Source organism: Acartia tonsa, chromosome 10 (assembly GCF_053477335.1).
Source record: "Acartia tonsa isolate MP-2025a chromosome 10, ASM5347733v1, whole genome shotgun sequence".
Taxonomy (NCBI): domain Eukaryota; kingdom Metazoa; phylum Arthropoda; class Copepoda; order Calanoida; family Acartiidae; genus Acartia; species Acartia tonsa.
In genome coordinates, this window is record NC_137269.1 from 34,851,393 (window position 1) to 34,923,481 (window position 72,089).

The 72,089-nt window shown below is 32.8% G+C and overlaps 3 protein-coding genes across 3 annotated transcripts; 1 reads left to right on the top strand and 2 right to left on the bottom strand.

The window, feature by feature from the left end:
• Positions 1 to 1,050: 1,050 nt before the first annotated feature.
• Positions 1,051 to 6,636, bottom strand: LOC145330352 (uncharacterized). The gene is made up of 6 exons (XM_080174986.1): positions 6,612 to 6,636; positions 5,786 to 5,883; positions 5,359 to 5,421; positions 3,150 to 3,272; positions 1,445 to 1,495; positions 1,051 to 1,056 (listed from the first exon to the last, which is right to left on the bottom strand). Exons 1-6 carry the CDS (start codon positions 6,634 to 6,636, stop codon positions 1,051 to 1,053), a joined length of 366 nt encoding a protein of 121 aa, XP_080031112.1.
• Positions 6,637 to 10,933: 4,297 nt separating this feature from the next.
• On the top strand, positions 10,934 to 25,024 carry LOC145329969 (urocanate hydratase-like). Its single transcript, XM_080174470.1, has 19 exons — positions 10,934 to 11,069; positions 11,494 to 11,629; positions 11,971 to 12,078; positions 13,154 to 13,260; positions 13,737 to 13,936; positions 14,616 to 14,688; positions 15,147 to 15,264; positions 17,124 to 17,199; positions 18,001 to 18,082; positions 18,362 to 18,443; positions 19,488 to 19,584; positions 19,946 to 20,064; positions 20,965 to 21,076; positions 21,825 to 21,893; positions 22,087 to 22,143; positions 22,551 to 22,610; positions 23,007 to 23,068; positions 24,361 to 24,535; positions 24,707 to 25,024. The coding sequence occupies exons 1-19, from the start codon at positions 10,949 to 10,951 to the stop codon at positions 24,911 to 24,913; spliced, it is 2,061 nt and encodes a 686-aa protein (XP_080030596.1). The 5' UTR covers positions 10,934 to 10,948; the 3' UTR covers positions 24,914 to 25,024.
• On the bottom strand, positions 25,001 to 51,061 carry LOC145329968 (esterase FE4-like). Its single transcript, XM_080174469.1, has 23 exons — positions 50,709 to 51,061; positions 49,699 to 49,763; positions 44,767 to 44,847; positions 44,196 to 44,306; positions 42,825 to 42,874; positions 42,126 to 42,214; positions 39,831 to 39,921; positions 39,156 to 39,215; positions 38,681 to 38,786; positions 38,316 to 38,436; positions 37,410 to 37,546; positions 36,465 to 36,540; positions 36,067 to 36,104; positions 35,850 to 35,906; positions 34,821 to 34,935; positions 34,608 to 34,689; positions 34,142 to 34,196; positions 28,938 to 29,007; positions 28,177 to 28,208; positions 27,721 to 27,803; positions 27,095 to 27,139; positions 26,415 to 26,509; positions 25,001 to 25,452 (listed from the first exon to the last, which is right to left on the bottom strand). Exons 1-23 carry the CDS (start codon positions 50,763 to 50,765, stop codon positions 25,330 to 25,332), a joined length of 1,839 nt encoding a protein of 612 aa, XP_080030595.1. The 5' UTR covers positions 50,766 to 51,061; the 3' UTR covers positions 25,001 to 25,329.
• Positions 51,062 to 72,089: the final 21,028 nt, after the last annotated feature.

Consider the following 72,089-nt stretch of genomic DNA (forward strand, 5'->3'; position numbering starts at 1 on the left):
TATCCGCCATTGTCTTGTCCCTTTAGATCCCTGTCCCAAACAAGTACTAATATTAGATAAATTTAGACCTAAACCCCAGGCAGGGAGGGTAAAATATGGTGTAAATATCATAATGGTATCCAAAGTTTCAGAAACAAGTTTACTTATTCGTCAACTCAAAAACTTTGAGTACCTAATTTTTATTAGGTAAATCTTGATTTAATTTCAATACTTCGTCTTTTGTCCTATCCCATAAGAACCATGTTTCCCGTTGTGTCTACAGAAACGTAAATTATTTTAGTACAATCTTTTTTTAAACTTAAACAATATTTTACTTCGTCTTAAATCATTTAATAACCCATTCCTGAATAGCCTTCTTTAAGAAGTTGAGCATAGATTTTAGCAAGGCAGCCCGCTGGGGTAGGCAGTGAAAACCAGGCTTGGGTACATCCTAAATAGAGATAGGTTGTTAGAAGATTTTAGCAAGGCAGCCCGCGTGGGTAGGCAGGTCAAACCAGGCTTGGGTACGTCCTAAATAATCAGATAGATTGATATTAATAATATGTTTTGTTATATTTAACTATTTTCAATAGTATAGGGCTATGTTATAGGATTTTATTTTTATTTAAGCAAAGTTTGTGTTATACAATATAAGATTAAAATCAATATGTGATGCAATCTTTAACATGCGATCCTTTTCAAGACAGACGGCGAGAAACCAGTATATAATTTACTACGTCCGTCGGTCATGCTTTAAAAGACAAAGAAACTTATTTTTATAAATTGTGCGTATTTTTCTTTATTTCTATGATATACATTATGGATGATGTCAACCTTGTTTTTTTACCTAGCTTTCAGTGTAATACTTGTATATCAAACCATGAAAAACATACCTAGTAACAAAAGTAATGTGTTCCAATTCACTGCTGGCCAACTGTATGACCTTAAGGAGTGACTCCAACATGCCGCAGGACACCAGCGCCTCGCCGCCGCTCTCATACGACGCCAGGTGGTACAGGAACAGCCCGGAATACAGCAGACCCTGAATATTTTGGTTAGGTTAAAAAGTTATCATTCCTAAGTAAAGAACAGAATAAAAATATGGAAATAAATATTATATATTTAAAGTAATAAAGAAAGATGGATAAATAAAGATCGGTCTTATATGTATTTGATTTGTTTGGTTTTATTTTCTTCCATTCTAGTTTGTAAAGAGAGTTTAAAAATGCATGTTTTAAAAATTAACAATGCTGAGCTTACAAACCGCTGGATCGATCTGTATGGTTCTCCTATTCAATTAGCTTCTCATAAGATCAGGGAATGTTTATAACTATATTTATGTATGTACTTAGGTAATGTTAAATGTGGGTTGGAAATTCGTCTTTTATCAATGATCCATATTTTTTTATTATAGAAGGGATAATTTTGTTTATCATAGTTGGGAATGTAAATAAATCCTACTTACCTCACATAAAAGTATAAAAGCTTTGAGACCTCCAACTTTATTCATTACTCCCTGAAAAATACAAATCAAACTCTAAAACAAAGTAAAACGATCTTGGTAACCGCTGAACCGATTGGGTTCTACTCTAGTGAATATATCTACTGGTCATGTGGTGGTTTTAAGCTATTTTCTTAGGGCGTTGGACACCCCGAACCCCGATTTTTCTTTATCTTTTTCTTTTTGTAAACAAAAACATATAAGCGTTTATTTTCATAATTTAGGAACGAACGATTCTTTAAAGGAAGGGGACTTCCCAATACCCCATGGCGCGAAGAGGCTAGGGGCGGAGCGGTTTGTATTCTTATATAAAAGTAATAGGATGTCACTCTGTCCGTGCCGAAAGATCTTATTAACTGCTTTCCAGTTCTCCTTTACAATGAAGCAAAAGTTTTCTAAAGAAGGTGTATCAACTTTTTTTTTATGGCTAGCCGGTTCTTTTAGTAAGTAGTAGATGTAAAATTTTTCATAGAATTCAGATATGCAATCGGTTTTTTTGTAGACCTCTTATTTTTTAAGTAATTTAAGTTTTTTAAAAAAATAATTAAGTCGGTTTTAAGGTACTAAAACGCAACAAAATAAAAGAAGAAAATGGCCAGTAAGAACAAAAATAATAAGATCTTTAATTTGACACCTTACTTTTAAAATTCTGTTGAGTAATTATTGAAAAAATCTATTTTTTTAACCTCGGTTTAATAAAAACTTTAGACCTAAATATTTTCTCAAACAGACATAAAAAACATGGGTTCATATATACCTTTAGAATCAGAAAAATATTACGAATCCATTGTAAGCAAAATTGAAAAAAAGTAAAAAAATAAAAAAATATAAAAATGGCCAATTGTATTTTTTGTTCTGGCAACACTATCGTCTTCCCTTTTTTACCCCCTCTTTACCCCCTCTATACCCCCTTCCCATTTTTATACCCAATTCAAAAGTTAAGACGTTGCCTGTACAATATAATATGATATTTTCATATAATTCCTTTTATTGTAGTTTATATACTATATTGTAAACTTTTTTTTTCAATTTTGCTTACAATGGATTTGTAATATTTTTCTGATTCTAAAGGTATATATGAACCCATATTTTTTTACTTGTGAAATGATAAAATTGAGTTCAAAGTTTTTATTCTCGTGGGTTTAAAAAAATCGATTTTTTTCAATAATTACCTGACAGAATTGAAAAAGTAAGGTGTCAAATTAAAGATCTTACTATTTTTGTTCATAATGGCCATTTTCTTTCTTTTTTTTGTTGCATTTTAGTACCTTAAAATCGACTTAATTTTTTTTTTTTAAACTTAAATTACTTAAAAAATAAGAGGTCTACAAAAAAAACCGATTGCATATCTGAATTCTATGAAAAATTTTACATCTACTACTTACAAAAAGGACCGGCTAGCTATAAAAAAAAAGTTGATACAACTTCTTTAAAGTAGGTCCGTAATCGTATGTATGTCCGTACGTCCTATAGAATGGGTAATTTTGTGTATTAGCATTGGGTTTGTACATCAATTTATTTATCGATCATTGTCTTATCCCTTTAGATCCCTGGATTTATACTGAATTGTTATCGCATTGTATTATAAACATCTCTCCGCGGATATTATGCGGATAGTATGACTGAGAACCAGTTCTAATCCAGCGGATATTTATCAGTTTTACTATACCTTTGCCTCTGGTGGAAACTGGTTTATTTCTGCCTGTAGTCTGGCGTCGAACGCGCTCATGGGGCCGCTGATCTTCAGGTAATCATGGATGTAGCTGTGACAACTGTCCAGGATGGCCACCTCCTTAATAATTAAAAAAAATATATAAAAATAGCCCAAAACCTGTTAAAAAGCAGACCAACGTAAAATTTAAGAAAGGGATGGCTATTAAATTGAAGTACATCCAAATTGATGATACACAAAATTACTGCAGATTTCATCAAGTGGTTTAATCGTTTGTACACTTAACTTAATGAACCAAACAATCAAAATTCATTAAAAGTCCCCAAAGTAGATTAAAAACGTTATTATACAACTTTGAGGACTAGTATAATGCCCAATGTCCGCACCCTCCCTGGAAAATAATTAGGATTGCCACCCCTGGTTTCATCCAAAAAGAATAAAAAAAAGTTTTAATTTATTGTGATAGATATGGGGGGGGGGGGTATCCAGCCAAAATGTTGGAATCTTTTTCTATTATTCACATGTACAGGAATAATATACGACGAAATTACAGAGTTCATATTATTATTGTGTCACTAGGTATAGAGATCTCATGTATGGGGATTAGATACAACCATAGTGTATATTATGGTTTTAGTGATTTTAGATCACTTTTTTTTCAAATTACATTAAAAAAAAGTTTTTTTTTTAATGAACCAAGAATTTTAAAATTACTATTTTATGGAAGAAAAAAACTGGGTTAACCAAAGTACACAATACCAGAGAGAGAGGGGACATCAGCTGTTTATTGCACTAGTCCCCAAACTCTTGTAATAACGTTTTCACGTTCGTTGGCTGACAACTTTGGGGACTTGGTCAATTTTGATTGGTTCAAACGTTTCAACCGTTGATTTTAATTTACATAAGGGGTAGTTTTCTGAATCATCATTGTCTTATAATACAGATAAAAAATGTTGATATTTATGATACAAGTGTATACACAATAATGGCGTCTCTAGTAACAATCTATAACAGGTCAGGGGTGTATATTCTGCATGTGATCCCCTGCTAGGGTGCTAGGGGGGGGGGGGGGTATGAATAATATGTGGGGGTGGGGGGAAAAAATAAAGAATAGATTTAGCTATTATTTGTAATGTATTTAAGAAGAAAACTTAATTAACTAAATGCATTTAGGGGGAAGGAGGCTAATTCATTTTATTTTCATTTTTCTCCCTTTTCGGGGGAAAAAGTAGGGGGGGGGGGGGGGAGAATGAAATATTTTTTAGCAGGAGAAAAAATGAACCTTGTGCAGAATATACACTGATACAGGGATCATTTACGAACCTCAAGAACCAAAACTGGACTGGAAATATTTGTTGCAGCGATAAGAAGATTAGGTACATAGACACGACGTAGATACAACCCGATAGCCCCGATAGCATAGTATTAATAGCATACAAGGAGGGTGGGAACTGTAAATTGTATCTTATTCGAGGAATAAAAAATCTGGGTAATTTTATTAAATTGTGAATGGTTACTAGCAGTGTCTAAACTTTTTATCCAGTAAGAGAGATGTAGATTTCGGGTAAAATCCGTAAAGGTGTGTGTTTTAAGCAGTATTTCGGAGCCGGAGCCGTATTTTTCGTTAAAAACGGCTCCGGCTCCAGATTAGCTAAAAATGATTTTTTAAAGTAATATTATAATTTGGCAACGGTCTATTTCCATATAATAAACTGAAAAACTATTGTTACTTAACAAATAGACACACATCCTTCTACTTTTATATAGCTTTAATCAGATAAAAGCAAAATATTTTATATTAGGTATTTATTTTATTTTATCAATTTCAATAATGAACAAAAATTTATATATTAATTTTAGGGTAGGAGCCGGAGCCGTATTTCCAGATACGGCTCCGCAGAGCCGGAGCCGGAGCCAGAGCCGCATCAAAATTAAACGGCTCTGACACCCTGGTTTTAAGGCTAAAAATAGTAGTAGAACGATAATATTCACTAAATATATGATGTGTATTTCTTATTGAAAAGTTTAAATAAATTTTTACTAGGTACTGTTTTTAACTTATAACACATAACCTTTACGGATTTTACCCGAAACCTACCTCTCCCTTTAAATCTAAAGAAGAAGTAATTTTGTTCGTCATCATTGGGAAAGTTCATTAATTTATCATTCATTGTCTTATCCCTTAAAATGCCTGTGCACATTATACCTTATCTGATAATTGAGGTTTAGGAGGTTTTGTAACCGGGGGAACAGAAAGAGCGGCAGCATTCTAAAACAAGAAGAAAAAAAATATAAAAATAGCCAAAAACCTGCTAAAAGTCATTCTGTCCGACATGGATGTTTTATACTTATTTATGCTCTTTAATGATGGGAATGTTGTCAAGAATTTTCAGCATTCCATCTTAAATAGCAGCCGAGAAAATCATATTTACGGACTAATGCTTCTAGTAATAAACAAGGATGACAACATCTATTTAGTCGAGAAACACAAAAAAATAAAACGACAACACACATTTCTATCCCAGAATTACGAAATGGACGCACTTACATTTAAGAGCTAATTATAGAGATGCTTCACTTATAACAGTATGTCTAATCATCCTGGGAATCTTCATAGGACGAATAAATATTACCTTGCCGTTGGCCTCTGTGAAAATGGGCAAATTCAAAGTTTTCTTTGAATTATTTTTCTTCTTCCCCTTCTTTCCCCCCCTGTCAGGCTCTGGTAAACCTAAAATAATGGATTGTTTATTACACTGGTACCCAAAGTTTTTTTTGTAGATCAGGAGGACAAGAGCCATTGGACGACTGTAAACTGTAATTGGTACCAATGATGAAGTAGGCCTGCAAATTGCAAAAACGAGGCGAGCAGTTTCCACAAAATTAAACTTCATTACATTAAATTACAAATACCTACCTATTAATATTAGATTTCTGAGAAAGAGAAAGGGACAATTGGCTGTTTATTATTAGGGATCTAAAGGGATAAGACAATGGCCGTATAGATTGATATACATTCACACAATGACCCCTTCTGTAGATTTAAATTAGAGGTTGAAACGTTTGATCACTCAACTTAATAAACCAACTAATAAAAATTCACCAAAGTCTCCAAAGTTGTTGAGCCAACAAATAAGAATACGTTATCATAAAACTTTGGGGACTAGTGTAATAAACAACTCATTGTCTCTCTGGTTTCTTAAAGAAGTCTCCAAAGTTTTATAATAAAAATATTTCTTGTTAGTTAGCTTAACAACTTTGGGGACTTTAACTGCATTTTGAGTTATTAAGTTAAGTGTTCAAACGTTTCAATTCAATTTTACTCTACAGAAGGGGTAATTTTTCTGTGTCATCAATTTATCGGCCAATGTCTTATCCCTTTAGATCCCTGTTTAGGACATCTTTCTCCCCGCGGAGGCTTCAATAATGGAAGCTGTATCCCATCCTATTATTAACTGCGACAATGGCTCAACACGTAGTGCATCCGCTTAAAATCAATTTAATGGACATTTTATATAATACGGAAAATTTCTTCCTTTCCCTGTACCTTATAAAAATCGTCGGAAAAAGCCGTTTTTTAAGCAAACAAAAGCACGTTTTGCTCTATCTGTGAGATATTATGAATGAGATAATGTTAAGATTTGATATTAAGATGAGAAAAATTTACGTTCACAGTCCCTTTAAAGACACAATACCTGTAATAATAATGTACAAACTTTTCAACCAATAATAATACCCTGGCCTTTCTAATTATAAGCCTAGGCAGAGGCATGCTGGTGATGCTAGCTCAAGCATGGACCGTGGTTTATGTAGAACTAAACTTCTGAAGCCAATAACCAATTACAGGGTTACGAAAGTTTAAATTGATGTTATTTTTTTTTAATGTTAATATTGAATGTAATATAGTTTTGTAATGACATATAAAATATATTCGATAGAATATAAAAAAATATAGTGCATTCAATATTAAAAAAAAATTTAAATATATATAGTTGTTAACCATATATGAATCTATTTCCGGCCGGGTTCTTAAAAGATAATGCCGCGTTTTTTCGACATTTTTTACGCTATGAATAACAAGCGCGACATTCGCGAAATCTAAAAGAGTATACAATGATTTATTTAATTATTTCGCTTTTGATGGTACGGCCTTCATAGAAAAAAAAAGATTATCTTCAATCCATTTTTGCTGCATATTAATTAATGCATCTTTTTAGAGCTGTGTTAGACATTAGAAAAATTGCTAAAAAAATAATTTAAAATTCAGTACTTTTATGTTATATACTCTGTTTGAAATTCTATCGTCAACGTTCAATCAATCAATGTCTAAAAAACGCCGAAAAAATGTGGCATTCATCTTTTAAAAACCCATCTCGGTGGTATTTCCGGTTGGCAAAGACAACATAAATATAGAAATCATGAAACATTGTTGTTCCACAATTTTGCCACATTTTTAAACATCTTGCTTAAAAAAAATCTTCCAAACAAATTGTAAATTCTACAAATTTAAATATTTAGAGAAAATTGAGTAGTAATTTACTTCTTGATTCAAAATATTTGATTAAATTGAATCAAAACTAATAATTATTTTTGGCACTCTATATTCAAATAATCATAAGCTTATCAATAGTGCGCATGCGCGCACAGAGGTGCCATAAATTTCAAAACTTAAAAATATAAGTTTTGTAGCGAAATTACTCTATAATTCGAAATCTCTGTCTTTCTTTTAGAAACATTCAGGGGAATATACGAAAGCTTATATTTATATTAAAGATGAAAAATCGATAAATTCAAATGCACATGGCACATCTGCGTACACACACACCTGGATTTTTTTTCTTTTAATTTTAATTCGTATGAAGCTAGCTCTAATAAGTAAATATTAAATTTGATATATTTTTGACGATGCGGGAGGATGTTTTAAAAGAAATGATGAAATAATTTTCAAGGTTTTAAAAAAAAGTTAGCTTCTTTTATGCGAAAAAATTCAATAAAAAGTAAAAATTTTTACCAAAAAGTTGGTCAAATTTTACCAAGTTTTTTTTTTGTCAAAGTCCAAAAATCTGGACTTAGCCTAAAAATTTACCTTGTCAATTTTTACCAAAAAGTTGGTCAAATTTTACCAAGTTTTTTTTTTGTCAAAGTCCAAAAATCTGGACTTAGCCTAAAAATTTACCTTGTCAATTTTTACCAAAAAGTTGGTCAAATTTTACCAAGTTCATTTTTTTTGTCAAAGTCCAAAAATCTGGACTTAGCCTAAAAATTTACCTTGTCAATTTTTACCAAAAAGTTGGTCAAATTTTACCAAGTTCATTTTTTTTGTCAGAGTCCAAAAATCTGGACTTAGCCTAAAAAAATACCTTGTCAAATTTTACCAACTTTTTGGTAAAAATTGACCAAATTGCGTTTTTTTGTCTAAGTCCGAAAATTCGGACTTAACCTGAAAAATAGAGTTGTAAAATTGACCACATTTTTGGTAAAACTTCCAAATGTGGTAAAATTTAAAAAAAAAAAAAAATTTTAAATTTAGGCTTCATTGTATAGAAGTCATTATTTTAAAGTACTACAACTGATTATGAAGAGCTGTTTTTAATTTAAAACACAAAAAACGGGGTTTTTTGTTTCGTCAAATTTTACAAAAAAAATGGTAAAATTTTACTAATTTTTTGGCTAAAATTTTTGCTGGTAAAATTTACCACGAAACTGGTAAATTTTACCAGCTTGACCAGCTTTACCACTTTTCCGGTAAAAAGGGTGAAATTTTGTGGTATTTCGTAGAACCTGGGCTGGACCTTACTTAACTTAATCTAGAAAATAGAATTATTTACCAAAACTTTTTTTTCATTAAAAAATTCAAAAAAATCTAAATCTGGAAGTAGGAAAATGTGCTCCAGTGGTGATAATTGGGATAAAAAGTTTTTAAAAAGTGTGTTTGTACCTCCGTCGTAAGAAGATCTCGCCAACGACTATATTGTTTATATGACGTTGCTTTTAATGAAATAAATTTAATGGCTAAACAAAGGTTTTAAGATAGTTCCTGTCGTCTTTATATTTTATTTATTTTATATTTGAGTGGTAGCACTCATCCTTAAACCTGCTAGTATGTTAATATCATAAGATATGAATAGTACACCTTGAGGTCCAACCATTTTAGAGATATTGCTTCATACATACACACACACACAAACACACACAAAGAACTAATTACTGTAGTATTCAAATAATTTTTCTTTCAGAGCTTAAATATGACGACAATTACAGAAACTTCTAGAATTCTTAGGAAAAAAAATCATTATCTTATTTTTGATAGAAAATTTTGAGTATTAAAGCTACTCCACAACCGTGTAGGTCGGTCTGTTGATTCTTATTCTTAGGTCGGTATTTATTACTACACAATATCACATTAGAATCAAAGAAAATAATTGACTTTTAAAAATTACTTACAAATTAGAATAAAATGAATCAGATATTTTTCCTTTAAATTTCTGAACCCTTTTTGCAATTTTAACTCGATAAGTAAAAACCATAACTTCTTTAGAAATCATTAATCATATGAATTTTTTTATTATTAAATGCTATGCTACTTTTGGATATAATTGTATATTTGTTGTAATTATCCTTGTAAAACAAATTTTAAAATGATTTTACCAACTGAAATAACAGATTATCAAGGTAATTTTCTTGTTTTAATCATCTTATAAAATGTCCTTTTCCCTCACTCATAGACTGTCTGACTCTTTGACCTTCTCTTTCATTCAGATTTGGTGTAGACTCTCTGAGAAAAGCATCTTCTTAAACGTTGTTTTTCCTCAAGCATAGACTGTTTGACTATTACTTACTCTTTCGCTCAGATTTTGTGTAGACTCTCTGAGTAAACAAAACTTTTCATGTTTTAAGCATCTCTGTAATTGTTGTTTTCTCTCACATATAGACTGTCTGACTCTGAGACTATCTCCCTCAGATTTTGTGTAGACTCTCTAACTAAAACAAAATTCATCATTGACTTACTTTTTTCACTCAGATTTTGTGTAGACCATCTGAGTAATCAAAACTTTACATTTGTTGGTCATCTTCTAAATTGTTGTTTTCATTCAATCTGAGACTTTCTAACTTTGACTTTAACATTCACTCAGATTTTGTGTAGACTTCTGAGTAAACAAAAAATTGCATGTGTTAAGCATCTCTGTAATTTTTTTACGTCACTCATACACTGTTTAACTCATTGACTTACTCTCTCATCCAGATTTTGTGTAGACTCTCTGAGTAAACAAAAAATTCATGTGTTAAGCATCTCTGTAATTTATTTTACGTCACTCATACACTGTTTAACTCATTGACTTACTCTCTCACTCAGATTTTGTGTAGAGCAAACAATAATGGGATTGGTTTACCCTCCCTTTTGCTTCTACCTTAGGAACACAGTAATAGTGTCTGACTGATTATGACGTAAAAAAAAAATTTGCCAATGAGAGGCCACTATAAATTTTACCATTGGTCAATAACGGCCTCTCATTGGCTAATTTTTTTTTGTTACGTCATAATCAGTCAGACACTATTACTGTGTTCCTACCTTAGGCTTAAACTGTCCTATTTATTCAGAAAATTTGCAATTACACCTGTTTAGAACAGTGGTGTGCACAGAAATGATCATGACTTTGATATTTTATGCAATTAATTTAATATACATTTTGAACATGTTTCAATACATGATTACATAAAAAGTTTGTCAATTTATGACACCCACTACACCCATAAAAGTATGATGTTATGACTGATACTAAATATTGATTGAATTCATGAAACCCTCTAATTTTAGGAGTGAGGAAACTATAAGAGACCTTGTCTCCGGGCTTCAGACAAGTCCCCTGCCACCTCCAAGACAAAGAACAGCTAACATTGCCCATGCTCCAGGAATGAGTGCAATCTGAATTTTAATTAATTTGCCACTTTCATCCATATTGACATTTTAGAACCTAAAGTGATATGCACAGAGTTTTTGTCTGTGAGATTGTGAATTATGACTTACTACTCATAATATTTGACACCCCCAATAACTAAAATTTAGGAGGGTAAACGTGGTGTAAGCTTTAGTAAGATACAATGAAGACAACAAGAGGGTTTTTTATGATTTTAGCCAGCAAGGGGTTGTTAGCCCTAGGGTAAAACACATACTTTAAGTGGGGTGTAGACCATTACAGATATATCCTGAATATCAAATGTGACTGCTAAAGCATAATCATCATATTACAGAAATTCCTTAATTGAAGAATAGCTTTGCTAGTGATTAAAGAAATATCTAATATAAATAGCAATGCACTCATAACAATATAACTAGTGAGAGTACACAACCTGACCCCAGATGAATGTCGTCTTGCTGTAGAGAATGCTCTGCGATATTTCCCGCAAGAATGTCACGCGGAATTGGCGCCAGAATTTGCGCAAGAGCTCAGAGATTTCGGCCATATTTATATGTACAGGTACGAAGCAGCTAATAGTGTCTCCAACAATTGGACAAAATGTTCAATGTTTGCCTGAAGTAACCTGATTGACGTCAAATTCCCTTTTAATATGACGTCAATCAGGTCGAAATAATTCGGCCAAACCATGAAACATTTGTCCACATTTTTTTGAGACATATTAGCAGTGTCTACATATACAGATGAAATAAGTTTTCTGATGTCCTTTTATCTGAAAGTTCTTGAATGTTTGTCTGCCGTTTTTAGTAATTGAAAGGTGCATGTAAGGAAGGGTAAAGTTATTATTACCTAATTAAATTTCAAGCCTAAAAATAATTTTTTACTTACAAAACTTATTTTAGGTTTATGCCCCGCGAAAGTCTGTATGCTGTTCCACTGCAGGACATCCCAGCCAGATCTCACCAGGCTGGAGCCATTATTCACATGCTTCTCAACAATCTGGATCCCAGGTACACAAATACAGGAAGCAGCTTAATTATAGTGCCCAATAAAAAATGACGCGATTCAATACAAATAACCATTCTCACATAAACGACCCCTTAAATAGTGGATGTAAATATTCTTTTTTTCTCCCTGAGGTAGTCATTTATTTCCCTGAGGTATCATTTATTTCCATGAGGTATCATTTATTTCCCTGAGGTAGTCATTTTTATTACCGAGGTAGTCATGTTTTTCCCCTGAGCATGGCAACCAGTGAACAGAATCTCAGTTCTGCACCACAAGCCTCGCATGACTGAAGTATCCATGTCTATACAGTCATATTTATATGAAAATATTTTTAGAAGATTTTTGAATTTTTTTTGAAGATTTTCAAATTTTTTTTGAAGATTTTAGAATTTTTATTAATTACTAAAAGAAAGCATAATTACCTCAGGGAAATAAATGACAAGGTACCTCAGAGAGAAAACTGAAAATTAAAAACCAAAATTAAACCACATTTTAGCATAAAAATGAGTTTTGTTTAAATGAGAATGATATTCCTATCCAGTTTTTTGTTTAGGAATGAATATTTTTCCTAAACAAAAAACTGGATAGGAATACCCCATTGATAGGCATGACCAGAATACATTGAAATTGACCAATGGTAAAGTGTATACTGGCCTATTATTGGTCATTTGTATTGTATGACGTAATTTTTATTAGGCACTGTAAGCTGCTTTAAATCCAGGAGTTTAATGGTTCTATATTATTTCACTAAAAGGATTAATTTTGAAAGTGTCCATATACTAGGGGGTACTTTAACTGCAATTTAAAATATTTTTTGGTATTTCTTTTTTACGGCCAATTTCTCTTGGGAGTGTAGTGATACCTTCCCCAAAAATAGTTAAAAACCTTCCCAGGACCTATGACAATAATTGCAAAAGAGAACCATATCAGTCTATCGGTTAGGGATATCCTTTGGTACAGACAGACAGTAAGACACACACACACACACACATCCTATTAATTTTATACAAAGATTGAAAAATATTTAAACACAAATTGGGATGAAAATTTGAAATGACCAATCACAATTTTGTACAGTGTTGCACAGTTTCCCGAAGAGCTGGTGACATATGGAGGCAATGGCCAGGTGTTGGCCAACTGGGCACAATTCAGGATTGTTCTCAACTACCTGGCAAATATGACAGGTATAGTTATTTATTGCATTGTATTTTAAACAGCTTTCCGTGGATAGAGAAATGTACAACAAGATTAAGACCAGTTTTATTAGCCCTGAGATGCCGAAAGCTCGGGCTAAAAAGAACTGGTTTTAATATTATGATTGTAATTTTTTTTATATTTGTACAACACTGGATATAATACAATGCTATTGATAATTTTTCAGTATGGCTAGTACCGGTTCTAATACAACAGATAATAATTAATTCTTCCTATATATTTCAAGCCAAAAATTAAATCCCTTGACAAAAAAATATAATAAACAGTAAAAATTGTAAAGACCCCATAGTGAAGCAGAAATTTTCAATTTGTAATTTTTGACATTTTAAAAATATTGTGATGACTTAATTTAGATGACAAGTTAATCAATATTTAAATAATGAGTAGCTATGCTAATAAAGGACATTATTTTTCTTGCTTTAAAAAAATAAAGAAACAATTTCAGACGACCAAACTCTTGTGATGTATTCTGGACATCCCATGGGGTTATTCCCCTCCACCCCCTCTGCACCGCGTGCAGTCATCACCAACGGAATGATGATCCCTAACTATTCTTCCCGAGAGAATTATGACCGTCTGTTTGCGCTGGGCGTGACCATGTACGGCCAAATGACCGCTGGTAGTTATTGCTACATTGGTCCTCAGGTAAGATATGGTTTTAGCCTAAAGTGACCCTAAAATGACAACATAAGTTACAAAGAACAAAAAATATATATAAGAATCAGGACAATGAATTCAAAGAGCAATTTTCCAAATTAAGAATATTAGATTATTAGAGAGAAAATATCACGAAACCTTTTTAACACATTTTTTAATATTTATATTTCAGTATGATACTGATAGACTGACAGTCAAAGTAAAAAACATACTGGATGTTCAAAACAATGAAATTTAATTTTATACTTTTATCCACAAAAACTTTGCAAAACGGACCAAAAACATCAAAAATAAGTAAAAATATGTAGTAAACCAAAAAGCTACCTGTCCTTTCATATTTGAACATAAAAGAACACTTGCAACAATGGATAACTTCATTTTAAACTTCGAAAATTTTGAAAATCGAACCAAAAACACCAAAGATATGAAGAAATTCTGAAAAATATAAAAGTAGCCAAAAACCTGCCTTAAAGCAGTTCGACCGCCATGGCTGTATTGTACTAAATATGCTCCATATTGATGGAAATGTTGACAAGAAGTTTCAGCCTTTTACTTGTTATGGGAACCGAGAAAATCACGTTTCCCCCAAAACGTTATTTATTACTCACACACATTAACATAGCTTACTTGATAGGCATTTTACCTAGCTTTCTAAATGAATATTTAGGGTATTGTACATGGGACAACTTTAACTGTACTGAATGCTGGACGTCTCAAACTCGGAACCAACGACCTAGCAGGTAATGTGCTTCTAGTCATTTAATTATATCACTTTGAAATAAGTTATAAACAAGTGGTATTTTTTCTTTATGTCAAATTCCTACGGGGCCAAACCCAGGGGTCGGCAGCCGCGCATAAGCCTCATTTTTAAACCCTCTTGTGGGCAAAAAAAAGAAGGATTGTCTGATAAAATGCAGGTTTAGACATCCAGGTGATTTTTAGAGTGATAAGATGTCGATTTCACTGAGGCTTACATGCGGCTTATGCGCGGCTGCCGATCCCTGGCCTAACCTAACCGCGCAGGGATACCCTACATAACCCAACCGAGCCTATAAAAAAGTAAATCAACAACACATGGAAAGCAAATTCCTCTTACCATTATTTTAGTTATATGTTTAACTACGGGGGGGGGGGGGGGTGAGTTCTGGAACAGGTACTTTGAAGGAAATTTGAAGTGAGGGTGTATTTTACTTTTCAGGGAAGGTATTTGTGACTGCTGGTCTGGGTGGTATGTCAGGCGCGCAAGCTAAGGCTGCAGTCATTTGTGGATGTGTTGGTGTTATTGCCGAGGTCAGCTATGAAGCACTGAAGAAACGGTAATTTTCATTTTTGTGGTTTGGTGGGACACCTTTCTTAAAAAAGAACTCTTTGATGGCAGGGATAGGGGGGGGGGGGGGGAGGTTCAACTCGCTAAGAAAAAAGCGGTCAACTAGTACAGGTACTTTAGGTATTGTCCCCAAGATCTTAAGCTTAAGCTAAACAGACAGAAGATATCTTTCTTTTTATAATATAGATTGTGAAAAAAATTTTTTATGCATTATTAAACCCAGAACCACTTCATTATGCAATCTACATTTTCCTGGATATTTTGTCTACGGTAGCCCATAAGTGTACAGCTTAACAGTACATTGTTTCTATTTGTTAAAGCAACACGTATGATAAAAGAAAAAGATTCTTTTTAAAGTAAAATGCTTATATTTCAATCAAAATCAATATTTTTTTATTTTTTACCGATCCACTTCATTATGCAAATCAAAAGAAAATCAATGGGAAAACGTTTGTTTTGCACTTTTCTCAACTTTTAAAAAATGATTCTGATAAAATAACAATTTTTTTAGGGATTTATGCATTAATTATAAAGAAAAACAGTTTAATGTAGATTTTAATGATTTTTCTAAATAAGAAATAATTGAAAAAAAAGAAATTCTACCCCTATCACTTTAGAGGACAGCTGCCGACCCCCAGTCTTATGGATGAAGCTAAATACATGTTAAAGATAAAAATTACCCTGAAAAGTATACAAAAATGTTTTTTGATGTGTTAAAAAAATCCATTTTAAAATCTTGATTTTTAGGATGATGGCCTTTAAGATGCTCTTACTGGTGGTGAAGGTGAGCTAAATGTTATCTAAGTACATGACCATTACAACAACTTGTCTATTAACCTATGTACCATTTTTTGTAGTCATAGCAGCCTCCAGTGGAGCCTCTCGACATGAAATATAACCATTATCTAAAAACTACATTATTTACTTTATGAATTTTAGTAATTAAAATTGCAATTTTTTTCTTTTTTAATATTGCTTGGCTGGAGGCTGATTTGACTACAAAAATTAAACCATAGTTCAATATATAAGTTTTCATCATGGGCATGCACTTTGATAACATTTAGCTCACCATCACCACCAGTAAGAGCATCTTAAAGGCCATCATCCTCAAAATCAAGATTTTAAAATGGATTTTTTTTAACACATCAAAAAACATTTTTGTATACTTTTCATGCTAATTTTTATTTTTAACATGTATTTAGCTTCATCCATAAGACTGGGGGTCGGCAGCTGTCCTCTAAAGTGATAGGGATAGAATTTCTTTTTTTCAATTATTTCTTATTTAGGAAAATCATTAAAATCTACCTTAAACTGTTTTTCATTATAATTAATGAATAAATCCCTTAAAAAATTGTTATTTTATCAGAATTAGTTTTTAAAAGTGGAGAAAAGGGCAAAACAAACGTTTTCCCATTGATTTTCTTTTGATTTGCATAATGAAGTGGATCGGTAAAAAATACAAAAATATAGATTTTGATTGAAATATAAGCATTTTACTTTAAAAAGAATCTTTTTCTTTTAACATACATGTTGCTTTAACAAATAGAAACAATGTACTGTTAAGCTGTACACTTATGGACTACCGTAGACAAAATATCCAGGAAAATGTAGATTGCATAATAAAGTGGTTCTGGGTTTAATAATGCTAGCAAGGGGTGTGTGTTTGCCTCCCTTCTCCCTCAATTGATCTTAGTTTTGGAAGGTGAGGGAGGGGTGACCTTCCAATCCCATAAAATAAAAAGTCTTTAAAGACATGGGAACAACTTATTTCTTTAAATACTTTAGTATTATAAAATCAAAAATATCGTTCTTGTTATTGCTGCACTGTTTGTGAACATAATTTTCTAGATATGATCAAGGCTGGGTTGTAGAGATGGTTGATAATCTGCAAGATCTGAAGAACGCCATTATCCTGGCTAAAAAGGTAAATTATCATTTTTATCTTTTATGTTTTTTGTTCTGCCATTGAAATGCTTAACATAACATGAATTAAACCACACCCAATTAGTACATTTGAGTAAATATTTTAAATTGAAATGCTTAACATAACATGAAATAAAACACAGCCAATTAATACATCAGTGTATATACTTTAATCAATTTAACAACATTTTTATGTACAACATCCATAATAAAAGAATAAGTTTCTAGAACCAATGCAATTTATTATATAATTACTTATATGTTGAACCAGAATCTTCTTAGTGGATGAACGAATGGACCAAAAAAAGAGGTCCATATAAGCAACCTAAATTGACGAAAAATTTTCCCCTGTCAATATATTCACGTATCCTATTCCTATGCAAGACAATAACTGTACAATACATTTTGCTTTTCCCATAGTTTTTAGCCGCCAAATCCGCAAAAACTCGAGCATAACGGTTACAAAAATCTTTTAAGTTTTCTTTTCTTCTCATAATAATGTTTTTTTTTGTGGGATAAAATCCAAATTATTATTGCAATACTAAACAAACAGACGAACATCTTTTTACTTTGTATAATAAACTTTATCCCTAGCTAGTGCTTGAAGAGGCAAAGAGGAGATAGAAAATAACTTTAAACCATCCCAAGACTTAAATCTGAAAAAATGGCATAAAACCATCACAGACACTACACTAAGTTAACTTTAAAAAGAGTACTCAATCGGTTCAGTAGTTATCGAAATCTTAAGCTACAGACAAGAAAAACCTTAGTACTTTACATGACAGGATATAATGCTACTTAGGCCAAGAAAGGAACGAGTATTGGATATCATGGCAATATTGTCAATGTATGGGAGATGATTGTCCAGCATTTAGAATCTACAGGTAAATTTTTTACAAAGATGATCATATTCATATGTATCAACGCTTGTAAAATAATAAAATTATTATAAAATATAGTTTATTATAAGGACAACTCTATAGCTCATACAAAATTATTATGATTGAAAATATAATTTACATTCTGCTATGTTTCAAGCTTTAAATATTGCGGTCGTCCAAATTTTGACACTTATAAGAAAATAACAAATATTCTCAATAGAAATTGTTAGCTTCATTGTATTTCAGCAGCCAATAGTCATAAATAAGACAAATTAATTTCAGGTGAATTGTTATCTGAACTTGGATCTGATCAGACCTCCTGTCATAATCCTTTCAATGGAGGCTACTATCCTGTTCATTACAGGTATACACACCAGAGAGAGGCGACAATGGGATGTTTATTACAGTCCCAAAAGTCCTATGATAAAGTTTTCTTATTCGTTCGCTTCAAAATTTTGGGGACTTTAGTAAATGCTGATTTGTTGTTTGATTAAATTGAGTGTTCAAAAGTTTCAACTAATTTAAATCTACAGAAGTAATAAATTTGTGTATCACCATTTGGGATGTACAATGTACATTCATTTATTGGACATTGTCTAATTCCTTTTAATCCCTGGGGTAAAATACTATCATGCTATTATTCTTTAGATTATACTTGTTACCCAAATTGATTTTTTGTTTTCTCTACCTTCAATCTAATATAAATGCATGCCTCTAGGGGTAATATAGGGGCACTTTTAACTTTAGATTTTAAAAGAAAAAGTCTAAAAACATTTTTTTTAGGGGGAGGGGTTCTTTGAAGGATTTTTCATGGTAGTCTTTCCCTCCCCAAAATAGCTATAAACCTTCCAAAGACCTATGCGAAGCGATTCCTTGGGTACAAACTGACACACTGACAACCAGATAGACTCACAGTCAACCTATTACTTTTACATAAGGATTTAGGTGCAAATTTTTGTGGTCTGCGGGAATTCAGAATCATCCGCCTGACTGGTCCGTTAGCGGTTTCCCAGCCAAACAACATATTGTTGTTTCCAACCTCTACGTCGTTCCCGAGTCCAAAGTTAAATTGGTCTTTACTTTGTGCGGATTAAACGTGAGCAGGTTTTTTCTAGGGAAGGATTGTTAGCCCCACCCAATCCTCCTGGATTGGGGGAAGTGTCAGCCCTTAATTAGTTTAAAACATTTTAAAAACTAATTTTCGAAAAAAGAAGAATTCTAAATGTTTCTTATCCAGGGGTTAAGTGTTCTTAATAGTAATTACATAACTCAGAGTATAACATATAAACTCCAGTGATGTAATCATTATTAAGCCCGGACGTATAAGGTACCTATTTGTTGGCCTCTCAAAAAAAGGTAACCCACAAACAAACCCCCAAGGATACTAGGACGATATTATTACATTTAGTTATGATGAAGCTCAAGAAGTATTGAAACGAGATCCTGTAGAATTTAAGAAGAAAGTTGAGGAGTCACTGAGAAGACATGTAGCTGCTGTCAACAAGGTAAACATATAAAACAAGGACGATTTTGTCTAAAAGAAGCAAAGATTTTTTGAAAATAAAGCAAAATATTTTCCAATGGTTTAAAAACAAAAATAGGATTTGATGAACAAAGCTTATAGGGAAATTCTATTTTAAGACAATTTTTTTTAGCAGATAATAAAATGAAAATAAATTATAATGTTTATTCCAGTTTTGTTGGCCCTGAGGGACTGAAATCCTGTGCTAACAAAACTGGAATTAATATAATGATACTTATTTCATTATCCATAGAAAATTGTCTTTAACACGACCTGATACATGATTTTTCAGTAATTAATATTGTAGATTTAATTCATCTTATTTTTTGATGTTATCTGTTTAGTTATCAGATGCTGGAATGTATTTCTTTGATTATGGAAACGCTTTCTTGTTGGAGTCCCGCAGGGCTGGCGCCAATGTCAATAGGCCAGGGGATAATGATCCTAACAGTGGAAAATTCAGGTTTGGATTTAAAAAAAAAACATAATTAAGGTTGCAAAAATTCCACTTATACTAATTAAACAATTCGTTAAAATGTCCACGACGACAGTTATTTAACCATTTAAAAAGTTGAAAGTTCTAAAAAAACGATGTAATATACCTTTTACTGACGAACAAGAAATCTGCACTATCTATCTATCTATCCATCCATCCATCCATCCATCCATCCATCCATCCATCCATCCATCCATCCATCCATCCATCCATCCATCCATCCATCCATCCATCCATCCATCCATCCATCCATCCATCCATCCATCCATCCATCCATCCATCCATCCATCCATCCATCCATCCATTCATCCATCTATCTATATATCTATCTATCTATCTATCTATCTATATATCTATCTATCTATCTATCTATCTATCTATCTATCTATCTATCTATCTATCTATCTATCTATATATCTATATATCTATCTATCTATCTATCTATCTATCTATCTATCTATCTATCTAGCTATCTATCTATCTATCTATCTATCTATCTATCTATCTATCTATCTATCTATCTATCTATCTATCCATATATCTATATATCTATCTATCTATCTATCTATCTATCTATCTATCTATCTATCTAGCTATCTATCTATCTATCTATCTATCTATCTATCTATCTATCTACATATCTATCTATCTATCTATCTATCTATCTATCTATCTATCTATCTATCTATCTATTTATCTATCTATCTATCTTTCTATCTATCTATCTAACTCTGTCTATCTATCTATCTATCTTTCTTTCAATCTATCTAACTCTGTCTATCTATCTATCTATCTATCTTTCTTTCTATCTATCTAACTCTGTCTATCTATGCCATCTCATCTACTTAATCCATCCCATCTATCTAGGTATCCAAGCTATGTACAAGATATAATGGGTGATATATTTTCTCTTGGATTTGGACCTTTCCGCTGGGTCTGTACGTCTGGAAACCCCAAAGACCTGGAAAAAACGGACAAGGTACGTACTATCCTTATAATAAAGTAACAGGATGTCTGTTTGTCTGTGAGTTTGTGTGTATGTTTGTACCGAAGGATCTCGCTAACTGCTGAACCGATCGGGTTCTCCTTAACAGGGTAGCTTTTTATAGGTCACGGGAAGGTTTATAACTATTACGAGGGAGGGTACCATCACCCTCCCAAGAGAAATTATAAAAAAATCGAAAAAAATTATTTACGTAGAGACTTAAACGAATTACATATTAATAAAAAAACATTTAAAGTGCCAATAAAGACATCTAGGGGCTTATCCGCTAGTATTTTAAAAAGAAATAAACAGAACTGATAATTGACAGCTGAAAAAGTAGGAGGCAAAGCAGCACTGGTTTTATTTTTAAATGTTAAATTTATAGATATCTATAATTATTTTAAAGTTGTAGAATGATTGTACGTGTTTTGTAAGTGACATTTTCTACAGTCAAAAAAATTTACTTTTTCTGCAAACTTTATACTTGCCTTGAATAGATTTTGTTGGTTGAATTTAAAGTAGGTTTGGCATCAACCTTTTACAAACTATTTTTAATAAATTTACACATAAAGATATATTTCGATTTTAGAGTTAACTTTTTATTTATTTTGTCTAAAAATATGAGACTTAGATCTTTTACATAAATCTATAAGTTTAATTGTCAACAACTTTTATAAAACCCATTAAAAGGATTTTGAAATGACCACTGGAAAAGTTTAAAAAAATTTTACATTATTTTTAGCTTGCAGAAGAGGTGATGCAGAAAATTATTGATGAAGGAATTCCAAAACAAATTGAACAACAGTATCAGGTAAAAGATTAAAACAATATTTAGACATAATTTTTAGTAACTACTGGGCAATGAGGATACGTTTGTCTGTCCAATTATCCGACAAAAAAAGGAAGAGAAAATCTGTAGGACTGAAATTTTAGTAATACCCTAAAAAGACAAAACTGTAAAAAATATTTGGTCAAAGGATTGATTCTGAATTTATCAATTTTAGGATAATATGAAATGGATTCGCGAAGCTGGAAAACACAAAATGGTGGTTGGATCTCAGGTTGGATTTTATCTATCTATTATCTACACACGGAGGGAGGGGGCATTTTAGCCAGCTAAGTATGTGTTACACTTTATTGGAGAACATGAAAATTTGGTGTAACATCCAAGTAATAACATTTCCATTGAAGGATAACATAATCTAAGAATTAGACCATTGGGGTAGAACAATCAATAAGATGATAGATTCTTATATGCCAAAATTAATCTTCATAAATCTCTCTCTCTCTCTCTCTCTGCAGACCTAAAAAGTTACTTTAGGTGCCTATAATTAAATGTACAAAATTTCATCTCTCTATCTCTACTGGCTACCTAGCGCCAGTCCTTTAGTATCCATTAAAGACGAACGTGCGGACAGAACAACCCTAAACGTAGCCAAGGTTTGCTCTAAATAATTCAAATTTGTAGGCTAGAATTTTGTATTCTGATCAACGTGGTAGAGTTGCTCTGGCTCTCAGATTTAATCAGGTTGGTAATCATCAATGACGGATGGAACATTCAACTAAAAATTATATTGGTATCAAGGTTTTTTAAACACTCTCTCTTATAAAGATAGAAACACAGCTTATTTGTTTATTTACGGAATAAATTGTTTCATTAGTTAAATAGATCATCAGTTCCAATTAAGATGTTAAAAAATAATAATAAAAAAATATTTATTTACTCTTTGCAGATTGAATTTTTTTAAAGAGACTGAGTAGGAGGTAAAGAATACATGTTTAAATTGTTACCACCCGCAGGGCTTTTTACTAGCTATATTCTGAATGGGCTGGGGGAATTTACTTCTTCAAAAAGCAAAAAAATTATAGGGGCAAGTAGGTCATATTTTATTATATTATCAATCCAATATTTTTTATATCTCAGGCCATCAGCTATGGAGAAATATCTGGTCCAATTGTAATCAGCAGGGACCATCATGATGTCAGGTAAGACGCGTGACTATAAATAGTCTTTTTTTATTGTATTGGAAGTATAATAGTATGTTGCGTTTGTGAACTCGAACCTTTATCCTTTTTGTTTTCCTTATCATTATTGGCAGTTTGGAAAGCGCCTATTTTCAAAAAGTTCATAATTGAACACGGCATTCAAAACAACGCTTGCGCAACCAAACATAAACAAAGCTAGCGTAGCCATCTTTAATCTTTCTTTCAAGATGTGCGGAATATCTGTGTGATAAAAAACCATGTATAGTCAAAAATGTGGTGTTATCCATACTGAAAAATACCTTTGAGTGCTTCCCGGCTTGACATGTTCAATGACCTCGGTAAGAATTCTTTCTTTAAGCATTTTTAATAGAGTGGAATGATTTTCTTAAAGACGGCAAATTAATCTTCTCATTTTCATTAAAATTAGACCAAGTAATTAATTTATTTTTGTATTAGAATATTTTAATAGTAGTCTATGATGATTTTATCTATGAATTACAAACTCGCATTTAGTTTTGATTAATTATAAGCGAAAAATAACCCTAACTTCTTTTATACATTTTGAAACATAAATTCGAAATCACGAAACCTTTTATAAGGAAAAGACGATTATTCCCAAATAAAAAAGATTTATTTTCTTTTACAAGATTTATTTCTTATGATGTATTTAACATTTTAATATTTGATTATTAATTTTGTTATTTTTTATTTCAGCATGACCGTTTTCATACAATAAATTGTATTAGTAACTATGCTGGTTTTGATTCATGTGGGAAGTAGCAGGTTTAGTACGTCTGTACTAAAAGATCTTGTACACGGCCAGCCAAATGCCGTTGTACCGAAACATTTATCAACATAATTGTTCAGCCATATAGGCATTAGAATATCAGGATCACGTAAAGAAAACGAAGTAGCGGGTTTCGTCGTATTTGCACAGTAGCTTTAGATATTTTAGGTTAGGTAAATTTTAATGATTGACCCACAGGGGCTAGAAATAAGAAAATAGATATTGTGAAAATATGACGAAACCCGCTACCTCGTTTTCTTTCCATGATCCGAATAGCATTATGTTGATGGTATGTCAGTTTCTACCACTTTTAGTTGATACCATAAAACTGACAAAATGTCAACAGTTTTGACACATAAACAGGCTCAATTCAATATTATGCACAGTTAGAACTTACAAACATAGGTAGAGTAATCAAATAGTTGATTGTCTAATGAGTCTATTATCTAATTATAGAAATGCTTCGCTTTAAAATGATAAAATTGTTATTATTTTATTATTTCAGTGGAACGGACAGTCCATTCCGTGAGACCTCCAATGTCTACGACGGTTCAGCGGTTACCGCCGATATGGCGGTTCAGAACTGTATCGGCGATTCTTTTCGCGGCGCCACCTGGGTGGCTCTGCATAACGGCGGCGGAGTTGGCTGGGGCGAGGTCATTAATGGCGGTTTTGGACTGGTAAATATATTTTTATTTTAAATTATAGTTTAAGATCTTTTGTGATGAGAAACCATTGGGGGATGAAAAGGGGAAGGCAAGCATAAGCAATTTAAATTTTCAGTCCAAATTCAGAAGGGAGGGGGTCAAAACCCTTTACACACCACTGAATTATACACCCTATCTATTTAGGTTTTGGACGGATCAGACGACGCCGGGTCTCGAGCCCAGCGCATGCTTGACTGGGACGTGAGCAACGGTGTGGCCAGGAGGGCCTGGAGTGGCAACGACAACGCCCAGACAACCATCAGAAGGGCAATGGAAGAAAATCACAAGCTTAAGATAACTGTGGCCAATAAAGTTCAAAATAGAGATCTTCTCGAGAATCTAAAATTTTAAAATTTAAAAAGCCTGACCATTCACTAATGTCATTAACAAATTGTTAAAATATATAAATTTATGTAAGATAACAACTCCTAAATTGAATAATAAATTTTATATTTTTATTTATATACATATTATTTACAATATTATTAAAGTATAATGATTATAAATGTTTTGATGAAAGCAGGATAATTGTGCTCATAAGACATAAGTAGCGCAGCTGAAATAAGATACTACTTTTAATTAACAAAAATATTTTTAGGGGAAGTCAAATGAAAATAAAACTGATTTTTTATAAATTTTGCAGGTAATATCAGTAAATTACTTAATGTAAAATTTTCATTACATCCATTTTTTTAAATTTAAAATCTGACGGATGGACAGATAGACATACTCTAATCATATAGCAGCATCTGAACGACAAAAAAAGGTTATAATCTGACTCTGTGGAGTGCTATTTTGTTGTGAAGAGCTGAGAAAGGTTTTTCCGATGGTTTTTCTTGTTCTCGTTTTCTCTCCAATTGTCTCTCCTTTATTTCTCTCCATAGGTCCAGCTTAAAAATAATTGGTTACATTATTAAAAGCGCAGCTTATCTATTTATTCTATAATTAGGGTTGGTCCGTCCGTACGTTCGTCCGTCACAAACAGATAGCTCTTTTCTTTAATTTAAATAGGTTAGAATTATCGCATCGATTCCAAACTTTGCATGGTGATTCCTGTAGTAGTTAGGTACGATTTAGAAAGCGTAGCAACTTTATAACCGTTACCAGAATGTCCGTACGTCCATTTTAAACATGTTAATTTTTAACTTTTTAACAACAAATAATTATGTGATAAGATTATCCAATTGATCTGATTTTTTGGATACTGATTCCTAGGACAACAAAACACAATGTTATAAGCGAAGCATCTCTATAATCAAAACTTCAAAATGTAAGTATGTCCTTAAACAATATCCTGTATTTACGTAGTTTTTCAACAAATTTTCTTACCATTTTGTTTCTACTTTTATACATTTATATTCTGATTATTCAGTTCTGATACTCTTCAAGTATTAACACGTTTGTTTGTCTTACTGTTTCAGAGCTTCGCTTTTTTGGATGTTGTCATCCTTGTTTTTCTACTGAATTGAATTACAGAGTAACTAATAAAAATTAAAATATTTGAGGTGCTCTGTTGCCATAGTAATGAGCCTTTTTCCTTGCGTTAAAATAATCAATTTGTATTTCTTAATGCTAAAATCAACAAACAATAGTTTAATAATTTAAATCAGGGTTGCGCAGTCGCGCGTTAGACGCGACAAAGTATCAAATTAATATTTATTTGGATGCTTTGAATATTAAAAAAATAGAAGTGTCCTGTTTGGATTAGGTTTACTCTTCCAACAGACTTTAGAAGTTTAAAAGGTTTATTTCCCTGCAGTTTAAAGGTTTCAGACGAGCTACTGTCGAGCCCTGACTTTATGGCTCGGTAGTAAGTAAGGATATAGCTGCCAAACCCTTAAATGTTTCATACCTCTTTTTCCAGTCGTTCATTGCTGACCATCTGAGCTTGCGGACCAAATTCAAAATAACTTGTATCTCCCTCTCTAGCTGCGCACCACTCACTTCCTAACATTTAAAACAAGGATAACAACATCCATGAAAGCACAAGAAAAACATGGATGGTAATTCGGAACAGACGAGGGCATTTAAAGAGCATTCGTTAATATCCAACATTATTTTTTGAACAAAAATTCACGAAACCTTTCTTTTGTATTCATACATTTTCAATATTTACGTGCTTGACTGACAAAGCAAATTACATACTGGATGCTCATTTGTATAGAAAGTATTTTTTTTTTTTGGGGGGGGGGGGGTGGATTTGACCACACCCAATTTCTAATTTTAGTTTTTAATAGATTTTTTTTTCTTGCGGCGATTTCTCTTGAAAGGGTGATGGTGTCCTCCCCAAAAATAGTTATAATATTGGTTGTGGGTACCAAAATTTTCAAAATTGAAGAAAAAATCCCAAGAGAATAACGTCAGAGAATCATATCGGTTCAGCGGTTAGCGAGATAATTCGGAACAGACAGACAAACAAATAGACAGACATCCTGTTACTTTAGTATAAAGATTTTGAGTCAAGCATAAAGTGGAGACCCTACAAAACCTCCAAAACAAGCTTTTTTAAGGGATGGGGAATGGGTCGTTTACCTTGTACTGTAGGAACACCAAAGTCAGAAAAAGAATGTACCATGTCTAAAAAATATAATCATCAGGGCTCGGCAGCCGCGCGTATGCCACGTATAGGCCTCAGTGATATCGTAATTTTTTAACTTTGAAATTCAGCTGGATGTCTAAACCAGTTACTAAACAGATAATCCCTATTTTAGGATTTATTCTCACTCACAAAAGGGCATATAACTTTGAGGCTTATGTGCGGCTGAGGCATGGCTGCCGAGCCCTGATAATAATATTAGGCAAAAACTTATAAACTAGCCTCTAGGTTAGGGTTTTATTGGCCTTACATAGACATGAAGGCTTATTTAACACTCCTAAAGTAAATTTTTAAGGATTTGGTTTAATGTTAGTTATGCAGCGAAGCAACTTTGTAATAGGATTTGTACGGTATGGGTGTGTCTCCTTTTTTTTCACCCCCATAATGGTCTAACACCCCCACGATGAATTGCTGAGCCCGCCACTGTTTTTATAAAACTATTTTTTTTTAATTTGTCGTGTTTGCCTAAATTTTTTCTTATTTCAAAAAGCTTTTTTGCACATTTCTATAAATTACGCTACTATTTGTCGTCGTAATACTTATTTTATTATGAAAACCTTACCTAACAATCGTTTTTGAGTAAGTTTTTGTAGGGGCGTTACTATGCAGGGAGGAAAACCAGGAATCGCCATTGGAAACATGTATCTGAATTTTAAAGGTTTAATAGTACAATATTCGTGCCAAAAAGGTATGATGGACTTTCCCTTTATAATGCACCCCTATTATCTAGAGATTCTGTATTCTATGATGAATAATAATCTAATTATATGTATAACGGTAAAAATTTTTCAATTGACTAGCTTAAGAAGTTAAGAGTAGATTAATATGTCTTTCAGTTGCAATATAAAAAAAACCCGGCGGTTTTAACAACAAACCACGAGATTGCACGGTTTATACAAACATACTTACATACATATGAATATTCTAAATGGAAGATTCTATAATTATAATACAGACGGACATATAAACGGTTTAAGGTTTATTTTAGAGTAGCTTTGCTGCATGATAAAAAACTTACAAAATATCATCCGAGTGAGAAACTCCAAAGACCTAAAATTTAAAAAGGGATCATTGCTTAGGACAATAAACTAATCTTCACTCTAATTGAATTGCGGGAAATTTTGTCTTTGGTAATTCAGCTTAAAAAATGAGTGATGTAGATTACTTTTAATTGTCATGTCAACTCCCTCCCAAGAAAAAATCTAATGTAGAGAATGTATATATGTATAATATAATCTCTTTTATGATCTATGCCAATTTTAATTTAAAGATATTTTACAATTAAAGTAACAACCATAATAACGCCCTTTTCATATTAAAAATTTTTGTCAGACAACCACCAATTTGTTTATCTCAGAGTATTAAATCCTTTCAATTTATATTAGGGTTGGGCCGGATACTTTTTTGGCCGGATACCGGATATCCGGCTTATTTCTAATGCCGGATATCCGGTTCCGGCCGGATATCTGGTCAACGTTCGATATCCGGCAATTTACCGTATATCCGGCCGGATAACCGGATATCCGGCGTCAACAATCAGCCAGATATCATGAAACCGGATAGTTTTAATATCCGGTATCCGTCCGGATATTGAAAATGGCCGGATATCCAGCCGGATAACCGGCCAGAACGGATATCCGGCCCAACCCTAATTTATATATTAACGTACTGCGTCTGACCTAGCAGTATTTGTTATCATTTTCGACATCCATATTTATCATATGTGGTGCAGGCACGACTCGAACTCGATACCTATCAGATATGTAACTTTAACTTTACCTTATCTAAAGAGCTGTAGCCGTAAATATTTCTTTGGACAAACATCTTCACTACATCTTGCAAATTTAGCCTAATAAAAATAAAAATAATAAAAATAAAAATCATAACTTTTTAGTTGGTAAAGAATTAAGAAATTTAACATTGTTGCAAAATTCCGTTAAATACAGGATCTTTTTACACTTTTGGAGCTTAATTAAAGAGATGTTTTGCTTATAAAACTATACCTCGTTGTCAGAAATTGGACAATTGTATCATATAAAATTGATGTCTAAAAAGTTTTAAAAATCAACATATTTAAAAATGATTACAGAGTTGTTTCGCTTTCAAAAAAGCACTATGTTCAAAGCATAATTACTTTAGTAGTTTTATATGACTTTATTGTTTAATGAATAACAAAAGAAGAAAAGGATTAGTTTCAAGATTGTCAGGATTAATATTATAAAATAGACTTTGGTTAATTAACGATGTCTTGATTTTTTTAAGTGCTCTTACTTCACTTAAGTTCTAAATTACCATAGCTGCATATATATTGATGGATATATTATTTCTGGGATCTTACACCAAATTTCCATGTGAAACTTGTAGCGGGCTTTATTAATAGTCTCTCCATCCCCTCCCCTCTTACTGTAGGAACGAACTGACCAATAAATAACAGGGGATATAGCTACCTAAATGACGACATTTTTTTTACCCTGTCATAATATACACTTATTGTATATTCTACATCCATTGGCATATTATTACAACAGAACAAAACGTTACTTTCCCCCTTTGCCTCAATCTCATCATTAAACAAACCCTCTTTAATTTGCTAACATAAAATACTTTACAAAATTTATAATATGTGGAAGTTGATGCACAACTCATGTTATATCTCTCCTAACCCTAATTGAAGCAAATAATAACTTTACATAATCGTTGTTGCTGCTTGAAAACATTTGTACCTTACAACTTTTAAGTACATTGCACACACTCACAGGGGATTAGAACTTGATTTTTTGCAAGGTCATTGGGGTGTTACTTTTTTACTTTACACCCCCCTTGATTTTATTAGGGGGATGAATCATGGAAGGTAGGTAGTATCAAGGGGTAAGACCCTTATGGGGTGTATCAAACCTCCTGGCAAAATTAAGGTGGTTGGATACATCTCTTTTTGCACGCCTCTGTACTAGGCTAAAAACAATAAGCTAAACACCATTTTTAAAAGCGAAGCTTTTCTATAATTATGGTCGGTCCGTCTGTCCATAGCGGATAGCTTTTTTCATTAATTTAGGCATGTTAGAATTGTCCTATCGATTTCAAATTTTGCATGGTGATTCCTTTAGTAGTAAGGTACGATTTAGAAAGCGTAGCAGCTCTATAATCATTACCAAAATGTCCGTACATCCATTGATTTTTTACTTTTTTAACAACAAATTTTTATGTGAACTAATCATCTGATTAATCTGATTTTTGGTATATTGATTCCTGGGACAACAAAGTGTAATGTAATTAGCGAAGCAACTCTATAATCAAGTCCTAAAAATGTAAGTATGTCCATAAACATTATCCTGAATCAAGCAGTTTTTTTCAACAAATTTGCTTACAATTTTGCTTATACATTTATATTATGATTATTCAGTTCTGACACTATACAAGTGTTAATGTCCGTTTGTCCTACCTTTTCAGTGCTTCGCTTTTATGGATGTTGTCATCCTTGTTTTAAATAAGCTCCAAGCCTTAAAAATCCTTTTAGGTTTCTAAACAGTTGAAATATGAGTTTAGTTGCTTTGATAATACATGGGTGGGAAATAAAAAATAGTAATTACTATGAAGCATTGCCCACAAAATCAAGAAACCTTTATGAATATACCATAAGATCTTGGTTACAGATGATTTAAAATTGATAAACTCTATATAATTTCGGTAATTTCTGTACTTTAAAATCTCTTTAGATTCTCTAAATTAAATTAAATTTGCCCTCACTTAAGTCCTAAATTTTTCACATAAATCAGGTTTTCAAGACAATTAAGCTAGAACTATAAAATTGAATTAATTGCCCATTGTCCTATCCTGCAATCCCTGAATGAGATACTGAAAAATAAAATAAATGGCAGTTAATGTTTTTATAAAAATTTGCTATTGCGACTGGGTTAAAATCATAGTGATTTAGAAAATGATCAAAACCGATGCTCAAAGCCATTTTGAGCAGTTTTAGTTTGAAATTTAATGCTTTCTGCATTAAAGTTTTGCGTAGCACAAAAAAGAGATAAAAATGGCTGCACTTCTTTTGGACATACCCAATCCGTCTTTGTTAGTTTTATAAGAGGTGATATAAAAAAAAAGTTAAGGTGAAATTCGTAAAAAATAAAAATAAAAGGGACCAAGGAAATCTTCTACAAAAAAAGGACCAAGGAAACTTCTGCAAAAAAGATAAAATGGGGGGGGGGGTTGATTTTTGGTTTTTTTTTTTTTTGGGGGGGGGGGGTGTCTGAAAATAGCCTGAAACCACCACAGGACCAGTCGGTATATTCCCTGAAGAGTAGAATCCGATCGGTTCAGTGGTTACCGAGATCGTAAGCTTCAGACGGACGGACAGACATCAAGCTACTTTATATTATAGATATTTAGAAGCGGATACGCCCATAGAGGAGCTCTTAGGAGCCCTCTAGGTAAGGAAGGTTAATTCAACTCTTCTCTTTCAATATTGTTTTAATAGGAAAAGCAAACGAATCATAAAATAGTCATGAATCCTCCTTGAACCCACAAGAAGCTTCACTGAAAAGAAAATCCGGGTATAGTCCCTTTCGTGACATCGCACCTTATGGGGCGAATCTTTATTTTTTTTCACAGTAGCTTTTCTCCTATTTCTAGCCCCTGCGGGGGGCTCTAACCCTGCGGGGCCAATTATCTAACCCTGTGGGACAATCGCCTAACCCAATATAGCCTAACCTAACCTAAAATAACCTATAAAAAGCCATTTTAAAAATACGACGAATCGCCCCTTATGAGTCGATGTTACGAACGGGACTATTCCCGAAAATCCTGCATATAGGATGAGCGGTTGAGCTCAACATTCATAGATACACATATACACATCCTGTTTCTTTTATGTTTAGGCTTATTAGACATTTTCCACGGATAAAAAATGAAAAAACAAGGATGACAACATCCATAAAAGCGAAGCACTGGAACGGTAGGACAAACGGACATTAATACTTGTATAGTGTCTAAACTGAATAATCAGAATATAAATGTATAAGAGTCGAAGCAAAATTGTAAGTAAATTTGTTGAAAAACTGCTTGATACAGGATAATGTTTATGGACATAATTACATTTTTAAGGACTTGATTATAGAGTTGCTTCGCTTATAACATTATACTTTGTTGTCCCCGGAATCAACATACCAAAAATCATTAATTAATCGGATGATGAGATCACACAAAAATTTGTTGTTAAAAAAGTAAAAAAGTCAACATGTTTAAAATGGACTTACGGACATTCATGTAATGATTATAGAGTTGCTACGCTTTCTAAATCGTACCTAACCATTAAATGTATCACCATGCAAAGTTTGAAATCGATAAGACAATTCTAACATACCTAAATTAATGAACAAAGCTATCCATCTGTGACGGACGGACGAACGTACGGACCGACCCTAATTATAGAAAAGCTTCGCTTTTAAAAATGAAAAAAAATCAGGGTTTAATTATTATATTATGATTATAAATTTATCATTTGGTTTAATATAAAGTTGTCCGTGGATTGGAAATATTAAAATCATAAAAAAGGAGTTTCAATGAGCACTAAAAAAAACATTAAAAAATGTTTCAGGGCCGGTTTGCTTCCAGCGGAAATTGAGCAGTAGTTCAGTCTTTAGATATCTAATGGAAACGTATTTCGAACTTATGATTCATGGAAACAATATACTAAAAGACTGAAAATTCGTACACAATAATATATGGCAGAAATGCAAGAAATAATGATAATACATATAAAATAAACAAGGATGAAAACGGCAAATATAGCGACGCTTTACAAGTCAGAGAAATAAACATGTATAAATATCTAGATGTCTTTAAAGAATCAAATGCTCAGAAAATTCCTTAATTTGTAAAGATGTTTTAAAACAGATTTATGTGAAGCTTTTTATAGTGCCTGTAAAACTGAAGCCTACCATAGGTATTTAGTCTGTGTATTGGCCTATCATTGGGGTCATTAATATTGTATGACGTCATTTTTTATTGGCACAAAAAGAGCTTTCATTCTGTTGACTATTGTTTTGCTATTCTTCTCAGATTAAACATTTTGTATCATTATAAGAGTCTTGAAAAGTTTGAAATCGTAAGGATAATTATAACATGGCTGTACAATACGCCGTATGAACAGTCTGACGAACCTACATACCGTAAATGTAGTAAGCTTTGCATTTCAAAGTAGAAAAGCCTTTGTCTTATTAAGTGGATTTGAATTATTGGTCTGAATCTTGGGCAAGGGATCGACGTACATGGTAGCGTGCCTTTTTAACTGCGTCATAGTAGAGACAGTGAAATTGGTACTTACTGCTGCTATAACTGACACGTGACGACAATATTAAAATCACAACATTATCAAAATTATTTAGTAAGAATAGAGAAATATTTTATTTGAAGACGTACGGAAGAAAAGACCTTAATTATGAAGTTGCTATACTTATAATAAATCTTTAACTGAATGCATTATAAGTACACAAAGTTCTTTTTTAAACATAAATCATCCTTAACAAAGGTTTTTATGTATTATGGTATGAACTTTTTTAGTAATTGCAAAAGTTAATTTGCAAGGCTTAATCCTATTATTAAGGGGCTCCTAACAATCCCATGAGGAGGGGGGGTGGGTGGGTAACATTTAAAGCCCTATATCTATTTTATCTATTTATTAAGTTACGCCATTCTAAAAATTATATGACGATAATTATAAATATCTCCATATAGTTAGAAAACAACAGTAGAATATAATGTTGTAAATAAAGACAAAATCTTGTGATTATTTTAGTAAATATAATGAGTAGGTAAATAGCGTCATCATTTTTAAAATATCTAAAATTTCAAGCAAGCAATTTTATGTTCGCATCAGAGTCTTAACATGCGTCGATTCTTAGAATACTTGCACAAAAAGACATACAGACAGAAAGACGAATGGACAACTAATTAAGTAGCTACGCTGCTAGAATAACGCTCACCTGAAAAGATCAAACAGAGTGAAGTTAGGAGGAACTGTAAGGATAAATTTATACACTAAAATAATAATAAAAAAGATTATTTAAACTTGCAGGTACTATCCTTATAATCAAGTAACATTGTATCAAAGGATCTCGCTAACCACTGAACCGATATGGTTTTCCTTTACAATACAGGGTAGCTTCTCCTGGGAACGTTTATATCTATTTTTGGGGAACATACCACCAACCTCCCAAGAGAAATCGCCCCAAGAAATAAATTTTCCCTCTCTTATTTTTTAAAAACTTTCTTTTTAAGTACAATTGAAAGTGGGTTGGTCGACTTTCCCTCAAGGGCCCCTAGAGGCATCAAGGGGCATAGCCGCTAGTATATAAATATTCCAATTAAGAATAGTTTTTATGACAGAATTGCAGACAAACTTTTTTAGAAACCAAAAAGAAAATGTAGCCATTCGAAATATATTTGTACCTGATAGACCACTTTTTGCCATAACATTAACATCAGCATCCATAGGCGCTAGAAACCAAGACATTGAAAACATTTCGGTTAACTAAAAAAAGTTAAACTTGGAAGACGTAAATAACAATCATATAAGTGTTTACTGCAGCCTTTCAATAATATGAAAAGCAAAACTTAGATAAAATAACAAAGTAATTCTTAGAATAGTTGTGAAAATATTACCTTTAAAATATTTTGATGTGAATAGTCTAGATCTTCTATTGGTTGTTCTCCAAAGTAATATTCTCTCAAAGTTTGTACGTCCTGTACATCATGCTCAGTGTACTCATCCCTTTCTCTAAAATAGTGTATACTCAAAGATTGCTTGTCTTAAATTCAGCTTCAATAACTTTAACAAAAATTATGTTAATCAAAGTTTTTACATGCTAAGTGTACGCATCCCTATCTCTGGAAAAGTATATACTCAACGATTGCTTGTCTTAAATTTAGCTTCAATAACTTTAAAAAAAGTGATGTTGCTCAAAGTTTTTACATGATAAGTGTACGCATCCCTTTCTGTAATATAGTATATACTCAATGATTGCTTGTCTTGAATTTAGCTTCAATAACTTTAATTAAAATTATTTTAATCAAAGTTTTTACATGCTCCGTGTACGCATCCCTTTCCCTAGAAAAGCATATACTCAACGATTGCTTGTCTTAAATTTAGCTTCAATAACTTTAACAAAAGTTATGTTAATCAAAGTTTTTACATGCTCCGTGTACTCATCCCTTTCTCTAAAATAGTATATACTCAAAGATTGCTTGTCTTATATTTTGCTTCAATAACTTTAGCTAAATTGATGTTCATCAAAGTTTGTACATCCTGTAATCATACTCAGTGTAATTGAACAAAAATGGTTTCCCCATCTTATATGTAAAATTCCATATGGGTAATCTTTTTCTATAATAATTTATACTCAGAGATTGAATGTTTTAAATTATTTTTTCATAAAATTTTGTACGTCCTGTACATCATGTTAAAAAAAAACCTTTTTACAAATACAAGATTTTACATTAGTCAACATTGCATTTCGTGTGAAATCATGATTTTTATACAAAAATCTGAGGTACCGAGTAAAAATGAGTGAGTTATTGAGTGATGAGTGAGATATTGTCACTCAGAGGCATTGAAAATTGAACATTTAAAAAGAAACTTTTTATGTCTAGAAGAATAAGATATTATCTTTAGATACCAAATTATTAGCTGACCTGTTAAACAATATTAAAGGAGCCCAAATTTTCCATTCTTTTTTCAAGAGGTTCCATCTAAAATTAAACATTTATTAAGAATGACAACATCATAATTCATAGACAAATAAAAAATATTCGGCTGTCTATATTAAAAAACAGCCAAGAAAATGACGTTTTTCCCATTAGATATGTTTCAGATGGACAAATAATAGAGTACCTATGATACTAAAAATACCTGTTTGGATCTTTAAAAAACTTGGAGGTTAAAATCAATCCTATTTAAAAAAAATAATATTATCAAAAACTCTTTTTTTACAGTGCATCGAAAATAGTTTAAAGTATAGATATACAGCTAAGACCAAATGATAGAGTATTTGTTTATAGCTGAGGTGGGTTTTCTAAAACATTTTCTATTTGTTTGTTTATGTATTTTCTTTCTGTCGTCTGCGTTTAAATCAATCTGTTACATTTAGTTACTAAACCAAACAACGATTGAATACCGCGAATATCGAAAATATCAAGAAATTGTTTTGAAACATAAACAAACATATATTTTCATCTTTAGAAAACCCACCTCTGGGATAATTTTGAAACACACATTTATGTTAGGGATGTTCAATTTTTGATAATATTTCCTTCATCTTTGCAGCTACCAACAATTACAGGTACATTTGCAGCAAATCCTTCACTTACTGCCTCTTGGAATACCCTAAAAATAATTTTCAATTTAGCCCTAAAGACTAACAAAATAACATATCTGAGAACTTAGACGTCCAATGGGTTGTGGGGGTGGGGGGTGGGATTTATGCTGAACATTAAACTCCTTCATTTTAACCACGGGAACCTTTATGATCTCTCATTTTACACTCCTCAAAAAACCTTGGACGTCCTTGTCTATCAAACAAAAGTTGAAAACATATATCTCACAACACAGGGGCGTCCAAGCTTTTTATTAGAGATTTTTTATTTGGGGGGGGGGGGGGGTTATTTACCCCCCCAAAATTATTTGGGGGGGGGGTAAATACCCCCTCCTAAATGGTTGGGGGTGCCTACGACACCCCCAGGGTAGGGGTAAATTTTAAATGGGGGGGTTAAAATGAAAAAAAAATTTTGGGGGTGCCTATGGCACCCCCAAAATCGTTTGGGGGGGGGGGGGTAATCGCCCCATTATCCCCCCCCCTGGACGTCTATGTCACAACAGGATATTTAATATTCTGAAACTTTCAAATGAATCAATAGCTTAGATTAGCCTACCAAGGAACCATCGATTTTTGGAGCCTACAGGGTGTCAACTGTTTCGCATTAGAATGGCTAACAATACAGGTTTTCTATAGTTTTTAAACCCCACCTTCGAACCAAAGTGTGTCCATAATTCACAAAACATTCCAAGGAATAAAAGATTTATCAGTTTTTTTACTACAGGGTGTCATCATATTTTTAAAAACCTACCTAAAACCCCAAAACAGTGTTTAACAATCCACGGTTTTGACAGCTTTAATAAACTTCTAGAATTTTTTTTCAAAACACGGTTTCACATTGTCTTTTAGCTACAGGTTGTCTACAGTTTTAAAAACATACCTTGGAACCAAAGGTTTTGAGGAGTGGATATCAATACAGGGTGTCCACGGCATTGGATGAGTATAATCCCAGTCAACAAACAGTGTTGACACTTTCAGTATGTCTTTGGCTCTCAAAGATTGCAGATACAATAGCACCTAGAATTATCTATAATACAAAGCAGAACGATGTTTGTCTGTCTGTCTGTCTGTTTGTTTGTAGCGAAGGATCTCGCTAACCGCTGAACCGATCGGGTTCTCTTTTACAGGGTAGCTTCTCATAGGTCCCGGGAAGGTTTATAACTATTTTCTTGGGGGGTGGGACACCCCCAACCCCTCCAAAATATGAAAAATACCCCCCCCCCCAAAAAAAAAATTAAAATAGTGGGGTCGACTACCCTCCCCCCCCCAAAAGAAAATCTAAAATACGAAAAATTGGTTTGATCAAACCTCTTGGGGCAAAGCCCCTAGAGGCTAGGGGCCAAGCCGCTAGTAATATATAATCTACCAGTGGCTACGCCCATAAATGCATCTTTCAATTTTAGTTTTTAATAGAAAAGGCAAATTTATTTGTTGGGGGGAGGGGGAGTTTCTAAGATTTCTAGGGCCTATTTCTTCTTTGGTGCCCTCTCCCAGAATAGTTATCAAACTTCCCAGGACCTAAATTGTAAAGGAGAACCATATCGGTAAAGATAGCCATCCTGTTACTTTTATATAAGAATAAAATTTGTGTAATAAAGATAAGAACGGTTTTTATTGATATTTCTATTACCACGGTTTTAGGCTGTTTTCCTGACAGGTGATATAACACATGAATAAAAATCATCTTGCAAGGTTGATATTGATCAAAGGTAAAAAATATCCATTATGGACGAAAGTACGGGCAAAGCTATCTTATATGTGATAAGCCTTTGCTATTAAATCTCACCTTGTCCATGTCATTAAGAGTTTTGCATCCCAAGTGTTTAGCAACTTCCAGAGCATAACAGCGTGGCCTCCTGTCTCGGTGCAGGAACACAGAGGACGGCGTCCCTGACAAGGCTATCACCCTAAACATGGCGTGTTCAACTTTTGAGTTAGAACACTGTAGGAGGCATGATTAAGAACGCCCAAAGCTTTTTTTTTTTTGGGGGGGGGGATAATCTAGTGTGATTATACATTTGTTATTCAAAGAGAGAGAGAGTGCAGCTCCTCTTACGGAGGTAAGGCTACCCTCATGTTTAAAATTTATTTTAAAATAAGGACGGGGGTTGTGATTAGTGCTCTACCGGAAAGCTCCACAAATAAAATTACCTGTGAAATAATCCTTTAGAATATGGAGATACCAGATGTAAGAGGGCAGACATAGAACCAGCACTTTCTCCCATCAGAGTCACTCGAGACGGGTCTCCGCCAAATGCTAAAACCAATAAGGATGACAATGCTTATTTAAGCAAAGGTTACTAATTGAATAATAGGTGGCCTTAAAATATTTTGTGCCGCATTTGAAGAGCTTTCACTGTCAATTTGTATTGCTACTGAAAAGTGCCTTTGCCAGAAATATCAAGCTATAATATATTGAAGGAGGGGCTAGGCAGAGGGTTTCAGTGCCGTTTTCTCTTTGGAGAGTGGAGATATCATCCCACAAAATAGTAAGAAACCTTCTCTGGACCTATAAGAAACTTAACTTTGAAGGAGAACCATAACACTTCAGCGATTTTCAAGATCTTAAACTACAGACATCTAGACATTGTGTTACTTTTATGTAAGGACATTTAATATTTTATACCTGTAATATTTTTCTGTACCCATTGAAGTGCCAAAAGTTGATCGTGTAGACCCAAGTTACCTAAAATTTTATGATTAATTACATGTGGATGAGTTAAGCAAAAAATATTTCCAAACTTTTATTGACAAAAACTTGTTGACAAACAAAATACCTAGCATGTAGTTCTATCTATTTATACCTGGAGCCAGCTCTGTCTCCAGAGTGAGCCAGCCTAGGATACCTAGCCTGTAGTTCTATCTAATTATACCTGGAGCCTGCTCTGTCTCCAGAGTGAGCCAGCCTAGGATACCTAGCCTGTAGTTCTATCTATCTCTGTACCTGGAGCCTGCTCTGTCTCCAGAGTGAGCCAGCCTAGGATACCTAGCCTGTAGTTCTATCTATCTGTATACCTGGAGCCTGCTCTGTCTCCAGAGTGAGCCAGCCTAGGATACCTAGCCTGTAGTTATATCTATTTATACCTGGAGCCTGCTCTGTCTCCAGAGTGTGCCAGCCTGGGATACCTAGCCTGTAGTTCTATCTATAACTATACCTGGAGCCTGCTCTGTCTCCAGAGTGAGCCAGCCTAGGATGCCTAGCCTGTAGTTCTATCTATCTATCTCTATATCTGGAGCCTGCTCTGTCTCCAGAGTGTGCCAGCCTGGGATACCTAGCCTGTAGTTCTATCTATCTCTGTACCTGGAGCCTGCTCTGTCTCCAGAGTGAGCCAGCCTAGGATGCCCAACCTGTAGTTAACACCCACCAGGACAACATCCTCCCGCAAAAGAATCTGAAAAACACAATTTTAAGAAGTCTGTATGAACATATGATTTTCATTTGTTGTAAAATGCGCCTAAAATGCTGGATGTTATGTATTACAATTTTATTATCTCAAAATAGCCAAAAATAATCAGTATGTTGAAAAAGTGTAATTTTTGGAAGTATCTATCAAATAGGATCGTTTTAAGATTATAACTTTTTATCAAAATGTCAGATTTGAGAAATTTTGATAATTTAAAGATGAATTTTATGCAACTAGCAAATAGAAACATCCTAAAAATGTAAGTAGAAAAGCTTTGTTTAAATCCAAGATTTCGATCAACTTTGCATTGTAAGTAAATGTCACGTGGACGTGAAACACATGATCTACAGAGACAAGTCGACCTACAAGAATTTACACGTAATACAGGAAGGCCGACAGAAAGGTTTGTAGAGAATCTTTACCTTTGGGATAAATCATTAAAAATTAAGAATTAATTTAGTGATTTAATACTTTAAGAAGGGGCGATTTATGTACATTGTTTATATTCAAGGTACGGATGGTACATTAAAAAATAAATACAATGTGTTTTTTTATGAGAACTTTTTTTAAAGCAATTTTACCCCACTTATAGTTATCAGAATTTAATGATTAATGGCTTATTTTCTTCGTTTTTTAATGCAATTAATAGAACATAAAATTTTTTTTACAGTTTTTATTTAAAAAGTACAGTAAAATGTAAAATTCAAAAATTAGGTGTCAACATCTAAAAATGGTTTTAGCGCATTTTTCTTATGTTCAAATCTTCTACCTTTTGCAAGAATGGCTGCAAAACGCTTCAAAGTTTAGATCTAGAGCTAAAAATTGATACATATACTATTGGGGACATGTACTAGAATATATCAAAGTTTGCAGGTCATATCACAATCAGAGAGGGAGTACTGGCCCCCCTAAAGTCGACTACTGAAAATCCATTTTTTTCTTTTGAATTTTAGATTTTACTGTACTTTTTAATTAAAAAACAGAAATATTTTTTAATGTTCTATTAATTGCATTAAAAAACGAAGAAAATAAGCCATTAATCAATCAATTCTGATAACTATAAGTGGGGTAAAATTGCTTTCAAAAAAGTTCTCATAAAAAAAAACACACTGTATAGCTACTTGCAGGGCTCACTCGAAACAAGATTGTTTTTATTTTTTAATAATAATATGCCTTTATAAATAGACACCCAGTTACTGTATAGAACGAGAAAACATTATATTCCAATGGTTTTAGCCTTCGAGATTCAAATCGCCTTATATATTCTCATAATATTCCCAATGAAAAGAGCAACAAACAAACAGACAAACTGTCCGGAGGCCATATTGTTTTAGAGGTCCGTAGGATAAATGTTGAAAAAGCATTACATAAAATTGACTTGGTGGAAAGGGAAAAAACTTTTTTGCAATAGGTGAAAATTTATTTTTGTATTTTACTTCCCAGGACCTATGAGAAGCTACGCTGTAAAGAAGAACCATATCAGTTTAGCGGTTAGCGAGATCATTTGGTACACACAAATCCTGTTACTTTTATGTAAACGTTATCATTCGTAGATTGATCACGTGATTACGGTTATCATAATTCTCTCTGTGAATTTCTTAAACATGAGTTTCACTAACTTCCTTAATTTCAAAAGCACGCGATTTTAAAAACAATAGTACATTCAGTAAATATATATAATTTTTTATGCTAGCAATAAATTTGCTAATATCAACAAGGACAATTATGTCTTAAAAGTAACGCAGCATTAGCAAGCAAATACAACAATTGATTAGAGAATAACACTCACGTGATATACCGTAAGAATAGAGAAATTTTAGCTATAAAGAATGAAAATCTGATCTGCAATAGCATTATAGGAAAACTGACAAACAAAGTGTTTAGAGTCTTCATTTAAAAAAAATAGCTGTCTATCTCAAAAAGAAAGCAAGTAAATTCCATGATTATCAGAGCATTATCTAGTTAATTAAAAAGAATGCCCGTTGATAAAGTAAATCTTCACAATAAAAAATCAGTCGTCTATCTTAATCAGTAGATATGTCTATACCCATATTTCACGTTACAGACTGACGGACAGACAAATGTTATTATAAAGTAGCTAATAAAGTATTTTTCCCTATAGCGTAATGAACGAACTAACAGACGGACTGAACAGTTAATTGTAGAGTAGCCCCGCTACTAATATAACCCACCTCAGGACCATAGAGAATTGATTCGCAGGATCCGACCACAAACGCCCCACCATGGAGAAACACAATCACCGGCTGCTTCGCATTCTCGTCTAAATATCGGTTCTTTTGGTTGGTAGCGCAACTACTCTATATTCAAGTTTCTGTCAATACGTGATTTTGTATTTAAGAGAACTTTGTAAGAATCAAAAGAGAGATAATAAATCAAGGATGACCACATCCACAAAAGCGAAGCTCTAGAATCAGAAGGAAGGACAAAAATAGAAATGCAGATCATCAATTTGCATATCTAAACAAAATTGTATATAAATTTGTTGCATAGTTGCGTAATTACAGGATACAGTAAAAGGACAAAATTTCATTTTTGGGATTTGAAAATATATTTAACTGCACTAACAGGCAAATAATCCTATAGAATAATAACAGATACATAAAGTAAGAGAAATATAGTATAAAATAAATTACGCTAAAGTTCTAGCTAGTCCAACCTCAAACGCAGGAGTGACAAACGCTGGCGTGGACAAACGTCTTAGTGGACACTTAACAGAACCTCACCTATTTTGAAACGTCTTAACTCTTGCATATCTTAACCTAACATAATATGAATCTAAATAGTTCATTGATTTAATATTTTAAACACTCCTGCGATTGTTGACTCTGACGTTTTTTATCCTGCTTTTGTCCAGGACAGTTACAGCTTACCTGTAGTTTTAGTATACACGTTCAGATACAGACAATCTTCACTACCCTCACTAAATTTAAATTAATTAATTTACTCGTTTCAGAATCATTTTTTCTTTTAAAAGTAACACTTTAATAAGGTTCTATACGTTACTATGCTAAACAAGGATGACAACATCCATAAAAGCGAAGCACTGAAACGGTTGGAAAAACGGACATTAACACTTGTATAGTGTTAGAACTGAATAATCTTAATATAAATGTATAAGAGTCAAAGCAAAATTGTAAGTAAATTTGTTGAAAAACTGCTTGATTCAGGATAATGTTTATGGACAAACTTACATTTTAAGGACTTGATTATAGAGTTGCTTCGCTTATTACATTATACTTTGTTGTCCCAGGAATCAATATACCAAAAATCAGATCAATCGGATGATTAGATCACATAAAAGTTTGTTGTTAAATTTGTTAAATTAATTTAAATTATAGAGTTGCTACGCTTTCTAAATCGTACCTAACTATTAAAGGAATCACCACGCAAAATTTGAAATCGATAGGACAATTCTAACAAGCCTAAATTAACGAAAAAAGCTATCCGTTACAGACGGACGTACGGACGGACCGACCATAATTATAGAAAAGCTTCGCTTTAAAAAAAATATGTCATATTAAATAGGTCTATTGGTAGAATAATTTACTTTTATATGTATAGCAAATATATTTAGTAATTTATATCAAAATTGTCCATACATTCAAGCCTTTATTGGTCAGTTTTGCAATACTTAATATATTTTTTAAGTTTCTCTATCAAATATAATATATGGATCTAAGTATGACGACTTTATACAGTAGACTTCAATATGAATATTTAGGTATTTTTTGGGCGCCTGGACGCGTTTCGCTGCAGTTCATATACGTAGTGAATGGACCAAGGTGGAGCTGAATGGACTCGAGCCAAGGCTACACCTCGCCCCCAAGGATATGTTACAGGTATTACGACTTTAAAGAATATAATTTTGATAGATTTAAATGAATTGTAATTTCACGTCTAATAGCATCTCAGATAATATTTGAAAAAGGCTTGACCACCTATCCGTCTTTTATAAATAGTTCGCTTGTAACAGTGTGCGCTATTTAGATTAAGCAGACAGACGGACAGTTTTAAACTAAAGATACGTGGTAAAAATTAATATCCTCTTGATTGGTAATGGTTGTCAGCCATCGTAATAAAGACATATTTCCAAGAATAATTAAAAAATTTAATCATAAAATTAATAACAGTGCTGTTAACTCTGAGGCTTAAAATGAAAAAAAATATAAGTTTAAAACTGTTAGCCCCGAGGGACCGAATAAAAGCTGTATGCAATACGATGCGGTTAATAACTATTTAACCTTAGAAAATACTGGTCAGGGAAGAGGACATTTGGTTGCAGAGATTTCTTGGCTTCTTTCCTTCCTTCCACTCGGCCGGACCAAGACTCACATAATACTGTTCTTTTAAATCTAGATAGATAGATAGATAGATAGATAGATAGATAGATAGATAGACAGATAGAAAATCAATAAGCAATACAACATAGATTGATGACTTGAAACCTTTTGAAGACAAGCTAATAAGTAATTATATCTATTCACTCAAAAAGGTGAATAATAAGTCCAAAATGAAATTACAAAAACAATTAAATTAAGTATTTCAGAGATTTTAGCATTGACAGAAACACAGATAGACACACATACAGACACATAGACAGACACACAGACTACATATAGACAGACATACAGACAAACATACAGACAGTCATACAGATAGTCATATAGGCAGACATAAAGACAGAAAGACAAACAGACATACAGACAGATGTACAGACAGATGTACAGACAGACATACAGACAAATATACACACAGACATACAGACAGACATACAGACAGTCATACAGTTAGTTCAAGGAGTTATTTTAGTACCTTCTTTCACCAATAGGAGGCTCTGCATATGGAATTCCTCTGAAGGAGAGAATAGGCTGTTGGCCTCCCTCAGATCTCATTCTAAACAAGGATGACAACATACATAAAAACTCAACAAATCAAACTATAGGACAAACGAATTTTCACAAATATACAATATACATTGCTGAAACATAAAATTGGTTATTAATTGACATATTTAAAAGAGAAGCAGCTCTTGTTACAGTGTGCTTAATAATTCAAGGAATTGATACTCTTTATATAAATATTATTTCTTATTGTTTCAGGAATCTGTTAATAACACACTTTGAAATCGATAGAGCAATTCTAATATAAGTATTATAAGATTTTAATATCAATCCCTTGTAAAAGATTTCATTTAAGAAATAGGTATACCATATAAAAAAGTACCTAAAAATATATAATAACAGAAATAATGTAGTTTTATCTTTTCTCAATGAAAACTTAATAAAAACTGTTAGAATGACACTAAAATATGGAATAATAATTAGCTATTAACGCAATAGAGGAAAGCTAATACCCTTTAAGATTCTTTTTAGGCTTCTTTTGTGCTTGAAATCATACAAAACTGTTAAAATTAATAATAATATAGCAAATAAAGCACAAGCTTATTTACGTATGGATTGTCTCTAAGTTCGTACGTTCGTGAATGGCATTTATATAAAATGGCTGTAAGTTACTATTTTTAAAATATATATATGAAAGTTTTCCAAACGTTATGTCAAAATCAGAGATTTGAGGACAATATCTGCACCTAAATAACTGTAAAATAATTAAATAATTTCCAGTGTGGCTTTGAAACTGATTAATATCTGCTGGATTAGAACCGGTTCTCAGGCATACTAAAAAAATCATGTATAGCATCGGATTACAAAAATTTTTCAAAAAATATTTAATTTAAAATAATGAAATTTTATTTGATACCAGTTTTGTTAGCCCCGATGCTTATAAAATTTATTTTGATATCTTTGGAAAACTGTCTATAATACATAATTAAATAAATAAATTGGGACCCAAAAACAATAGCTTTGTTAAGAAGGCTTTCCGTAATGTTTTGATATTTGTGAAAATGACGTTATTTTTTTTATTGATCCGGTTATTCTAGATTTTATGGACAAAATTAACACAATAGATTTTGTAATTTATTTAAAATCCCTCCATTCTGATAGGGACAGAATATGTTTAGGATCCAGGTATATTGTAGTAATTGCCAATTTTTTGTAGAATTTGCGTTTATTCCTGAAAGGGAATAAGAATTTTTTTTAAAGGCCTCCAAGAATAGGATCAATTGTACTTTATCTGCATTGTTTTAACACCATATACATAGCTATTAAGCATATGAAAAAAAAACGTAGAAAATAAGGTTAGAAACGTGTATTAATACCCTTATTGTTACTTAAAAATAGCAATAATATATTGATATTACTATCCTACATACTGAGGTAACAGGACGTTTTTCTATCTGTCTGTCTGTATTAATGTATGTTAGCTAAGATCTCGTTAATCGGACTACAGCTTCAGTGATTTTTAGTCATTAATCCAGGAAATGCTTTAGAGTCTATGACTGGAGGGAAGGGGTCTGGAAAAGTAGAAAACCAACCAGCCTTCTACTTATAAAAAAATTCCCTAACCCAAACAATAGTTTTTTTTAAAACAGAAATATATGTAGGGGCGCAGCTACAAATTTGTTTAAAAACTTAAAGAAAGATCGACTAACATAACCATAACAAGGGTGACAACATCCATAAAAGCGCAGTTAAAAATTGTGCCTAACTGTTGTAAAAATCATCAAGCAAAGTTTGAAATCGATAGGACAATTTTATAATGTCTATATTATGGAAAAGATATATCCGTTTCAAATAGACGGACGTACGGGTGGAGCGACCCAAATTATAGAAAAGCTTCGCTTTCAAAAACAAAGGACTTTTGATACTTGTAGCTTCTTAATAAATTTATTTGCTTATTTTAAGCCACGCTAGAGACAAATAATTACATATTATAAAAAGTTACGTATAGTCAACAAGAACAAATTAATATTCATAAGTATATTAAAATCAATTGGGAAATATAAAAAATTATATAGATATTATATAAGAATATACGGGCATATTCAGAAAATATAGCCCTATTCCAAGTTTCATACTGTTCGAAGTCGTAGAAATAGCTGTGCAAAATCGCCGTTTTTTTAAAATGGTTTTAGAGTAAAGGGAAAACGTTATACAAATCGAAGATTTACTGAAACTTTGGTTAGAATTCACTTAAAAATGTGAATTTTAAGACAAGTTAAAGTCAACAGGACTCTACAGGTACTTCTGGTGCCAGGTATACCTACCAACAGGATGCTCTAGGTACCAGGTACTTCTGGTGCCAGGTATACCTGTCAACAGGATGCTACAGTTACCAGGTACTTCTGGTGCCAGGTATAACTGTAAACAGGATACTACAGGTACCAGGTACTTCTGGTGCCAGATATACCTGCCAAGAAGATGCTCCCGGTACCAGGTACTTCTGGTGCCAGATATACCTGTCAAGAGCGTTTGTAGGGTCAAAACATTGCTTTCGTAAGCTTATTTTTAATGTTTCTTTGTGGTTAGAAATTAAACAAAAAAGGCATAGCAAATATGATTTAGTATTTTTTAGGCAAATTTAAAGGTATCATTTGATTTTTATGGCTCCTGTGGCCGCTAGGATTGGAGGATTTAATTTTTTTTTTCGGGGGGGGGGGGGGGGATAGGGATATACCTAGGGCCTGTCTCAGCCAAGAATTATATAAGGGTAAGGACGGGGTTGATAATTAATAATATTTTTAACCATTAAAAAATTAAAACTTCGTGCCCAAGGAAATAAGGAAGGGAGCAATACACATAAATAATTGGAGGGATTAAAATGAACATTATTTCAATCAATCATTGTTGATATGGCGTTGCTACAAAAGACCTACTCTACAAAAGACCTACCCCTACAAAAGGTCTACTCTACAAAAGACCTACCCCTACATAAGACCTACTCTACAAAATACATACCCCTACATAAGACCTAAAGTAATACATAATCAATACATGGCTGCAGCGCTCGGCCCCCTGGCCTGCCTAGCCGCGGGCGCTCGGCCCCCTTGCCTATAACCTAACCTAACCTTACCTAAATATTGTTAAAAAAATGTTAAAATTTGAAAAAAATCTACCAACCACTTTTTGTAAATCAACGAAATTCTAAAATATAATTAAGTTAATGTACGATAAACATTCATACATTATTACATATAAGTTAGGTTAGGTTAGGTTATAGGCAAGGGGGCCGAGCGCCCGCGGCTAGGCAGGCCAGGGGGCCGAGCTTGGCGGCCATGACCTTTTAGCATTACGATTTTTTGTAGAGTAGGTCTTTTTTAGGCGTTGGTCTTTTGTAGAGTAGGTCTTTTGTAAGCGTTGGTCTTTTGTAGAACCGACGAGTAGGTCTTTTGTAGAGTAGGTCTTTTGTAGCAACGCCGTTGATATAGCGTTTATATATAAATGCATGGGAGTACCGTCAACATTATCAACATACTGACTGAACTCTTGAAGAGAAGCTTTACTTCTAAATATCAAAAAGCTGTAATCCATATCATAATAACAATTACATAAGTATAGACAGTACATTTAAAGTGTAGGGGTTTCATAATCATGAATAAATACCAGAGAGAGAGAGAGAGAGAGAGAGAGAGAGAGAGAGAGAGAGAGAGAGGAGAGGGGAAAATTGGTTGTTAATTATACAAGTCTCAAAGTTTGTTTTTACGTTTTCTTATTCCTTGCCTTAACAACTTTGTGGACTTTAGTGAATGGTTTAATCATTAGGTTGACTGTTCAAACGTTTCAACCAATTAGTTATAATCTACAGAAAGGGAATTTTTTTGTATTATCATTGGGGATGGACTTCAATTTATCGGCCATTGTCTTATACCTTTAGATCCCTGATTAATACAGAAAAACAAGGATGACAACATCCATAAAAGCGAATCCATGAAATCAATTTTATGACTTGATTATAGAGATGCTTCGCTTAAAATATTGTACCTTGTTGTCCTAAGAATCAGATGAAAAGGGTAATTAAATCATACAAAAGTTAAAAATCAACATTTTTAGGGAACTTACGGACTTTCTGGTAACGATTATAAAGTTTTTACACTTTCTAAATTGTTCTAAGAATCAACATCCAAAAGACATCTATAGGACAATTACAACATGCCTAAATTAAAAAAAGAGCTAAACGTTACGTTCGGACGGAAGTACAGACGTATGGACCCAATCATAGAAAAGTTTTGCTTTTAAAATCCTAAGACTTTATTAGTAAGCAAGGATATCTAGGGATAACACAATTAACGAAAAATACATCTTAATAAATTATTGGTTTAAAAGTTTATGCACTACTAGTTTAGAACCAACCAAATAAAATTCAATACAAGTACCAAAAGCCAACGAATAAGGTGCTTATAAAACTTCGGTTACCAGTATTTTTTTCAATACAAAGTCCCCTCCCTCCCTGGACACAACCCAATAATATGTTTGAGCAGCTAAAACGATTGGGTTTAAAATAATGCCACGATCGTAGCGGTCATGCGTCTTGCGTCATATTTGCAGGTTGACGCAAATTTCAGATCTCAGTTTTCGCCGTTTGATTTACTATTTTTCTCTATAAGATAAAAGCGATAATTGCTAGATTATCTAATTCGCTATAATATAAAGAAAATTTTTTCTCAAATCGCCAAATCTGGGGTCTGAAATTTGCGTCACCCTTACAATCTGAAAGTGGGGAAGAGAATAAGGGATGGGGTTGAACCGGTTCCTATAATGACACTGTAACTAATCTATGAGTTAAACTTCACCGCTAAAACAATAATTAATACAAATCAGCGGCCGTTCTGACGGTTGTCAGTTTTACCTGGTTCCTTGAACATTTCCACACTTAGTTGTAATTGTTACAGAACTAGAATCACACAACATTCTCTGAAATAAAAATATCACTATAAATGAAAGCTAGGGTAGGTAATTCATTAATGGTTATCTTTGAAAGCCTGAATAGTTAGCAATACCATAAAATTAATGTATTTTTTATGAGCTTTAAGGACGATAATAGAGTTTCTACGCTTAATAAATCGTACACATCTACTACAGGTATCACAATGCAAAGTGTGATATAAATAGGACAAATCAAATATGCCTAAATTAACGAAAAAAGCTATCTCTTCTAGAAGAATGTATGGACTGACCCTAATTATGCAAAAGCTTCGCTTTAAAAATTGATATAAATGAATGAAAGCAGGTAGCAAATAAATATTGGCAATATATGTAATATGTATACCCAATATTAAACAAATGCTTAAACTTTCCTTAAAATGATTTTCGATTTACATAATGATGATCTATTGTTCTTTTCATCATTCAATATTTATTTTTTGCATTACTAATAAATACAATTCGTATTGTTTTATAATTAAGTTTATAAAAAAAAATCGTGGGTCAACAACCCTCAAAAATGAACCCTTAAAATAGGTTTTTCAGCAAAACAAAGGGGCTTATATAATAAAATACATGCTTTTAGAAACTAGATTTTATAATAAATTACAGACAAGGATGAAAATAATACTAAGTGGCGAAGCATGAAAAAGCATTTAAAAAGCAGACATTTATTGGTCATAAAGCAAGCCAAAAAAATTTAAAAGATTAAAAATCACGAAACCTTTTTAATATATGTATATATTGTGTAGCACGACTGACAGACCAACGGAACAAGTAAATTATATACAAGATGCTCATGTGAGTAGATTATTTTTACACAAAAAATTAGCCGTCTATCTTGAACAACAGTAGAGAAATTTACCCGGAACGTTACTGACTGACGGACAGACCAATTGAATTATAGAGCAGCTTCGCTACTTTAAAAAAACTCACCCGTGCAAACATTATTGTAAAAATTGTTACACACCCAATAACAAAATAAACAATCATGTATACAAAATTTAATATTTTTCACCATAAAAATTCACAAAATTTAGTTTTTAGACCATTTTCCAAGTTGTGCGCGTAATGGTTGAATTGTAACTATGCGCGCATGCACGCAGCTAAGCACAGTATACAAAACACAGAGTTAAACCATCACTTCCGTGCGCACAGATATCAGGAGGGCCAATTCAATTTAGTCAAATTATTTTTAATAAATCTCAATTTACTAATGTAACATGATGTCGTTATGTTCTTATGTGTGCATTGAAAGATCTCTCTAACCTCTAAAATCTCCTTTTATTATACTTATTTATAATCTATAAACTAATCCTCCTATAAAAATACCTCCACCTCCCCACTGTAAAAAATCGCCAATAATTTAAAAAAAAAAAATGAAGGTCCCCCCCCCCCTTTTTTTGCATATATGTAAAAATTTGATGTTTGGGTTTCTCTTGGGAATATTCTTTAAAATTTTGGCAATCTAAGCGACTCTGATAACACAACCATAAAGTTGTTGGACGGGTTTTAAAATACTATAATAATAAACCACTGTTCACTAACTGAAAAACACTGGTATAGATTCTGTTGTGATTTAAAAACTACAAAAAAATAAACTGCGTACGTATACTGTGCTTTTAGGATAGACGGAATAATTTTAGAATGATTTGAAACTGTTTTACTTACAATTTTTAGTGGCTAAGTCGGAAAAGATTACTAAAAATAATTTAAGAGATAACTCTAATTATAAATTGTTTTAGATTAAATGAGTTATGTAACGACAATAGCATATTGATTGATTTGCTGAAAATACCCAACTATACTGTCTTTTTTTCACTAAAGACTTTAGTTTTTTTTTATGGCTGCGCTACATTGTTCTTGTTTAAGATTCAAAATAGAGTTGCATAATTTTTTGAAGTGTATTTTCCTATTTTATATTTTCGGTTTTGATTTACTCTAAATTTTATCTTTTAGCTTTCTTAGTTGGCTTATCTCTCTCTCTCTCTCTCTCTCTCTCTCTCTCTCTCTCTCTCTCTCTCTCTCTCTCTCTCTCTCTCTCTCTCTCTCTCTCTCTCTCTCTTCTCTTTCTATCATATTATCTCTCCCCCATTCTCTAAGTATTGCCCATTTATCACGCTTTTTGCTTTTTAATTCGCCCTTTTCCCTCCTTCACTCCCCATCGCCTTCTTATTCTCTCTTTCTCTTCTTCCCTCCCATTTTCTTTTTTAGTAGCGAAGCTACTCTATAATTCAAAAGGTCCGTCCGTCCGTCTGTCCGTCTGAGACAGAATAGGGGAAACATGATTTTCTCCGCTCCTGTAAAAGAAAGAATGCTGAAACTTTTTGACAACATTCCCATTATTAAGGAGCACAATTAACTATAAAACATCGATAGCGGTCGGACCGCTCTTTAGCAGGTTTATCAGTTATACGTATAAAATGAAATATCCTGTCGTTTAAAGAAACAACTATGACGGTCAGGCTGCCTTGCAGGTTTTAGTCTATTTTTGTATTTTTCACATTTTTTTCCCATATCTTTGGTATTTATGGTCCGATTTCCAAAATTTGTTCAGTTATAGATATCACAATTAAATTTTATATTGTTTAAAGAAAACAACCATGACGGTCAGACTGCCTTTTTGCAGGTTTTTGGCTATTTTTCTATGTTTTTACATATTTCCCCATATCTTTGGTGTTTTTGGTCCAATTTTAAAACATTTTTGGGATATCAGTATCAAAATAATTGGTACTTGCTTACATGTGGTAGACTGGAGCACCGAAAACCCCCCGGCCCCCCCCCCCCCCGCTTAGTTTTGACAAAAATCAAAAATAAGGGGGGGGGGGTAGTTTTTAATGTCTGGAAAACGGCAAGGAGGAAAAAAGCAAGGCAAGGCAAAGACTTACCCCCCCCCTTAATTTTGAAGAAAATCAAAAATAAGGGGGGGGGGTAGTTTTTTCACTGTACAACACGCCAGAAAGTTGAGTGAGGTAAATCAAGTAAATCCAGTACGCCAGAGGGGAAACCTTATTACAGGGATATTCATGTTTTGGGGCATAATTTCCTTATTTATTGACTGATTTTAGTAATTGATGTATCCCTGAACAGGTAGTCTTAAGGACAGTCCCCATGAAAACACTTCTGATATATTCTCCTTAAGACTACCTGTTCAGGGATACATCAATTACTAAAATCAGTCAATAAATAAGGAAATTATGCCCCAAAACATGAATATCCCTGTTATAAGGTTTCCCCTCTGGTATACTGGATTTACTTGATTTACCTCACTCAACTTTCTGGCGTGTTGTACAGTGAAAAAACTACCCCCCCCTTATTTTTGATTTTCTTCAAAATTAAGGGGGGGGGGGGGTTAAGTCTTTGCCTTGCCTTGCTTTTTTCCTCCTTGCCGTTTTCCAGACATTAAAAAACTACCCCCCCCTTATTTTTGATTTTTGTCAAAACTAAGCCGGGGGGGGGGGGGGGGGGGGGTTTCGGTGCTCCGGTCTTCACATGTAAGCAAGCACCAAATAATTTTTTCCATTGTTATGAGCATCTTTATGCAATTTACTTTGACCGTCATCATTACCTATCTATAATACAAAGTAGAACGATGTCTGTCTGTCTGTTTGTCTGTCTGTTTGTAGCAAAGGATCTCGCTAACCGCCGAACCGATCGGGTTCTCCTTTACAGGGTAGCTTCTCATAGGTCCCGGGAAGGTTTATAACTATTTTCTTAGGGGGTTGGACACCCCCAACCCCCCCAAAAAATGAAAAATACACCCCCTAAATTTTTTTTTTCTTTTTAAAACTAAAATTAAAATAGTGGGGTCGACTACACCCCCCCCCAAAAAAAAAAAATAATCATCCCCCAAAAAAATCCCCCCCCCCCAAGAAAATTTATTTTTTAAATTTTTCTTTTAGATCTAAAACACGAAAAATTGGTTTGATCAAACCTCTTGGGGCAAAGCCCCTAGAGGCTAGGGGCGAAGCTGCTAGTACAAAATAAAACAAGGTTTGGTGTTTATTTTCTCCAATAAATCTATTCTTGATTTTAATAAATACACTTTAGATCTACTAGTATGTATTCCCATCCATGATTTTTTTTGTGCTTCGCTACTTATGAATGTTGTCATCCTTGTTGTTCTCTATTTAACTGCAATCTTTTTATTTTCTCCCAATTTCCCTATCTCTCCTCCTTATATTAGCTTATCTCTGTCATTTCAAATCTGACAAGGATGCCAATATTCATAAAATCAATTTTCAAATATATGTAATTATCAAATGAACCTAATAATCTTGGGCAACAATTATTGATTGACTAATTTTTAATTCAGTAGCGGATTTGGCCCTACCCCCAAGAAAATACCTTAAAACAATTGTTTATATGTTAGAAATTGAAAGGGGGGGGGGGGTAGTTTTTTATTCTTCAGACAGACTGCCAGACATAGATCATTAGAGTAAAACAATTAAGGAGGAAGGAGTAAAATAACAGAATACCCAGTGCCGACGTTCAATTGGGTCTTTTAAGATCAACCAATAGCGTCGGGATTTTTAACACAGCCAAGTCCCTACAAAAGAGCAGAAGACCATTTGCTAGCAGACGTAAAATTTCCTCAACAAAGTTTTTTTATTTATTATTTTTTATATATCTATTTAACTGTTTATTTATGCCTGTAAAACATAAGTTCAATGAACAAGGGTCATGATATTTATAAAACTTTAAAGGCCTTTTTTAAAGCAATCCTTCTACATTTATAATCCTTCGGTAAATCAGTAAATCTCATGGTTGAGTTAAGCATAATGGAATTGTCCTATCATTTTAAAATTTGGCATAGTGATTTCTTTTCCAGATAATAACTTTTGGTCGAGATTTTGCGATTGCTCCTACTCTCAGTTAATTCCAATATAAATATTGAAAATAGTACCATTTGCTGCTATGTCAGGATCGTAAAAATAGGAAAGCTTTGGCCCTTGAAAGATCAAAATCATTGTAATGGGTTGGTTGTCTGTTTGGTGTTGATTGCATAATACCCCTGGTGTTTGCTTCTTTTTTTTCAAAGTAGATTAACACCAAATGAATAATTAGTCAGACCTTTATATTAATTAGACGATTTTTTTAACGAATAACAATAATTATATTAATAAGTAGCATAGAATAAACCAATACATACCAAATCCAAAAAATCATCAAAAAGCTTCGCTTATAAAATACATAAAGCAAAGGTTTCCGTTGTTTATCATAATCGTTCTTGCTTTATAAATCAAATTGTTTTTCATTAGACAATTGGTCTTCAAATTTTACAAAGATTTATTACTTTTGTTGGTTTTGCTTAAAATACATTAAAATACCATGCAAATTGCTATCAATTTAATTGAGCAAAAACATAAACAATTAAACAATCAAATAGCCAACACAATCATGTTATAAGAAACGCAACAATAAGAAATTAACAACTATTTAGAATAATATTTGGCTAAAGAATTAACATTTTAATAATTGTTTTTAAATTATTAATTAATTTCAATTAGTTGTTAGAACATAAATGTATGATAATAGAAATTTAATACTGATAATTACCTGGATCCAATGTTGGGGACCTTTTTCGTCTGCTAGCAAATTGCTTTTAAATCTTTTTTAACGACTTGGTTTGGTTATTGTTTTTGACGCTATTGACTTATATTCTAAGATCAAATTGAAAGTCGGTACAGAATCCAAGGGGTGGGGATATACAGTTATTTAACCCCTTTCCTCTCTATTGTTTAATTTAATGTTAAAATAGTTTTATTTATCGTCAGATGAAAAGTTTAAGTTAAAATATACCATTCAAATGCTAATTATTGATGACATATAAACTCTAATTGTTTGAAGCTTTGCTTTAATGGAATAGAGCAAGTAGTTGATAGAAACTTACTACGCAGTACTTTAGGTTTTTATAAAATAATTTTGCATTGTACTTTAAATTTGAAAATTAGAAATTAACATTAACATTTTCATTTTTGGCGTTTTAAAAAATTAAGACATGTTTTGGAGAGGGGTTAGTGGTACCCTTACCTTAAATATTTAAAAACCTTCCCGGGACCAATGCAAAGCTACTTTGTAAAGGAGTGAGAACCATATCGGTTTAACGGTTAGCGAAATCCTTGATACACACAGACTAACACATAGACAGACGGATACCCTGTTACTTTTATGTAAGGATAAAATTAAAGAATCTGTATGCCCAATAAGATCTTAAAAATAGCCTGTCCAAGTTTTTTGCTATATTCGAAGGTTAATTGGCTCTCTTATATAAATATCTCCACTATAATACCAAAATTAAAGAAGGATTGACGAGCTTCGTGGAAGCTAGGGGAATAGTGCAGTCAGCAGATTTAAAAGTATTTTTCGCTTTGTTTTTGTGTAAATAAAACATTAACAGATGAAAACAAAGAACTATTTAGGAGCGCAAAAACAGTACCAAAATTAAATATGATAAATGACCAGGGATCGAAAGGGATAAGACAATGGCCGATAAATTATGTACATACCCAAAGATGATACAGAAAATTACCCATTCTGTAGATTACAATTAGTAGTTGAAACGTCTAGACACTCAACTAAATGCACAAGCCAATCAAAATTTGATAATTTCCCAGATTTGTTAAGCCAACGAATCAGGAAACATTAATAAAGAATTTTGGGGACTAGTGTAATGAACAGACCAATAACCTCCCTCACTGTAAATATTTAAATACCATTTGCTTCGTCACTAGCCTCAAGGGGCTTTGTGCTGAAGAAGGGGTCGGCACTAAACCTTCCCTTCCCCCCAACTTAATAAAATTTTTATAGTACAGTTATTCCCACTCCCCCGGCTCTCTTCCTTCCTACACAAGGACATATTCTGTGCACGTACCACTCTTGCGAATATTACATGTAATACAACCAATAGTTCTCAGGAATATAAAGATATATAAATAGATCGCCTTCTTTTTCCGCCAAAAAATTACAGAAGTTCTTTCTATCGTACATCAATAATGAAACAAATATATTCTTTTTAAAAGATTTAACTATTTTTGCTCTTTTAATTTATAGCATGTTTTTGTCAATAAACCACTAAAAACGATATTGTTATAACATATGTCACTAAAATTATAAAGCATTTTTATCTAATAATCCTCCAATAGTAAAGCAAAATAGATTTAAATTTCTTTACTGTATTTGCGGTCGGATAGTCATTACCTTGGGGTTATAGAAGAGTATTTAAAAAAAATGAAAGTTAGTATAATGTTTAACCAATTTTTGAAAAAAAAATTACTCTATTCTAAGGCATGAAGATATATTTCGATTTTAGCAATCATTTTTATTTCATTTTGTCTCATGTAGCTGGTCGTTTTAATAAATAAATAAATGATATGTCTGTCGTTTTTTTACTCTTTTTATTATTTCTTTATTTTATAATGCCAAAACGTATAAATAGATATGTATAAAACGCACAAAACCGTTTTTATATTCCAATTCCGATTTCATGAACTGAAACTGAATATTAGGGTGGCCTTGTTAAACTATTGGCATCATCCCACACAGTGCATATGAAGGTGCTTTGACTATAGTGTCTGAACCTAAATTGGGACATAGTGCATTTCATTACCCTAGGTTAGATAACTTCATTTCACTTTTCAATAAAATTTAAAATGCAGCCGTTTTTGAGAAAATTAGATTTGAAAATTTCAAGTTCAATTTTCATCCACTAGGAGTTACCGCATAATCATGACAAGTAAAGCAGAGATTATTTATTTAAAATTTTAAACAACTTTGCTTTTATAAAGTCTGTCATAAAACCTCTCTATGTATGATTTATTTAAGGCTGAATTTCCATGACCTTAGCAAAGCGACTGATAAAAATGGTAATGAATCAACTCACTTCAGGAGTGATTTTATGAAGAAATTGCTCTCCGCTCTTTTATAGCGACCTGACTGTTTTAATTTCCAGATGCTATTGGTTGATTTTTAAAGACACAGGATCCTTGGGAAGGGGAATAAAGTTATTTAAAAGAAATTGCCCTTTGAAAAAATATGAAGAAACTACAATTGAGAGTGGAGGGGGGTCGACTTTAAACCTCCCCCTTGACCCCCTTTCCCACCTCAAGGGCCCCTAGAGGCAATGGGGGCATAGCTGCTAGTTCCTATATAACACAGCTTTTAAAATCTTACCCAAAAGTTTTGTGAGAATGACTGTATTAAAATGCACTATTAGAATAATGATGTTAAAAGGCTTACTTAAATGCATTTACTTTCTTATATTACTTTAAACATTATAAAATTTGAAGAGCAATTCATGAGTGTTTTTGATGAATTTTATTACACAATTATTGCAAAGAAAATTATTATAAGATCTTAAATTGATTTTTGAAAGCTAAACTGAAAATAATGAATTGCAAAATAAAATATTAATTATTTTGTAATGCATTGGTTAAAAGCAATATTTAAAAACCAATAATACTGAAATCAAGTTATTTTGATTGTAATCTTAAACAATATTTAAGTACAGCTTAATGATAACCAACCCTTTTTTTGTCTGTATTTTAAAAAGCAAAGCTTTTCTATAATTAGGATTGGTATGTCCGTCAGTATGTCCATAAAGGTTAGCTCTTTTTATTGATTTATACTTGTTAGAATTGTCAATTTTAAACTTTGCATGATGATTCCTATAACAGTAAGGTACAAACAAGAAAGCATAGCAACTCTACATTTCTTACCCAAAGTCCGTACGTCCATTTAAAACATGATGATATTCAACTTTTTTTAACAACATTTTTTATAAAATATATTTTAAGATAGACATGTTAGAATTATCCTAATGATTTCAAACTTTGCATGATGATTTCTGTAATCCATTTAAGATATGCTTATTTTTAGCATGTTGACAACATTTTTTTGTATGATTTGATTTTCCTATTTATCTGATTTTTGGAATAATGATTCTTAGGACAACAAAGCACATTATTATAAACGAGGCATTTCTATAATCAAATCCTAAAAATATAAGTATGTTATTTACTGCATCATATATTAACACCATTTTGCAATAAATCTATGTACAATTTGTTTATAAAGTAATGTTCTTCTCATTAAGTTCTGACACTCTACAAGAGTTATTGTTTGTTTGTTTTTCCTTCTGATGTTAGAGCTTCGCTTTTATGGATGTTGTCATCCTAGTTAAACTTAACTTGGCAATTACATTTTTTTCTAAAAAGAATGCAATAATTACATAGCTTTTCATTAGGATTCACAACAGGTTTTTACCTAATTTTCAATCGATAAAACCCTAATTATGAAATTAAAAGCCAAGATATAAATTGCAAAACTAAGTTTAAGTTCTGAAAATAAAATAGGACCATTCTAATCCTTATGCATTTGTATACAAACATATCTAGGTCACGGTCTAGCAAGAATAAGGGGTAAAGAGATTGAAAAAGAACGGAGGGGGAGGACATTGGGTAGAATTTTCTAAAAGTACCCACAGTATTATCCTATTTGCTAACTCAGCAACTTTGGGTAATTTTACTTCATTTTGATTGGTTTGACCTCACGTTTCAACCATTGATCTTAATCTACAAAAGAGATAATCTTGTTTATCATAATTAGTGATGTATATCAATTTATCATCCATTGTCTTATCCCTAAAGATCCTTGTGAAAAAGGGATAAAGAGCTTCCACCATTAAATCATTTTCTTAGAGGAAACCGAGGCTCTGTGGTGCTAGTAATGTATAGAGTTTTCATTATTATAATTGGAATTTATTTTCAATCGTGTTGCAATATGTCTTCACTAATTCTATATTCACGCAACCTCCCTAAAACTGCATAACAAATAATTGATAAATAATAATCGATTAAATAATTTAATAAACTTTTTTATATTAAATTATTGCATTTTACATAGACAGCTAAGAAAATGAAACACTTCAAGATTATTACTGTTTTGTTGGCACTGAGGAAAAAACATTAAACTTTCTTGCGAAAGCATGTCAAGTCAAGATGGTCTTAAACTGTTTTTAACCTATTTTTAAAACGTATATAAAAAATATACTATGACACCAGTAGAATGAGACTGCAGAGCCTAAATTTTAATTAAGTCCCCAATAAACTTTTTATAGGGGATTTAAATTTTTAATTTTTACTGTTGCTGTGATCATTTTGACCGAAGCAAAAGGTCTTTTTTTTATTTGCGTAAAACTCGTAGCTTTTAGAGTGTTTTGCTTCATAAATATTGTATTCTGGTATAGAGTAAAATTAGGCCTTATGATTTTACTATAAAAATTCACTAAAAAGTTAATACTTTATAATATATCAACGAATTAACATTAACATGTTTGTGTTCTCTCACTTATTTTAAAAACATAAAAAATGCCTGTAAAGGGTTAAGTGACAACAAATGTTTATGCAATACAACAAATTTATTTTTGTCACATATACAAATGTGTTATAAAATAAGATTATTCAAACTTATCTTTTAAAATAATTTTAAAAAGTATGTATCTTTTATGTGTATGGTTTTCATTCTTTTCATTTTAATTAAATAAAAAATATTTAACTACATTGGAAATACGTCACTTTATGAAAACACTCTTTTTTGAATTGTAAAGAATTATATAAAACAAGACTTCTTATTGGTTAGATTTCAGAATTATTTGTTTTATTGTAAATGTTAGATTTTTCAATGAAATTAATTGTTTTGGAAAAAAAAAATTATTTCCAATGAACAGAGTAATGTTTTTTTATTGTATCAATATAAGGTGAATTATATAAAAATGTTCTGTAAGCCACAGTATTACTCGAAGTAAAAAAAGAGCTTTTGCTTCGGTCAAAATGATTACAGCAACACTAAAAATTAATTTTTAAATCCCCCAAAAAAAGTTTATTGGGGACTTAATTCAAATTTTGGCTCTGCAGTCTGATTCTATAGGTGTCCTAGTATATTTTTGACCCCCCATTCAAAAATAGGTTAAAAACAGTTTAAAGTAAAGATTGAGCTGACCAAAAAGTTTTAAGTAAAACTTTTATTTTTGTCATATAGACCAAAATTGAATGTCACCAGAAGAAAAACAGTACAACAGGAAATAATGTAAATGAAGACATAATATATCTAGACAATCCATCTTACTCCATTTTTAATCAAACTTAAAAAGGGATATTTAACAGACAAACCCATTGTTTATTTTTTGTGTTATTCAAGAAATAGCTGATGAATTTTTTTGACTATATAATTTTTTCATTTGGTTTGTCATGTGCTTCACATAATACGAGAGAAGAAATTTTACTTGATATAATTTACTCATAAACAAGGATGACAACATCCATAAAAGCGAAGCACTGAAACGGTAGGACAAACGGACATTAACACTTGTATAATGTCGGAACTGAATAATCAGAATGTAAATGGATAAGAGTCGAAGCAAATTGTAAGTAGATTTGTTGAAAAACTGCTTGATACAGGATAAATGTTTATGGACATACTTACATTTTTAGGACTTGATTATAGAGTTGCTTCGATTATTACATTATAATTTGTTGTCCCAGAAATCAACATACCAAAAATCAGATCAATCGGATGATTAGATCACATAAAAATTTGTTGTTAAAAAAGTTTAAAAAATCATCATGTTTAAAATGAACGTACGGACATTCTTGTAATGATTATAGAGTTCCTACGCTTTCTAAATCGTACCTAACTACTAATGGAATCACCATGCAAAGTTTGAAATCGATAGTACAATTCTAACATGCCCAAATTAACGAAAAAAGCTATTCGTCTGTGACGGACGTACGGACTGATGTACAGACGGACCGACCCTACTTTTAGAAAGCTTCGCTTTTAAAACGCTTTATCCTAAGAAACGCGACAATTTATAGCTGACAAGTAATGCGTAGGAAATGAAAAAATTTTGCCCTTACGTACTCAAATCTGTAGAATATTTACACCAATGACAGGTCTGGAATGTACCTTCACTATTCTCCTATTGGCTGATTATAGCATTATGTCTCTTGGTTATCTCTATTTGTAAATGTTAATTCTACCCACGTATCTCTATGGTCATTTTTGCAAGATATTTGTACCACCCAGCAGATATTAACTCAGAATATCGTTGACTAAATCCTAATCTACTTATGAAACTAATTAATGTGACAAAACACACAGCGCATCTGCGCGTTGTCGGGAAGGTAATAGGTTCAAATCTTGGCCTAACAGCCCGTCATAACAAAAGAAGTTAAAAAAGTTCCCTCTTCTGCTATGGCAAGTGTGCAACATTTACAGTTGGAGTAATGAGAATATCTTAACCCCATTATCTCATTACTATGAACAGCTAGGACTTTAAGACAAAGGTCATGCAACCTAAAGGTTGGTTGTTTGTGGGAAGTTTGGCCGCGTGATCATGCACTTTACAAGCAATTTTGGTTCGGATTACATTAAAATAAGACCTAATGTTGTATCCCGACCTTCCTCTAGAGGTTATCCAGGTAAACCTAATCATATTTTGTTTAGCAGCATAGCTACTCCATAACTAGGATATTTCAGTCTTAGGAACCGTCGACGAACGTCCGTTAACATGCTTGAATTTAATATCAGAGCTAATCGTTTAAAACGGACGGGCGGCGGGCACTAAATGCAAAAAAAGCTTCGACTTCAAAAATTTATTTCTGCTGGGTAGAGTATAAACTTATTTTGTTCTATTGTATAGAATCATAAATGATCACAATTCCTAGTAGATGATGATTCTTTACTAAAAGGATGGAAAATTAAATAATATCAAAATTAAATTTGCCGTCATTCCAATAGGCTTTAGTGTCTATATATGAATAGATTTTTCACATCCCCCCCCCCCCATATCTTTGGTGTTTTTTTAGAATTTTTCTATAGAATTGTATGTTAATTAAATTTTCACTTTTAATAGATTAATAAAAAGATTTGTTTTCAATTTTTATCTTATTTCAGCTGGTTTTGTTTGATATTTAAATTGTTTAGGTTATTTAAAGTGGAAGTTTAGTTCTTAATGTTCGAGGTGTTGATAATTGTAAATATGCTTCTAGAATTTTTTAAGATAATACCTCTGTTTTACTGGTTTAATATTTTTGTTGGGATGGATTTCTTTTCAACCTTTCATTTTTTATCCTTAGAGCGGTGTACTTTACAACAATTCTTAGAACAGGACACGAGTAAGGAAATATGTTCTGAACAAAAATAAGTGTTAGTGTAAGTTTATACATTGTAATGTACACAAGTAGCGCCGCAAGAGACATAATTTATCACATATGTATACGTTTTTTATAATGAATAAATCTTTTAGTAAGGATGTAATTTAGCATAAAAAGCAGATACAAAGCAGACGTTGCTTTTGTATGCAATGTGGTATTATGAATCTATTCTAGCGGCTACGTGGGGCAGGGGGGGGGGGGGTGGAAAAGTAGACACTCTCTTATTTTTATTTTATGATCTTTAAAGAAAAATAAAAATATTTTTGAGGGTTGGGGATTCCTTTTTTATTGGGAGGGTAAAAATACTTCCCCCCAAAATGGCTAAACCTTCACTGGACCTTTAAGAAGTTTCACTGTAAAAGAGAACCCTATCGGTTTAGCGGTCAGTAAGATCCTTCGGTACAGACAAAAAAAGCTTAATACTTTATATAATAGGAAACAAAAAAAAACTTTAGTCACCTAAACAACATAGCAGTCTTACAAACAAAATCGTTGGTATTATATCAAAATACAATTTCAAATGTTTTGCGATGATATGGCTTTCATAAAGAGTGTTAAAATATAATTAAGTCGACTACATTACTTGAATAAAGTGGCTTTGGCTGACGTTATATCTTTTTATCGACTCTACAATCTAATGACATTTTTACTTATGTTGATATTACAACAATAGTTACATCTTAGTTATATAAAAGTAACGCTATCTAACAAAATCCCTTTACTATTTCTTATTACTAGAAGACAAATATTTGAGAAAATAAAAAAGATCATTTTGTTACTTTGAACAAAACAAAGCATTTGACGTCAAATAAGAATTATTTTAAATCAAATAATTAGTCATAGGGAAAAATTACTTATATTTATTTTTATTTATTTCTAAAAATAAGGGTGGGGAAGTTTTCAGTGCTCGATAGACACTTTGAGAAAAAGCACTATTGAAACATATAGAACATTATCTACGTTTTAAGACTGCATTTGAACGTTCTATAACTTTTCTTTTCTAAACGTAGTTATTCAATAATAAAGGGATAAGAAAGTAAACATTATTAAGTAATTCGATTTTAAGAGTTCATGCATACCAAGTAAAGAATAGATTAGCTTGTAACAGACATGTATTTAACCTAGCCAATCTAAAAACCGTGGAATGAGTTTATTGATAACGTGTGTTAGTGTGGTATTCGGCAACCATGAGCCATGCCTATGGCAACCCTGACCGGGGTTCGGGGAAGGGCCAAAGGCCCTCCCCCGAGTCCTGGGGAAGGGGTCTGCCGACCCCCTCCCTATGCCTAAAATTAATGATTGATTCTGACAGCCTTATTATGGTTAAGCTGTATTGTTAATTCCCCCCACCCTTTCCAGGGATGGGGGATCATTATTGCCCAAACTGACTATTGTATATGTATTATGTTGCTTTTATTTATGATTATTTATTCCTATCTGTGTAGCTATTGTTTGTTGTATATAACTTTAGTAATCCTTAGACCTTCAATAAAGGAACAACTGAATAGATTTTGTTTATTATTTAGTGATTGCTAGAGAAGCGTAGCTTCTCTATAGTATAGGTGTCCACGTCTGTTCACACTGCCGTAATCATTTGAACTCTGGTGTCTGCCATTTATCCTAGGCGGATACCACAACTTTTGGTGACAGCTGTGTGAGATTACGGCAAACCACAAGTGTAGAGCAGACGCGCAGCTGAGGCTAAGGTACTCCCAGCAGTGAAACTGGCAAAACTGACACAAGCAACCTGAATTACCCACCCTGGATAGCAAGGTCTAACTCTGCATCCGGCAGTTGTGGAAGCGAAATCTAGCAAGATCGGACGAGAGACTGCGGAGAGCAGCGAAACTTGACGGAGAACCGCGAGAAGCGCCGACATCTAACGGAGAATTGAGCACTCAAGGGCTGAAACAGGCCTGCGGACGGGCTGAAACAGGCCAAGTAAGTGTAAACGGCTGAAAATAGGCCAACATTTACTGCAAGAGATAGTAGGATTCGAACCAGCGGCGCTGCAGGACGGGACATTCCCTGCCGCCACCAGAGGGATTCGGATACACGGCGCTGCAGGAAGGGACATTCCCTGCCGCCGACAGACTGAAACAAGCCAAGGATTCGAACCAGCGGCGCTGCAGGACGGGACATTCCCTGCCGCCACCAGCTGGATTCAGATATACGGCGCTGCAGGACGGGACATTCCCTGCCGCCGCCAGGCTGAAACACGCCAAATAGCTGCGAGCTGCGAGCCAACATACGAGTGTAGTGTACCAAGCAGAGGAAACTACGTCAACTCCAAGTATCCTGAGAGGCTACAGCGCAGCCACCCATCTAGAAAAGCAGATATTATATCACATTGTAGGGATTACCACCCTAGTGTGAAGGCTGAACAATAGATTTATGAGCAAGGATTGGTAAACAATTTGTTGTGTATTGTGATAAAACTAAAAATAGAACAGGCTTGGTAAGCAAATCTGTTGTGTATTGTGATAAGGCCAAAAATAGAATCTAGATGTAATATAACAATGCATTGATAAACAATCTAACCACCCAAGCCTCCAGCACAACAAATACACCCCTTATTCCAGAGGAAAGGGAGGGGCCCACCATCCATTGAAGAAAATACAATCGAGGTGACATAACAATAAGCCCAGGATTAATGTGTGTCCCAAAGGCCCTCCCCCGAGTCCTGGGGAAGGGGTCTGCCGACCCCCTCCCTATGCCTAAAATTAATGATTGATTCTGACAGCCTTATTATGGTTAAGCTGTATTGTTAATTCCCCCCACCCTTTCCAGGGATGGGGGATCATTATTGCCCAAACTGACTATTGTATATGTATTATGTTGCTTTTATTTATGATTATTTATTCCTATCTGTGTAGCTATTGTTTGTTGTATATAACTTTAGTAATCCTTAGACCTTCAATAAAGGAACAACTGAATAGATTCTGTTTATTATTTAGTGATTGCTAGAGAAGCGTAGCTTCTCTATAGTATAGATGTCCACGTCTGTTCACACTGCCGTAATCATTTGAACTCTGGTGTCTGCCATTTATCCTAGGCGGATACCACATTAGTTCGTTTCTGGACCACACATGTCAGGTTTATGGTTTTATTAGTATAGTAAGTGAAATGCCTTGGTACTTATACAGGCGCAACTCATCAACATACACAGTTAAGAGTTCTATACAATGCACATAGGGGCAACAAGGGGCAACAATTCACCACCCCCAAATCAAGTTTTAAACATTCTATGAGTATTATCATACCCAATGTACATCAGATTTCAAAGGAATCGTAAAAATACGCTTTTTAAGTAAGCATTCTAATGCATGGAAGTCAAGAAATGCAAAAATTTTCTTACAGAAAAAGGCATACTTTTTGTGTTTCACCAACAATTTTAAAAGTATTATAAAATCTCTTAGAATTAACGTAATTAGACAAAATAACTTCTGATGAGTCATGCATTACATATATTTTGACAGTATAAAAGAAAAAAACACAAATTGAAGAAATTAGTCCTAAATAATTCTAGTTGAAGTCAAGATTTTAGTTTTTATTTGTTTGTTTTTTAATCATAATTTAAGAAGACAGTAAGAGGAAACATGTTTTCACTGGTTGCCACAGGCTAAAAAAACGATATTTGATTACCCAAAGACATATTTTAATCGCCAGTACTGGTTTCATTTACCCCCCCGCGCCCCCGTAGGGGTTTTTAGCCCGTTTTCTGAACGTGGGTGCACGAAAAGCTTGTAAGAAAAGGCGTTTAAATGCGCTTTTAAAGTCAAAACTTAAGATATAATTCAAATAAATAAAAGACACAGAAACATAGACATATTGGGAAATATTTATTCTGACTTAGAATTAAATTTAATAATAAATATTTTCAAGTTCTATTGCACTAAATGATGGAGAGGAGAGGGGGGGGGGGGGCTAAACCTAAATCTAACCTCTTTATGTTTGATGTTTTAATGTAACTAAATAATCGTTTCTATAGATTATTACAAATATCAGGGATCTAAAGGGATAAGGCAAAGGTCAATTAATTGTTGTACATCCCCAATGATAATACACAAAATTACCCTTTTGTAGATTAAAGTTAGTAGTTAAAACATTTGAACACACAACTGTAAAACTTTGGGGACTAGTGTTATAAACAGCCCAATGTCCCCTACCTCACTGCGAAAAGGTAAAGTTAATATGCAAATAACGTGAGGTTCTTATAATCATTCTAAATTTGAATTAGCAAGTAGTCTATCTGTCTGTCTATTGGTAATGCTTTGTTTTTAAATTATGTAGTTACAGGGTATTCATGTTTAAAGTCAGCAGTTTTATTTAGAAAGGGAGGGGACTGTGAATTACACTAGTCCCCAAACTTCAAAGTTTTATAATAACGTTTTTATATTCGTTAGCATAAGAACTTCAGGAAATTTAATTGATTTTTTATTGGTTGGTTCATTAAGATGAGTGTCAAAACTTTTCAACCACTAATTGTCATCTACAGACAAATAATTTTGTAATATAATTTATTAAATATGTATTTATTAAATATGTATCAATATTGGGGATGTACATATTAATCGGTTATTGTTTTGTTCCTTAGATCCCTAGGTGTTAATATATAATACAAAGTAGCTTGATGTCAGTTTGTCTGTCCGCCCATCCCTTAAGATCTCGCTAACCACTAAACTTATTGAATTCTACTGGTCCTGTGGTTGTTTAAAGATCTTTTTCAAAAATAAAAATCCCCCTCAATTTTTTCATATTTCTATAATTAGGGTCGGTCCGTCCGTACGTCTGGTACAGTTAGCTCTTTTACTTAACTTAAACAGGCTAGAATTGTCCTATCGATCTCAAACTTTTCATGCTGATTTCTACAACAGTTAGGTACGACTTAGAAAGCACAGCAACTCTATAATCGTTACCAGAAAGTCCGTACATCCATTTATAACAAGCTGATTTTTACTTTTTTGACAACAAATAATGGTTTTGAATGTTAAAAATATCCTATTCATCTGATTTTTTGAATACTGATTCCTATTTCAATAACGTCTATTGTTATAAGCAAAGCATCTCTATAATCAAGTCCTAAAAACGTCAGTATGTCCTTAAACAGTAACATGTATTGAATCAGTTTTAATTACAATTTTGTATAGACATGCATTAATATTCAGTTCTGACACTTCACAAGTGTTAATGTTCGTTTGTCCTTCCATTTCAGAGCTTCGCTTCTTTCATGGATGTTGTCATCCTTGTTTAATTACCTCTTGGGGCAAATCCCCTAGAGGCTAGGGGCGAAGCCGCTAGTATACATATAAACAGTAAACAAGAATCATAATATCATTATAAATATAGATATTAGTTAATAAAAATTTATGTTAATCATGCCCACATTTATAATGGATTTATTAAACATAAAAATAAAGTGAAACTTGTAGCTTGCTAAAATAAGGATCCCCATCCACCCCCATTTACACCATCCCCTCCCCTCCTACTGAAATGAATTCCATGACCCCAAATTTGACACTTTGAACACTAAAATCGGACTACAATTAACCTAGTTACACTTTAAAGGGCCCAAAAAGCTAGTGATAGGGTAGCTGCGCTACTAAAAAATTCTCATATTGCTCTGATAACCAAAACCCCTAATTAGACATTTTAAACACGAAATTCAAGATAGTTGATGGATAGATAGATGGATAGGTAGATGAATAGATATATGGATAGATAGATGGATAAGTAAATGGATAGACAGATGGATAGATGGATGGATAGATAGAAAGATAGATTGATGGATGGATAAATTTATAGTTGATGAATAAAGAGATGACTAGTTGATGGATAGATAGATGGATCGATATATAGATGGATATATAGATGGATAGAGAGATGGATAGATAGATGGACAGATAGATGGATAGATAGATGGATAGATAGATGGATAGATAGATGGATAGATAGATGGATAGATAGATGGATAGATAGATGAATAGACAGATGGATAGATATATGGATAGATAGATGGATAGATAAATGGATAGGGTAAGGGGGGGCTATTTTCGGGAGGGGTTAATCTGGTAATTTTCTATCTACCTTCATAAAATGACCTTTATCTCCATGTTCCTTTCAAATGACAGAAAAAAAACATAAAAGCAAATTTGTTTGTTGTTAAATTACCTACAAAAAAGTATAAAATGAAATTTTTGTGAGATGAATTTTAAGGGTACTAAATAATTAAATCCCCTTTTTGGTTGATTTGCCCCAATGTGCAATGGTAGTGCACTTAAAGAATTGGATGATTAAACAAAAAGATACATTGCTTCTTTTATCCTTGGTTCTTGGACCTGAAGTTACAGTGTCATGCTTTGCCCCTGATCGGTAATATCGTTGAAACTTATATTGGATTTTTTAACCTTAATTTTTTTTAACGCTGTTTGACTTTCTGACGTCTGTAGCTTTAAATCTTATATAACTAGGTATCAACTTTTAGCTGCAATATTTGCGGATAACTAATTTTTGGGCGCTGGCAACGACATGTTCTTTACATGATGGCAGCTGTTGTTTTCTGTTGTGGGCATTACATGTGTTCCACTTTTTGAAGAAAGTAAATAAAATGAATTTTTTTTTCATGTTCGTATTCCCTTATCACCAGATAACCCTCTCATTCTTATAATTAAAAGTTTTATTTGATGTAAAAGATTAGAGAAAGGATTTCTTATAATGTTACCGCTAAAAGACATAACATATATTTTTTTTTAAATAGCAAATATTTTTAAGTGTTTAAGTATTTTTACAGATTTGACGTACATTCTTTTCCTAATGGTATAGAGAACTAATTCAAAATATTGAATTGCTTTCTTTTTTCTGAATATAGTTGTACAATTTTTGCCAAAATAGTCACCTAATACCGTTTTTCTAACCATATTTTGATTGACAGATTGACAGGTACACTTAAAGTAATTTTTTAAATAATCTTTTGCCAAATCACAAGATTATCCTCTATACAAAGTAGAACAATGTCTGTCTGTCAATCCGTATTTCTTTCTGTCCTTCTGTCCGTCCGTCTGAAGCTTAAGATCTTGGATACCGCTGAACCTATTTAAATTCTGTATAACCTGTAGGGAAAAGGTTCCTAGAGGCTAGTGGAAATGCCACTAGTTGGTATATAAAGCCTGTAAAGAATTAAAACAGATAAAAAATGCAATACAATGGACTCATTGAAACAATAAAAATAATGAAAGTACTTAGAAATGAACATGAAATAAACAATTTTTTTTATATTTTAGCATAAACAAGTCTTAATTATTTGCTATTAATAAAATTTGTTGTTTTTTTTGTTAACTTTTGTTGTTACTTTATCTTTCAGTTCCACATGTTATTTTAACATACAATATTTCACAAAAAGAATAATTTCTGCTAATCTTTAAAATGACTTTGTTTCTTGCAAGTTAGGGAATGGACTTCAGAGAAGCTACCTATAAACTAATGAAAGTACAAAAAATAATAAATTAAATTTGTAATAATCAATATATTATTACTTGGATGATGGACCAGATTTTCATATACTCTGATAATGTGATGAAAAAATCTGGTTAATAATACAATACCCCCCATCCACCCCTTTATTTCATTCCCTCCCCTCCTCTGTTGGATTAAAGAAAATTATCAATGAATGAGGTTCATACTAGCAAGCCAAATTGGCGACAAATCTTTTTTTATAATTTGATAATTTTATAATTAAGAGAAACAAAAACCAGTAGGTGAGAAAAAGTTGTATGTAGAATGGATTGGAGAAGGTTCTTTTCAGCTCAATATTTTATATATATTCTATTTAAGATTATATGACAGAATAAGTGACACTTATTTCAGAAAAGATTTGCTACTAAATAAATTTTATAAAGTATAATTCTTTCTTACTTGTAGACATTTGGCAATTAACATGTTAATTAAATTGTATTTCCCACTATTCATATGATGTTCAGAATAATGATTCCTAGTCCAAGGTACAATAATATGAGCAAGGAATCTCTATTATCAAATCCTAAATTAAAAGTATGTTCTTTTACTGTTTCCTATATTTAAGCAGTTTTGCAACAAATATATGCGTAATTTTATTTAGACTTACAAATAAATGTTCTACTTATTTTCTAAAACACTTTCATGTAGAGTATATGGGCTTATCCTACTTAAAGAGTAGCTATAGTAATACATTTACCTATTTTATAAAACTTGGCACAATATAAAAAGTTTCAATTTCTTTTTTCCGAGAAGAATTTATATTGCTGGACAAAATTACTGCGCACATTTGAGTTCAGGTCATAAGAGAGATGGATTAAAATGTTTGAACACCGACCTTGGCTCAACACGTAGCACAATCGCTCGCCGTCGGGTAGGAGATAGTTTCAAATCTTGGCCTAACACCGCGCACAATAACTAAAGACTTCATAAATAGTTCCTACTGTTGCTATGTTAGGTGCGCAACATTGATAGTTAGAGTATGGCGGAATGCCTTTGCTCAAAAACTGCAAAAATTAGGACATTCAGACAAGGGTTGTAAATCAAAGAGTTGGTTATATGATGATTATTACTTAACCTAATATCCGGGTATTTGGTCAGAAAAGAAGCGATATAGCTTCCTTTGTTATCCTGGGTTGTTGGACCAGACGTTAGAGTGTCATGGACGGAAGCCTCACCCATATGGGGTAAATAATAGGTATTAGAATAAATAATAAATATGTTCATGCCGTTGAATGGATCTAAAAATCAAACTCATTCATCTCCATAAGAAGTGTAGCTAAAGAAGAAAACATATTAAATTACAATAAAAAGTAAAGTAGACTGAATTTCACAAGAGGAACTAACAAGAGACTGCATAGAGAAACTTTATTGAATTGTAATCCCAAGCCTCCAAATTATTGTTAGCCACCTTTAAAGTGGTGAAATAAGAATGACAACCAACCCTCCCTAGTAGTTTTTACCCCTTTTCGGTCAGATTAGAAATCCACAGTCACTAGATTTCAGATTTAAATCTGTCTCAATATGACTCTTTGTTACCAAAGTTCAGATATGACAAAATTTGACCAAAGTTCAGATTTCAATCTGAAATTTA

Coding starts and splice junctions, on each gene's coding strand:
- LOC145330352 (XM_080174986.1), bottom strand. CDS start 6,636: ATGCACTACGTGTTGAGCCATTGTC. Junction 5,422..5,785: donor TCACAGAGGCCAACGGCAAG/GTAATATTTATT, acceptor TTCTTGTTTTAG/AATGCTGCCGCTCTTTCTGT. Junction 3,273..5,358: donor AACCTCAATTATCAGATAAG/GTATAATGTGCA, acceptor TTAATTATTAAG/GAGGTGGCCATCCTGGACAG.
- LOC145329969 (XM_080174470.1), top strand. CDS start 10,949: ATGAAACCCTCTAATTTTAGGAGTGAGGAAACTATAAGAGACCTTGTC. Junction 21,077..21,824: donor ACCTGGAAAAAACGGACAAG/GTACGTACTATC, acceptor CATTATTTTTAG/CTTGCAGAAGAGGTGATGCA. Junction 24,536..24,706: donor TTAATGGCGGTTTTGGACTG/GTAAATATATTT, acceptor CTATCTATTTAG/GTTTTGGACGGATCAGACGA.
- LOC145329968 (XM_080174469.1), bottom strand. CDS start 50,765: ATGATTGTTTATTTTGTTATTGGGTGTGTAACAATTTTTACAATAATG. Junction 38,437..38,680: donor TCTAAAGGATTATTTCACAG/GTAATTTTATTT, acceptor CGCCATGTTTAG/GGTGATAGCCTTGTCAGGGA. Junction 34,936..35,849: donor CCTTTAATATTGTTTAACAG/GTCAGCTAATAA, acceptor ACACTATTTTAG/AGAAAGGGATGAGTACACTG.